Here is a 72,089-nt window from a genome sequence, read left to right as displayed (position 1 = left end):
TACCTGACCTTGGAACGCCAACATTTTATCTTGCCTCTTGCGAAGCATCCTCCTGCCCAAAATAATTATCCCCCTCATCCTCCTCCTCCTCCTGTTCCTCTTCTTCCTCCTCCTCATCCACGACATTTCCAGAAACCAGAGAATGGATGACTAACAGCAAGGCTTCCCTCCTCCTCCTCCTGTTCCTCCTCTGCTGAAGACGCCAGATCCTTAATGTGAATCAATCTTTGCATGAGCAGACGCATAAGTGGGATGCTCATGCTTATGATGGCGTCGTCTGCGCTTGCCAGCCATGTGCATTCCTCAAAACACTGAAGGACTTTACAGAGGTCTTTCAGCTTTAACCACTGCACACCTGACAATTCCATGTCTTCCCTAAAACTGCCTGCCTGTGTATCCTCCCGCAAATGCATTACAGCCTGCATCTGTTCGCACAGCCTCTCAACCATGTGCAGGGTGGAGTTCCACCTTGGTGCAAAGTCTATGATTAGGCGATGCTTGGGGAGGTGGAGTAATCGCTGCAGCTTCTGCATACGACTGGAGTGGACATTTGAGCGACGGATGTGCGAGCACATTCTTCGCACCTTATGGAGCAGGGATGTTAAATCTGGATAATTATCAAGGAAGCACTACACCACCAGGTTCAAAGTGTGAGCCTGGCAAGGTATGTGGGTGAGTTTTGCACGGGCTATGGCTGCCACAAAATTATGGCCGTTATCACTGACTACCTTGCCTGCCTCAAGATATAGACTGCCCAGCGATGACTCAGTTTGTCGCTGCAAGTAGTCAGCCAGTACCTCCGCGGTGTGTCTGTTGTCGCCCAAAGACATCATCTTTAACACAGCCTGCTGATGCTTACCACTAGCTGGTTGATAGTGGGACACCTCGTGTGCAACACTGCCAGTTGTAGATGGATTGCTCGTGCGACTGCGCTCTGTGGATGAGCTTTCGCTTATGGAGGAGGCGGAGAGTCGAAAGCATACAGCCAACTGTTTCCTATACCATGGGCTAGGCAGCACTGCTCCACCGCCGCTGTCCCCTGTTGAGCCTGCATCCACCACATTAACCCAGTGCGCAGTGATGGACACGTAATGGCCCTGGCCATGCCTACTGGACCATGCATCTGTTGTGAGGTGCACCTTTCCACTCACTGATTGCTTGAGTGCATGGACAATGCGATCTTTCACATGCAGGTGGAGCACTGGGATGGCTTTTCGAGAATAGATGTGCCGACTTGGTAGGGTAGGGTATCATCTCTAATGAGATAAGTTTGGCAATGTAGGCATTCAAACACAGAGTACGCGGATGAGAGGATGAGTACTTTCTTGTACTACTCAGAGTGTCTGGTAGGGTGAGCTGGACTGGAGAGGTGCATATGGCGGAAGTAGCGGTGGACCGGTCGGAGTGAGAGGGGGTTGGTGATGGTACTGGTGGTGATGGCCTAGATTCAGTGTTCTGTTGCCAAACCATTGTGATTTCCTGAGTGCTTTGGCCTTGCGATGACACCTCAACATTTAGTGCTGGTGGTGTGCTTAACGGTGGTGGTGGTCTTACAGTGGGGGAAGCAATGGAGCGTTGCTGGCTACCTTCAGTCAGAGCAGATGCATATGTAGTACCAGAGGTTTTGTAGTCCGTCCACACTTGCAAGTGCATGTTGATTAAATGTCTAAGCATGCAAATGGTATTCAAATTTCTGAGCTGTTTACCTCGGCTAAAGGTCCTTCTGCACTTCTTACAGGTAACATTTGCCTCATCAGTAGGATTTTGGACAAAGAAGTGCCACACTGCACTCTTCCTACTATGGTATACATTTTCTGGCCTTGCACGCTGTGCGAAGTTGACCGTGTGGCCAAGCTGTCCTGCAACTTTTTTAGTTATTGGTCCCCGTTTTGGACAGCTATGGGCCTGCCAGATAACCGCTGCTGCGATGTCAATGCTTGCTGTGGATCCTTCTCCTTATCTGAACTATTGCCAGTGCCACCCTCCTCCCCCAATGGATGCCAATCCAGGTCAATAACTGGGTCATCCATCACCTCCTCTTCAAAGTCATCTGCACCTTCCTCTTTACCTTCCTCTGTGTCACCGTGTAAGGTGGTATAGTATGCGGGAAGAGGCACCTGAGTTTCATCAGGGTCAGATTCTGCTCAGTAGACTGCGAAGGCAATGTAGTGCTCTGGGTCAATGTACCAGCAGAATCATCTAGCAGTGGCTGTGCACCAGTGCACACCATGTCAGATTCATCTTGGACTGGGGAATTCAGGATTTGATTGGATATCCCAGGAATAGTATATGAAAAGAGCTCCATAGAGTAATCTGAAGTGTGGGCTGCCGCATCCTTAACTTTTGGTGGGGGTAAAGGACACAAAGAAATGTGTTTTTCCTGACCAGAACCCTGCACTGACGACTCCGTGCTTGCAGGTTTCGAACGTTCAGAAGAGGAGGCAAACCTGTTCCTGATGCTCCGGCTTTAAAAGCGGTTTTCCTACTCCAAGAAAAGGGAAACTTACAGGCCTTCTTGGGCCAGATGATGATGCTGGCTCAACACCTCCTGCCTTAGCTGCTATTGTGCTTTTGCCAGAACCAGCCGATGCACCACCACTAGTGTTGAGCATTCCGATACCGCAAGTATCGGGTATCGGCCGATACTTGCTGTATCGGAATTCCGATACCGACTTCCGATATTTTTTCAATATCGGAAGTCGGCATCGGAATCGGAAGTTCAAAGTTGATTGACAGCCTGACGTCATCATGATGTGCGGTGTGTGCGCATCATGATGCGCCGTCATTTTGGGCCTTCCGGGGGTCTCTGCCGGCCTGCCGGGGGGCTGTGTGGACTGCCCGGGGTCTGTACCGGCCTGCCGGGGGGCTGTGCCGGCCTGCCGGTGGTCTGTGCACCCTGTGGGGGTCTGTACCGGCCTGCCGGGGGGCTGTGCCGGCCTGCCGGTGGTCTGTGCACCCTGTGGGGGTCTGTACCGGCCTGCCGGGGGGCTGTGCCGGCCTGCCGGGGGGCTGTGCTGATGTCCGGGGGTCTGTGCAAGCATCGTCCGATGGGACTACAAGTCCCATCGGGCGATGCCTGCTACCATGACAGTGATTGACACATTAGCCAATGATGGGACAGTAGTAGTCCCATCATCCGGCTAATGTGTTAAATGTTAAAAAAAAAAAAAAATACTACATACATACTACATGCATGCTACATACATACTACATGCTACATACATACTACATACATACCACATACATACTACATACATACTACATACATACTACATAGATACCACATACATACCACATACATACTACATACATACTACATACATAACACATATATACTACATGCATGCTACATACATACTACATGCTACATATATACTACATACATACTACATACATACATACTACATATATACTACATGCATGCTACATACATACTACATGCTACATACATACTACATATATACTACATGCATACTACATACATACTACATGCATGCTACATACATACTACATGCTACATACATACTACATGCTACATACATACTACATACATACTACATACATACTACATACATACCACATACATACCACATACATACTACATACATACTACATACATAACACATATATACTACATGCATGCTACATACATACTACATGCTACATATATACTACATACATACTACATACATACATACTACATATATACTACATGCATGCTACATACATACTACATGCTACATACATACTACATATATACTACATGCATACTACATACATACTACATGCATGCTACATGCTACATACATACCACATACATACTACATGCATACTACATACATACTACATGCATGCTACATACATACTACATATATACTACATACATACCACATACATACTACATACATACTACATACATACTACATGCATGCTACATACATACTACATGCTACATACATACTACATATATACATATATACTACATGCATGCTACATACATACTACATGCTACATACATACTACATATATACTACATACATACTACATACATACTACATGCATGCTACATACATACTACATGCTGCATACATACCACATATATACTACATACATACTACATACAATACATTCATACAATACATACATAGACATACAGTACATATAACATAGAGTAACATACTTACCAATACTTGTCACATTGTTCCCCGAAGCCATTGTCTTTTACGGAATAAATATTAACATAACAAACCACAAAAATACTCACCCACGATCCGAAGCAGTCCACGAGTGTGTCCCACGATGATCTTGGGTAGAGAACTGCAGCATCAGCTGTTGCTGCCGTTCTCTACGGGCTGCAGGAATCCAATGACGGAAGGTAGGTATCCTTCCGCACTGTATTCCTCCGCCACTTAAAAAAAAAAAAGTCCCTAGTCTCACTTTATGCCATTGCTGTGTGGGAAATTCCCACGCAGCAATGGCATAAAGTGAGACTAGGGACTTTTTTTTTTTAAGTGGCGGAGGAATACAGTGCGGAAGGATACCTACCTTCCGTCATTGGATTCCTGCAGCCCGTAGAGAACGGCAGCAACAGCTGATGCTGCAGTTCTCTACCCAAGATCGTCGTGGGACACACTCGTGGACTGCTTCGGATCGTGGGTGAGTATTTTTGTGGTTTGTTATGTTAATATTTATTCCGTAAAAGACAATGGCTTCGGGGAACAATGTGACAAGTATTGGTAAGTATGTTACTCTATGTTATATGTACTGTATGTCTATGTATGTATTGTATGAATGTATTGTATGTAGTATGTATGTAGTATATATGTGGTATGTATGTAGCATGTAGTATGTATGTAGTATGTATGTAGCATGCATGTAGCATGCAGTATGTATGTAGCATGCATGTAGTATATATGTAGTATGTATGTAGCATGTAGTATGTATGTAGTATGTATGTGGTATGTATGTAGCATGTAGTATGTATGTAGCATGCATGTAGTATGTATGTAGTATGTATGTAGTATATATGTAGTATGTATGTAGCATGTAGTATGTATGTAGTATGTATGTAGCATATATGTAGTATGTATGTAGCATGTAGTATATATGTAGTATATATGTAGCATGTAGTATGTATGTAGTATGTATGTGGTATGTATGTAGCATGTAGTATGTATGTAGCATGCATGTAGTATATATGTAGTATGTATGTAGCATGTAGTATGTATGTAGTATGTATGTGGTATGTATGTAGCATGTAGTATGTATGTAGCATGCATGTAGTATGTATGTAGTATGTATGTAGTATATATGTAGTCTGTATGTAGTATGTATGTAGTATGTATGTAGCATATATGTAGTATGTATGTAGCATGTAGTATATATGTAGTATATATGTAGCATGTAGTATGTATGTAGTATGTATGTGGTATGTATGTAGCATGTAGTATGTATGTAGCATGCAGTATGTATGTAGTATATATGTAGTATGTATGTAGCATGTAGTATATATGTAGTATGCATGTTGCATGCATGTAGTATATATGTAGTATGTATGTTGCATGTAGTATATATGTAGTATGAATGTTGCATGTAGTATATATGTAGTATGCATGTTGCATGCATGTAGTATATATGTAGTATGTATGTAGTATGAATGTAGCATGTATGTAGTATGTAGTATGAATGTAGCATGTATGTAGTATGCATGTTGTATGTATGTAGCATGTATGTAGCATGTAATTTTTTTTTTTTTGTTTTTTTTACATTCAACACATTAGCCGGATGATGGGACTACTACTGTCCCATCATTGGCTAATGTGTCAATCACTGTCATGGTAGCAGGCATCGCCCGATGGGACTTGTAGTCCCATCGGACGATGCCTGCACAGACCCCCGAAGCCTGCACAGCCCCCCGGCAGGCCGGCACAGCCCCCCGGCAGGCCGGCACAGCCCCCCGGAGCCTGCACAGCCCCCCGGCAGGCCGGCACAGCCCCCCCGGCAGGCCGGCACAGCCCACCGGAGCCTGCACAGCCCCCCGGCAGGCCGGCACAGACCACCGGAGCCTGCACAGACCCCCTGGCAGGCCGGCACAGCCCCCCGAAAGGCCCGTACAGACCCCAGAGAGGCTGTACAAGGGAAAAACAGGATTTTTCTTATTCCGATACCGGAAGTCCCATAGACTTGAATGGGACTTCCGGTATCGGAATCGGCGATACCGATACTTTTTTTTAAGATCGGCCGATCCATTCCGATCCGATACTTTGAAGTATCGGACGGTATCGCTCAACTCTAACCACCACCATCATTACCAGCTGCACCCCCCTGCCCACGTCCGCAGCCTCTTCCACCATACTTAATCATGTTTGGGAAAATGTACCAAAAATACCAGCAGAGAGATGGTACTGTATGAGGAGCGTCCTGCTGCGTAATGTATATTAAAAAAATTTAATCTACGTATATATTTTGTTAGTCAATGACGCTCTCCCATCATGTATTTGACTGTAATCCAACAAGCAAATATAAGGAACTGTATCAGAAGTGTACAGCTGTATACATTTTTTGTGTAACTAGCAATCTCGTATATGTATTTACAGAGCGTCACACACACACACACACACTGACTCTGTATAGATGTGACTGTAATGCGAACGGCAGATATTCAATACTGTTTGAGACAGCTCTATACGGTGTCTGTGTGGAAAATTGTCAATCTCCATCTATTTTTATATGGAGTGACACACGTTGTCTCTGTATAGTTTTGACCGTAATCAAACAGCAGATATACGAAACTGTTTGAAAAGCAGACAGCTCTATAAATTGTATATCTGGAACAATGTAAAATCTCCTAGGCTTGTTTTTCCAGAGTCACACACAGATAGCTTGTATTTGTCCGTCATGCCAGCCAGTAAACAGTAGTGTGTGAGGAGCGTACACCGCTATACGGTGTGTGAAAAAATGAACGCTCGGTAACTCACCAGAACAAAATAATAAAAGTTGGAGTGCTTTGAAATAAGCAGTTTGAACAGCAGTGTGCACACAGCAATGCAGCTATCAGGTAGCCTTAAAAGGCAGTTAAATCATACATATCCCTCCAAATTATCTTTATTGATTAAAAAACCATATGGAATGGTTCACACCAAAAAAAGTGCACAAACAAAAACAAACCGTGTTCCAAAATTACCAATTAAAAACGGGTAAGCTAGAAGTCGCTCTTAGGTCAATTAGGCTGTCGCCTTCCTGGCTGCGGAGGTTGGCACTCTAGGGGGGAACGTTGTGGCGCCCCTGCTCCACGATGGCTGAGCCTGGGAGCCCTATATTCCCTGCAGCCACTTGGGGAACCCTCCTACCCGATGTCCTAAAGAAACCCCTATCAATAGACATAGACGATCCTATCTCTAAGAGGACCCTAGACCCCAATTAAAAACAAAAATGAACACAATAGGCAATTGGTGACGATTAGTATTGAGTAGAGTTGAGCGAAACGGGTCGAAAAATTTCAAAAGTCGCCGACTTTTATCAAAGTCGGGTTTCATGAAACGAAACCCGACCCTAGGATGAGGTCGGCCACGAGGTCGGCGACTTACGCGCCAAAGTCGCGTTTCAAAAGTTTGTTTTGCGCTCTTTTTCAGCCAATCAGGATCCACGGACACTGTGGGCAACGTGATGACATAGGCAGGGGTCACCACCATCTTTCAGAAGGGCATGCAAGTGATTGGCTTGCTTTGGTGGGCGTCACAGGGGGTATAAAAGGGCGTGCACGCCGACCGCCATCTTACTTCTGCCGATCTCAGTATAGGGAGAGGTTGCTGCTGATTCTGTAGGGAGAGCGTTAGGCAGGGAAGAAGACAAAAAAACTGCTTCTGCTGCTAGCGATTTGGCCTGCACAACACACCAGTCACTGTGTGTGCAGTGCAAGGGGAGGCTATATAGTGGTGTATCAGTGGTGTTGGTTGTTGGGCTGCCTTCTAAGGCTTCCTGACATTCCTTCATTGCTGTTTACCCACTGCTCCGCAAACTGCTTTTTTAAAAGCAATCCCAATTTTTTTTTTGTCCTGCTGAGAAGAAAAAAAAACTGCTTCTGCTGCTAGCGATTTGGCCTGTACAACACACCAGTCACTGTGTGTGCAGTGCAAGGGGAGGCTATATAGTGGTGTATCAGTGGTGTTGGTTGTTGGGCTGCCTTCTAAGGCTTCCTGACATTCCTGCATTGCTGTTTACCCACTGCTCCGCAAACTGCTTTTTTAAAAGCAATCCCAATTTTTTTTTTTTGTCCTGCTGAGAAGAAAAAAAAAGTGCTTCTGCTGCTAGCGATTTTGCCTGTACAACACATCAGTCACTGTGTGTGCAGTGCAAGGGGAGGCTATATTGTGGTGTATCAGTGGTGTTGGTTGTTGGGCTGCCTTTTAAGGCTTCCTGACAGGCTGGCATTGCTGTTTTCCCACTGCTCTGCAAACTGCTTTTTTAAAAGCAATCCAATCTCCCTTATCCTCTAGTCACAGCTGTGCCATCGAGCCTGTGACATAGCGCTCAGATATCAGTGGGCCTCACACAATCCAAAAGTGTCCAGTGTCCACAAGTGTCTGCAGAAATTCAAAATCTCCCTTATCCTCTCGTCACTTTTGTCACAGCTGTGCCATCGAGCCTGTGACATAGCGCTCAGATATCAGTGGCCCTCACACAATCCAAAAGTGTCCAGTGTCCACAAGTGTCTGCAGAAATTCAAAATCTCCCTTATCCTCTAGTCACTTTGGTCACAGCTGTGCCATCGAGCCTGTCACATAGCGCTCAGATATTCATTGGGCCTCACACAATCCAAAAGTGTCCAGTGTCCACAAGTGTGCGCAGAAATTCAAAATCTCCCTTATCCTCTAGTCAATTTGGTCACAGCTGTGCCATCGAGCCTGTCACATAGCGCTCAGATATTCATTGGGCCTCACACAATCCAAAAGTGTCCAGTGTCCACAAGTGTGTGCAGAAATTCAAAATCTCCCTTATCCTCTAGTCACTTTGGTCACAGCTGTGCCATCGAGCCTGTCACATAGCGCTCAGATATTCATTGGGCCTCACACAATCCAAAAATGTCCAGTGTCCACAAGTGTGTGCAGAAATTCAAAATCTCCCTTATCCTCTAGTCACTTTGGTCACAGCTGTGCCATCGAGCCTGTCACATAGCGCTCAGATATTCATTGGGCCTCACACAATCCAAAAGTGTCCAGTGTCCACAAGTGTGTGCAGAAATTCAAAATCTCCCTTATCCTCTAGTCACTTTGGTCACAGCTGTGCCATCGAGCCTGTCACATAGCGCTCAGATATTCATTGGGCCTCACACAATCCAAAAGTGTCCAGCGTCCACAAGTGTGTGCAGAAATTCAAAATCTCCCTTATCCTCTAGTCACTTTGGTCACAGCTGTGCCATCGAGCCTGTCACATAGCGCTCAGATATTCATTGGGCCTCACACAATCCAAAAGTGTCCAGTGTCCACAAGTGTGTGCAGAAATTCAAAATCTCCCTTATCCTCTAGTCACTTTGGTCACAGCTGTGCCATCGAGCCTTTCACATAGCACTCAGATATTCATTGGGCCTCACACAATCCAAAAGTGTCCAGTGTCCACAAGTGTGTGCAGAAATTCAAAATCTCCCTTATCCTCTAGTCACTTTGGTCACAGCTGTGCCATCGAGCCTGTCACATAGCGCTCAGATATTCATTGGGCCTCACACAATCCAAAAGTGTCCAGTGTCCACAAGTGTGTGCAGAAATTCAAAATCTCCCTTATCCTCTAGTCACTTTGGTCACAGCTGTGCCATCGAGCCTGTCACATAGCGCTCAGATATTCATTGGGTCTCACACAATCCAAAAGTGTCCAGTGTCCACAAGTGTGTGCAGAAATTCAAAATCTCCCTTATCCTCTCGTCACTTTTGTCACAGCTGTGCCATCGAGCCTGTGACATAGCGCTCAGATATCAGTGGGCCTCACACAATCCAAAAGTGTCCAGTGTCCACAAGTGTCTGCAGAAATTCAAAATCTCCCTTGTCCTATAGACACCTTGTACCTTGTTTTACATTACTATATAGTTTGTTGGATTTTGTCTACATTTCTACCAAAAATGAGGAAGGCTGGTGGAAGAGGCCGTGGACTTGGGCGGGGGTTGGCAGCTGGTAATGATGGTGTTGGTGGTGGATCTGATGGTAGTGGCAAGAGCAAAATAGGACCGAATGCAGGAGGTGTTGAGCCTGCGTCTTCGTCTGGCTACATAAGGCCTCGAACGCTTAGATTTCTAGGAGTTGGCAAACCGCTTTTAAAGCCAGAGCATCAGGAAAAAGTTTTGTCTTACATTGCTGACTCAGCCTCCAGCTCTATCGCCTCCTCTTCTTCAGTTGTAAAAAGTAAAAGCACTGAGTCGTCATTGGAGGCTCATGTTCATGAACCACACCTTTCCTTGTGTCCTTCACCCCAACCAAGATTGAAGGATGACGCAGGCCATACTACTGATTACTCCATGGAGCTGTTTTCACATACCATGCCTGGATTATCAAGTCAAATGGTGAATTACCCAGGCCAAGATGAATCTGACATGGAGTGCACTGATGCACAGCCGCTGATGGATGATTCTGCTGGTACATTCACTCAGAGCACTACATTGTCCTCGCAGTGCACAGAGCCAGATTCTGACCCTGATGAGACTCAGGTGCCCCTTCCCGCACACTATACCACCATACACGGTGACACAGAGGAAGGTGCACATGACATAGAAGAGGAGGTGATGGATGACCCAGTTGTTGACCCAGATTGGCATCCATTGGGGGAAGAGGGTGCTGCTTCCAATAGCTCAGATGAGGAGCATCCACAGCAGACATCGACATCGCAACAGCTGTTATCTGGCAGGCCCGGAGCACTCCAAAGACAGGTTCCAAACATCAAAAGAGTTGCTGGACAGCTTGTCCAGAGGGTCAAAAGATCACAGCGTGCTAGGCCGCAAAATGTCTGCCAAAGTAGGAAGAGTGCAGTGTGGCACTTTTTTGACCAAAATCCTCATGATCAGGCCAAGGTTATCTGTAAGAAGTGCGCAAAGACCTTTAGCCGAGGGAAAAATCTGAAAAATTTGAATACCAGTTGCATGCTTAGACATTTAACCAGCATGCACTTGCAAGCGTGGACACAACACCAAACCTCAAGTGCCACATGTGCAACTGATCACAACGAAGGTAGTCAGCAACGCTACATTGTTTCCCCCACTGTAAGCCCACCGGTTAGCACAGCAGCAAATGTTGAGGTGTCGTTGCAAGGCCACAGCAGTCAGGGAATCCCACTGTTATACCAATGAAAGACTGATTCTAGGCCATCAGAAAGAATACCAACTCCATCACCATCATCAACCCTCTCTCAGTCCGCCCTGTCCACCGCTAGTTCCACCATATGCAGCTCTCAAGTCCAGCTCACCCTCCCAGACACTATGAGTAGGTCAAGAAAGTACTCAGTCTCTCATCCGCGTACACTGGGTTTGAACGCCCACATTGCCAAACTAATCTCGTTTGAGATGATGCCCTTTCGGTTGTTGGAAAGCACAGCTTTCCGCGAACTCATGGCCTATGCAGTACCACGCTATGACCTACCCAGTCGCCACTTCTTCTCTCGCAAAGCCATCCCAGCCCTCCACCATCATGTGAAAGACCGCATTGTCCATGCACTCAAGCAGTCAATGAGCGGAAAGGTGCACCTCACAACTGATGCATGGTCCAGTCGGCATGGCCAGGGCCGTTACGTGTCCATCACTGTGCACTGGGTTAATGTGGTGGATGCAGGGTCCACAGGGGACAGTGGTGGTGGGACAGTGCTGCCTAGCCCACGGTATAGGAAACAGTTGGCTGTAGGCGTTCGACCCTCCTCCTCCTCCAGAAGCGAAAGCTCGTCCACAGAGCGCAGCCGTACGAGCATCCATCTGCAGCTGCCACTGTTGCACACGATGTGTCCCCCTATCGAGCAGCTAGTGGAAAGCGTCAGCAGGCTGTGTTGCAGATGATGTGTTTGGGCAACAGACACACCGCCGAGGTGCTGGCCGAGTACTTGAAGCGACAAACTGAGTCATGGCTGGGCAGTGTACATCTTGAGGCAGGCAAGGTAGTTAGTGATAACGGCCGTAATTTTGTGGCAGCCATAGCCCTTTCAAAACTCAGTCATATACCTTGCTTGGCTCACACCTTGAACCTGGTGGTGCAGTGCTTCCTCAAAAATTATCCGGAGTTAACAGCCCTGCTCCAGAAGGTGCGAAGACTGTGCGTGCACATCCGCCGGTCGCCTGTACACTCCGTTCATATGCAGAAGCTGCAGCGATTGCTCCACCTTCCCAACCACCGCCTCATTATCGACATTGCAACAAGGTGGAACTCCACCCTGCACATGGTGGAGCGGCTGTGCGAGCAGAGGCAGGCCATAATGCATTTGTGGGAGGATACACGGCCAGGCACTTTGAGAGCAGACATGGAGTTGACAGGTGTGCAGTGGTCGAAGCTGAAAGACCTCTGTAAAGTCCTTCAGTGTTTTGAGGAATGCACACGGCTGGTAAGCGCAGACGTCGCCATCCTAAGCATGAGCATCCCACTTATGCGTCTGCTCATGCAAACTTTGACGCACCTTAAGGAGCAGGCGTCTGCAGCCAATGTTGATGAGGAGGAAGAGAAGGAGGGAATCCTTGATGACATTCAGCCATTGTCTGCTCAGGGACCTCTCCTGGACGAGGTGGAGGAAGAAGAGGAGGAGGAGGAGGATGATGGGGATGATTACTTAGGGGAGGAGGATGCATCTCATGGGGCAAGTGAAAATGTTGGCGTGGCAAGGTCTGGTACAGGGTTTGTGCGTGACTGGAGGGATGTGGATTTGCCAGAAAGTGCTCCTCCAACCAGCACTCGCAGTGAATCATTGACACTGGGAACATTGGCCCACATGTCAGATTATGCCTTGCAGATCCTAAAAAAGGACCCACGCATTGCGAAAATGATGAACGATGACGACTACTGGTTGGCCAGCATCCTGGATCCACGCTATAAAGGCAAATTACAAAACATCATGCCACAGGAGAACCTTGACCTAATATTGGCTAATAAACAAGCAACTCTGGTAAATTGGTTGCTTGAGGCATTCCCAGCACACAGCAGCGGTGATGGTTCTCACACGAGCCGTACGGGCCGGGGGCAGCTTGGCAGAGGTGTTCGTGGTGCACACAGCAGAAGTGGCGTTGGAGACAGGGGTTTCATGACAATGTTGTGGACTGATTTTTCAAGTACCGCTCACACAACTGGTAATACTGCATCGATGGAAAGTGACAGGAGACAGCAGTTGTCAACTAAGGTTACAAACTACTTTTCCTCCCATATCGATGTTCTCCCACACAGGTCATTCCCCTTTGACTATTGGGCCGCTAAACTGGACACCTTGCCTGAATTGGCACAATATGCCTTACAGGAGCTCGCTTGCCCAGCTGCAAGTGTGCTATCAGAAAGAGTCTTCAGTGCAGCTGGATCAATCCTGACAGAAAAAAGGACCCGTCTGTCAAACCAAAATGTGGATGATCTAACCTTCATTAAAATGAACCACGCATGGGTTTCTAAGGATTTTGTCCCACCTTCCTCTGATGACACATAGGGTGACAGAAAAATGGCTTGCTTTGGTCCACCTCTTCCTGGGACTTGACCTATTTCACCTTTTGCATCAGCTGAATGTCCAACATCAACATATGCCACTTTCTAAAACTCCCTAACTGTGCTGCCTCCCCCCCATGGCCGGGGTCACCACCTAGCGCACGACACCGTGTGAGTGCCGTTGCCCTGGACTGGTGGGTAGGCCGACTCTTGGGCGCGGGCACTGGTACAGGGTCCTTCATAGTGCAATCAAGTGTCTCTGACGGTGGTGGTGCACACCCACCGTCAGACACACCGCCGTACTATAAGGGGCCCAGTGCCAGTACCGACGCCCACGAGTGGGCCCCCCTTGCTTGGGCAGGGCCCCAGCATTTGCAATCTTTACCTCTCCCTGCTCCTCCGCTGTGTAGTCTGGGCCGTCAAATCCATACTGTGCCTGACACCGTCTGAGCCTGCCTCCTGATGTATAGACATATATTTTGAATGTGTACGCTATCCATACATGTTAGCTGGGGATACGGTACCCTTTCTAACCTTTGTGCAATCACGTGCAATCCATACTGGGCCTAACACCGTCTGAGCCTGCCTCCTGATGTATAGACATATATTTTGAATGTGTACGCTATCCATACATGTTATCCGGGGAAACGGTACCCTTTCTAACCTTTGTGCAATCACGTGCAATCCATACTGGGCCTAACACCGTCTGAGCCTGCCTCCTGATGTATAGACATATATTTTGAATGTGTACGCTATCCATACATGTTATCTGGGGATACGGTACCCTTTCTAACCTTTGTGCAATCACGTGCAATCCATACTGGGCCTAACACCGTCTGAGCCTGCCTCCTGATGTATAGACATATATTTTGAATGTGTACGCTATCCATACATGTTATCTGGGGATACGGTAACCTTTCTAACCTTTGTGCAATCATGTGCAATCCATACTGGGCCTAACACCGTCTGAGCCTGCCTCCTGATGTATAGACATATATTTTGAATGTGTACGCTATCCATACATGTTATCTGGGGATACGGTACCCTTTCTCACCTTTGGGCAATCACGTGTAATCCATACTGGGCGTGAGAACGGCTGGCGAGCTGTTAAGCAAGCTACAGCACCTGTGGTTTGCACACGTAAGTTTTTCATTTTTTCAGGAATGACGGTTAGGCCTAATTCCGGAACTGCGGTTGACCTGCACTAACTGGGAAATCATTGTTCGCGGGTAATAATTGTAATCAGTGATCCCCATCACTAACGTTGTTCAGCGGGTTATCTGCACCTGTAAGCGACAAACGCTGGCCTTTTCAGTGTAGCGCACATGCAGCCACGGACATGTAAGGGCATGACACACCAGTTATTGGCCAATCTCATGTGCCAGAGCCTCACGTGTCCCTCTAGTAAGCCGGACTCGGACCGCGGGGCATGACGGAGTCTCGTTCGTTAACGGAATTAAGCTTGCAATGTGTGCATCTGTTCTGTAGCTGGCATGGTTGAGGTTTCCCAGGTGGAGTCGAATTTAACCGTAGGCTCCACTCCTGGTGGTGCCCTTCTGGACATTCCTTTAAGGTTCAGCTTTGCAACCATACTGCCCATGTAAAACAAACACTTTGCCTTCATGAATGCTGTTTGGAGGGTCATGACTCGTGGGAATAACGCCGCCCAATCAGTTAACCTGCTAGAGAGATCGTTCGTTGCTCCCAAGCATGACATCACACTCCCTAGGAAGAAGGTAATGCCACTGTGGCGACCGTACTCCTGGGGGCGACACAAGTGCACTGATGCCCAGCCACTGCTCGATGAATCTGCTGGTACATTGACCCAGACCACTGCATTCCCCTCGCACGCTACACGACCTGAATCTGACCCTGATGAAACTCAGGTTACCCTTCCCATATACAGTTCCATCTTACACGGTGACAAAGATGAAGCTGCAGATGAAAGTGCAGGTTCGGCCCACCCGCCATCAGACACACCACCGTACTATCAGGGGCCCTGTGCCAGTGCCGTCGCCAACGAGTGGGCCCCCCCTGCTTGCTCAGGATCACAGCACTTGCAAAGTTGAAATACTGTGCAGTGAGATGGAAGATGGGGACGACGAGAAATCCAGACAAGTACAGGGATTCCCTAGTGAGGAGACTTATTTGATTGTTTTCAATGTTGGGACAGCAATTTTTGGGGAGCACTATACTCTGGAGAATGATAGATGGGGCCCACCATACACTGGAACATTCCAAAGGTGGACATCAGACACTGGAGCAGCATTTACAGGGCCCATTATACACTAGAGCATTAGAAATGGGGCCCATTATGTTTGGAGCATTATTTGGGCCCATAAGACAGTGGAGCTTCATCCATGGGGACCAACATATACTGTAGCATTATGTGGAGCTCATCATATACTGTTTCAAACATTATATGGGACCAATGATTCTGTATGGAGAAATAGATGGGCCTCGTCATGAGATGTAAAAAGTGAGGTATTTTTCATTGTACTATACCGCTATTTCTCTGCCATATCGGAGCATGATGAGTTGTGGTATGTGTTAAAGGGGCGCTCTTTCGCCCAGGGCACATGAAAACCTGCAGCCAGCCCTCCCCCCCACAACTTTAGCCAAATAACCCCCATTTTTCAGTGCGTAACTTGTATTATGAAGTTAATTAAGGTTGACAAGCTTAAGTAAGAAGAATTGATGCTTTTGGCATTCAAATGGGCACTGTAGGTGTGTTTCCTGTCCTCCTCTCACTGCCAACTTTTATTCCCCATTGACTTACATTGGGTTTCGTGTTTCGGGACGACCCCGACTTTTCCCTATAATCGGACGATCTTGCTTGACCCGACTTTTGGAAAAGTCGGGTTTCACGAAACGAAACGCGACCCTAAAAAACCAAAAGTCGCTCAACTCTAGTATTGAGCATTCCGATACCGCAAGTATAGGGTATCGGCCGATACTCACGGTATCGGAATTCCGATACTGAGTTCCGATACTTTTAGCATATCGAATACCGGATTCGGAAGTTCCCATAATGCTATGAGCCAGTTTGATTTGATTCAGCCAATGACAATCCTCAGAAGTGTGGGAACATCCTGTTAGGCATGTAGGCATGTTAAGTAATGGCATGGCTGTGATTGGCTGCTGAAATGATGTCATGATGCTCTATAAAAGCCGCTGCCACCATTTCGGGTTCACTCTTCTGTGAATTCAGTTAGGGACAGGCTGCTGTTCAAGACTCTGAGGGACAGTTAGAGATAGCGATTTTCAAAATCATATTGTGCTTTACCAAGGCTACATAATAAACCACTGTAGCTTTCTTTTGCCTTGCAGCAGTGTTCACAGCTGTCTGCAAGGTCTGTGTGAGTGCAGCTCACGTTGTGTAGTGTGTCCTGCAGCCACGTCTGGTTGTAGGCCCCTCAGCGTGTGTCACTGCCTCATACATATTTTTCTTTTTGTGCTGCTCATTTTTCATTCTCCTATTAGTGTGCATCCATCCGTATCCATATACGTTGGTTGCAAACACTATAGGAGTAGACAGTGGAGCCTTTCTGCAGCCTTTCAGTGCTAGTGCCCACTTATCTGCACTGTTCACGGCTGTCTGAGAGGTCTCTGTGCGTGAGTGCAGCTCACGCTGTAGTGTGTCCTGCAGCTACGTCTGGTTGTAGGCCGCTCAGCGCGCTTCACTGCCTCACACATATTTTTCATTTATTGCAGCTCATTTTTCATTCTCCTATTAGTGTGCATCCATCTGTAGCTCATTTTTCATTCTCCTATTAGTGTGCATCCATCCGTATCCATCTACGTTGGTTGCAAACACTATAGGAGTAGACAGCGGAGCCTTTCTGCAGCCTTTCAGTGCTAGTGCCCACTTATCTGCACTTTTCACGGCTGTCTGCGAGATCTCTGTGTGTGCGTCACCGCCTCATACATATTTTTGTTTTTTTGCTGCTCATTTTTCATTCTCCTATTAGTGTGCATCCATCCGTATCCATCTACATTGGTTGGTTGCAAACACTATAGGAGTAGACAGCGGAGCCTCTCTGCAGCCTTTCAGTGCTAGTGCCCAGTTTCCTGCACTGTTCACGGCTGTCTGAGAGGTCTCTGTGTTGAGTGCAGCTTACGCTGTAGTGTGTCCTACAACTACATCTGGTTGTAGGCCGCTCAGTGTGCGTCACTGCCTCATACATATTTTTGTTTTATTGCAGCTCATTTTTCATTCTCCTATTAGTGTGCATCCATCTGTATCCATCTACATTGGTTGGTTGCAAATACTATATAGGAGTAGATAGAGGAGCCTTTTTTCTGGCTTGTGCCCTTCAGCCGCAGCCAGATTAGTATTACCCTATTTTTTGGAGCCTCATCTTTTGCATTGTAGGTTACCTTCCTGCATTGTAATAGCTCCAAAAAGTTTGTGATACTATCACTTTCAAATCTTTGGTCACATCCTTTTTGTTTTTTGAAACATAAAACCAAAATAAAGTTCACCAAACACTCCATTTGACAGTTGTGTAGGCCACATTAGCTCATATTAAAGTGTAGTCCACACACTTTATAAAATTAGTGTTTCTTAAACCTGTTAGCAGCTGTTCAGGTATAAGCACACTAAGCCCCCCTTTGTACTATTCTGCAAATCTTTATCAGTCTACCAAGATGAAGAAGGCAGGGGGAAAGGCACGTGGGCGTGGGCATGGAGTTTCAGCAGGGAGAGGATGTGGGGATTCTGCAGGGAGAGGACGTGGGGATTATGTGCCTGCTGCAGGCACCAGTGAGTCAGCATCCCCCAGTTTTAGCAGGCATCAGTCCTTTATGCGCAGCTTTGTAGGACATCGCCGTACCCCACTGCTGCGGGAGGAACAAATTGAAGCCGTTGTCGGATGGATGGCAGCTAACGCATTGACTTCAATGACTTCCACGTCCTCTCAGGGCCAGAGCACTGAAGAGTAACCATCTGTCTCTTCACCACCTGCCATATTGCCCAGGCAGTCAGAGAGCCCTGGACAGGAGCCATCACAGTCTCTACTTCTGTTCTCTGAATCTGTTGGCTTGGAAAGAGGGGGCCAGCCAAGCAGAATTCAAGAATGTGAAGAAGAGGGAGTATGCAGTGGTGCGCAACTGCTTTGTCCCTCTGAATCTGAAGAGGCAGGTGGGCCAGTGCCTATGGTCAGCACACCCTCAGTACGCATCAGATGATAATGAGACTCAGGTGCCACTTTCTGGTGTGTACGGTGCTGGCAAGACTACCAAGGAGAAGCAGGTGTTTGAAGAGGGGAGTGTAGATGATGAGGTCCATGACCCATCATGGCGTGAGGAACAGGAAGGTGGTGGGAGCAGCTCTGAGGAAGAGATTCCCCGAACAGCCAAAACAGGAGGGAGAGGGAGGGGGCTGACTTGGTTGCCTGTAGCCTCCACTTCGGCACCCGTTAGGAGCATTCCTCTTCCAAAAGCCAAAACGGGTGCTCCCAAGACTTGCAGTGCGTGGTCCTTTTTTGACACAATTGCAGATGACATTTGCTTTGTCAAATGCAAGCTGTGTCATCAGAAAGTCAAAAGAGGGAAAAATGTCAGCAACCTCAATACCACAAATATGTGGAAACATGTGCGGATCAAGCACGTGGTGGAGTTACAGAGACACACTGAAGATGTAAGCCAACCTACAGCACCACCTACCACCTCTTCAGCTCGTGTTGTAGCTTCTTCCTCCAGCTCACACACAGCTGGTTCGGCTTCCTCACAGGATCGCCATGGAAGAACCTCTGGCACTGTTGTCCAGAGACCCAGTGACATTCCGCCCACCGCACCACGTTCCCATTCATCCTCACACTCCCAGGCCACTCTACAGCCATTGGTAGCGCAGGCATGGGAGAAAAGGCGGCCATACTCGGCAAACCATCCCCGAGCACAGGCTCTGAATGCTGGCTTTGCCAAATTACTGGCCATGGAAATGCTCTCATTCAGGCTGGCTGAGACTGACACCTTCCAGAACTTCATGGCATTGGCAGTCCCACAATACACCATGCCCAGCCGCTTTTATTTCAGCAGGCAAGCCGTCCCTGCCCTGCAAAAGCATGTGGAGGGAAAAATTAAACATGCACTACTAAACGCCATCAGAAGCAAGGTCCACCTGACCACCGATGCGTGGACCAGTAACCATGGACAGGGATGATACCTTTCCCTCCCTGCCCATTGGGTCAATGTTGTGGAGACGGGTACAGATCTTGACAGTAGCGCTGTACGTGTTCTGCCAACTCCAAGGATTGCAGGAATCCAGTCTGTACACATTGACTCCTCCTCATACTCCAGTTCCTCAGAATCAGCGCTGCAGGAGCCTGTTACGACCGATATGAGCACAGCCGTGGTCAAACGTCAACAGGCCGTAATGAAATTAATTTCTTTGGGGAATCGAAGCCACACAGCGCAGGAGCTCTGGAAAGCCATCAAGCAGGAGATCGACGTGTGGTTTCTGCCAGCGAATCTCCAGCCAGGCTTGGTAGTGTGTGATAATGGCCGAAATCTGGTGGCAGCTCTGGGCCTAGGCAACCTCTCTCACATCCCATGTCTGGCACATATGCTCAACTTGGTCATGTAGAGCTTTCTGAGAGGCTATCCGGATCTTGATGCACTGCTGCACAAGGTCCGCATAGAGTGCGCTCACTTGCGGCGTTCCAGCACAGCAAGATCGCGCATTGCAGCTCTGCAGCGCCGATTACGCCTTCCGGAACATCGCATCATATGTGACCTACCCACCAGGTGGAATTCAACGTTACATATGTTGGAGCAGTTGTGTGAGCAGCAGGCAGCAGTAATGGAGTACCAGCTGCATCAGGTGCAAACAAGTCGCACTGTGCGCCGGTCACACTTCAGCACCACTGAGTGGGCCTCTATGAAGGACATCTGCCTCATTTTGTGTGCCATCTTTGATTCCACGCGGATGGCGAATGCAGATAATTCACTAGTCAGCATGACTGTCCCCCTTATCTGCCTGCTTCTAAAAACACTGCAAGCACTAAGCGAGGAGGTTTTGGAAGAGGTGGAGGATGAGGAATCACAAATGCCATCTGCTTCTGGACAGTCTGCGCTATGTGGTTGCTCACAAAGGACTAGGCAGGGGACACTTTGTGACTTTGTGAAGAGGATGAGGAGGAGTCAATGGAGGAGGAAGACATCTCTCCAGAGGAGGGAGGTACACAATGCTATAGTCAGTATGTACAGCGAGGGTGGGGTGATGCAGAGCAGGCAGAGATGACGCCTCAAGCAGGGGACAGCGTTACTTGGGCAGTTGGGAGTCTGCAGCACATGGTAGATTTGAGTGGGAATGTGAACAGAGCAGGAGACATTGCCGGACACACATCAGGGGAACAGCTGACGTTACTGAACCCCAGTAACACAGGAACAAGTGTTGATTGTGCAGATGCCACTTCTGAGAAGCAACTGGCGGGGTTGGAGGCCAGGGGAAATACTACAGACAGAGTGGAGCCAGAGGCCTAGTTGGAGCACGTTTGAAATCAGTAGTAGTCTACAACAGATATTAAACTTGATGAAATTAGGCCTCAGCCTAAACCCTGATTGACCCTGGGCTCCAACATCGCCAGTTGCTTCTCAGAAGTGTCTTTGGCATGGGTACTCCCTCCTGCCCCTCCTGGTTCCAGCACGCCTGCTGTTACCGGGTAGTGTCAACGTCACTTTGCCACCAATACGTTGTCCTGTCATGTTGCGGTTGGGTTAGCCGAGCCTATGGTGCCTGCAGTTTAGTTGCTTCCTATGTGGGCTGCGGGTTCTGGTAATAAAGGCTTGTTCCGTAGTGCCAATAGGACATGCACCCCCTGTAAGGACTGTGGGTTTCGGTAACTGCGGCCGGCTCGCGGCCTTGCAACTTTGTTTTCCATCGGTACCTTCTGCTACCCATCCGAGTTACAGCACTGTCAGTTGGTTCTTGGCAGTGCCTTTGGCCTAGGTGCCTCCTTCTCGGTATCCAAGTTCCAGCAACATCTGCTGGTCCTTGGTAGTGCTTTGTAGCACAGGTACCTCCTGCTTAGTAACCGTGTTCCAGCACCGTCAGCTGCTCCACGGTTGTGCCATTGGCTCTTGTTCCTTCAGCTGCCACTCTTGGTTCAAGCACCGTCAGCTGGTTCTCGGTAGTTCCATTGACTCTTGTAGCTTCTGCTGTCCCTCCGGGTTCCAGCACCGTCAGCTGGTTCTTGGCAGTGCCTTTGGCCGAAGTGCCTCCTTCTCGGTATCCAAGTTCCAGCAACGTCTGCTGGTCCTTGGTAGTGCTTTGTAGCACAGGTACCTCCTGCTTAGTAACCGTGTTCCAGCACCATCAGCTGGTCCACAGTTGTGCCATTGGCTCTTGTTCCTTCAGCTGCCACTCTGGGTTCCAGCACCGTCAGCTGGTTCTCGGTAGTTCCATTAACTCTTGAAGCTTCTGCTACCCATCCGGTTTCCAGCACCGTCAGCTGGTTCTCGGCAGTGTCTTTGGCACGGGTACTCCCTCCTGCCCATCCTGGTTCCAGCACGCCTGCTGTTTCCGGGTAGTGTCAACGTCACTTTGCCACCAATACGTTGTCCTGTCGTGTTGCGGTCGGGTTAGCTGAGCCTATGGTGCCTGCAGTTTAGGTGCTTCCTATGTGGGCTGTGGGTTCTGGTAATAAAGGCTGGTTCCGTAGTGTCAATAGGACAAGCACCCCCTGTAGGACTGTGGGTTTCGGTAACTGCAGCCGGCTCGTGGCCTTGCAGCTTTGTTTATCATTGGTACCTTCTGCTACCCATCCGGGTTCCAGCACGTCAGCTGGTTCTCGGCAGTGCCTTTGGCCGAGGTGCCTCCTTCTCGGTATCCAAGTTCTAGCAACATCTGCTGGTCCTTGGTAGTGCTTTATAGCACAGATACCTCCTGCTTAGTAACTGTATTCCAGCACCGTCAGCTGGTCCACGGTTGTGCCATTGGCTCTTGTTCCTTTGGCTGTCCCTCTGGGTTCCAGGACCGTCAGCTGGTCCTCACTAGTTCCATTTGCTCTTGCAGCTTCTGCTACCCATCCGGGTTCCAACACCATCAGCTGGTTCTCGGCAGTGCCTTTGGCCTAGGTGCCTCCTTCTCGGTATCCGAGTTCCAGCAACGTCTGCTGGTCCATGTTTGTGCCATTGGCTCTTGTTCCTTCTGCTGCCCCTCCGCGTTCCAGCATCGTCAGCTGGTCCTCGCTAGTTCCATTTGCTCTTGCAGCTTCTGCTACCCATCCGGGTTTCAACACCATCAGCTGGTTCTCGGCAGTGCCTTTGGCCTAGGTGCCTACTTCTCGGTATCCGAGTTCCAGCAACGTCTGCTGGTCCTTGGTAGTGCTTTCTAGCACAGGTACCGCCTGCTTAGTAACCGTGTTCCAGCACCGTCAGCTGGTCCACGGTTGTGCCATTGGCTCTTGTTCCTTATGCTGCCCCTCCGGGTTCCAGCACCATCAGCTGGTCCTCGCTAGTTCCATTTGCTCTTGTTCCTTCTGCTAACCATCCGGGTTCCAGTACCATCAGCTGGTTCTCAGCAGTTCCTCAGCCTTCTGGATCTCCTTGACGATGACCCTGAAGACGACGGCCCTGAAGACCACACCGAAGAAGACCAAAAAGATGACCCTGAAGAAGATGACCAAGAGGACAAAGAACATGAAGACAACCACCAAGATGCAGAACAACAAGAGACAGAAGACCAAGAAGCAGAAAAACCAAAAGCAGAACATTAAGCATAAGACTAAAAATCAGAGCAAATGATATTATCTAAATTATAAGCAGAAGAAGACTAAGCAGTGTATGGGGGTGAGTCTGTTCCTCCTCGTGGTGCCCCTGGAAAATGCCTGCTGCTGCAGGCCAAACTGAACGTGGACAAATCCTGTTGTAAATCTTTTGTGACAGGCAGAACAGAAGGTGTAATCTTCAAACTTTTATAGATAACTACAGGAATGCCTGTCACAAATAAGAATATGATGAAGAAGAAGAATAGGAAGAAGATGAAGAAGTAGAATATGAAGAAGAATAATAGTTGAATAAGAAGAATATGAAGAATGTACAAAAAAAAGAATAATAGGAAGAAGGTGAAGAAGAAGAAGATGAATAAGGTGAAGAAGAAGTTGATGAAAAAGATGCTGCTGCTGCTGCTGAGGATGATGAAGGAGAAAGTGTGGGAGAAGTAAAAAAGAAGGTGAAGAGCATGGAAGTAGTGAAACATACTTTTCTGACAAAATATAAAAGAGCTTAACATAGTCAATATCTTTGTAACTCCGAACGTCTTAAAAAAAAAATTATTCCTGCTATTCCATTTGATTGGGCTAAACCTCTATGCATTTAATGTCTCCTCCACCTCCCCCAATACAATCTACATTATTCTTAGTTGTTTTTCTTCATGTAGAATTAACCTACAAGGAAAGAAAGGGTTTTTTTAATTCCGATACTTCGGTCCCATTGACTTGAATGGGACTTCCGGGATCGGAATCGGCGATACCCGATACTTTTTGGATATCGGCCGATCCAATCCGATCCGATATTTCTCAATATCGGATGGTATCGCTCAACAGTAGTGACGATTGACATAATTTCACAGTGTGGTCAAAGGATAACAATACTCCAGGGGTTTGGGCCCTTGGTTTGCAAAAATAGACTGTAGTCTCTTGGCATGAAGACTAAATTTCAAAAATTGCTACAGAAATTAGATACTGCTTACACTGCCAACTAATAGTTGGTATAGATGAAAAATGGTGCTGAGAAAACTATTAGAACCAACTCAGATGTGATCACTGTAGGAAAAGCCTAATTTTGGTTAAATCAGTGTTTTCTAAGCATGCAGTGTATGTTCACACTCTTTCCAATAGCAACAAAAAGACCAACAATGCAACATTTCAAATGTGACAAAAAATGCTGCATGATCTTGCCCAAAAGAAATTATAACCCCATCATTAACCACGTGTATAAAATGGAAGTGGTTTCTAAGCATGCAGACTGTGTTAAAAAAAAATTTTGCAATAGATACTGCTTTTTAATGCCAATTGTTAAAGACACAGATGAGTGCCAATGCTAAAGCAACTTAAAACTGCAATCAGGTCAATGAAGGACCCGAGATACAACACATTAATGGCAGAAAAAAAAAGTGGTATGCACACATATATATACAATTAGCAGGTTTACTGCAGATTATAATCCAGTCTATACTCTGTGTTGTAGTGGCACAGATACCAACATATCCTGACACGGTGTGTAACCCCACAACTGATAATCAGGAAAGAAAAACAGCCACATATAACAGATTTGATAAAGATTGCTGCATATTGCTGCCAAAGGAATAATGGTACTGGAAGTGGTTTCTAAGCATGCAGACTGTGTTCAAAAAACTGCTGCAATAGATACTGCTTTATAATACCAATTGTTAATAACACAGATGAGTAAGACTGGGTTCACACGTAGCAGAACTCTTGCGGAAATTACCGCGAGAATTCCGGAATTCCATTCCGCGGGAAAATCGCATTTTAAATTCCCACGATTTTCCCACGGAAAAACTAGCATTTTGCAAGCGTAATTGGCTTGCAGAACTGCTAGCGTTTTCCAAGCGATCTGGAGCATCGCTTGGAGAACTGATTGACAGGTTGGTCACACTCGTCAAACATAGTGTCTCGAGACTTCGAGATCCCGCGAGAACGGACGTCATCGCTCGCAAAGGCCTACTGGGACCGGGAGCGTGGAGAGAGGCGGGAAGGCTGGGCGGGACGTCGGAAGGTGAGAATAACAATATTTTTTATTTTAAATTCTATTTTTTACAGGGATATGGTACCCAAAGCCCGGAGGACAGTCTCCTCTCCTCCTGACCGTGGGTACCATCCTCAAATGTTCTGCTTACTTTTCGCATGGTGTGCACAGCCACATGCGGAAAGTAAGCAGAACAATGCATTCCTATGGGTGCGGGATCGCCGCGATTCCGCAAAATTAATAAGCATGCTGCGTTTTTTTATCGCGAAGCGATTCCGCCGCTGTAAAAACCGCAGCATTAGCACAGCATTGCGGAATCCCATAGGAATGCATGGGATTCTTATTTTTTGCGTTTTTGTGGCAAAATCTCGCAGTTAAAACCGCCGCGGAAATGCGAAAAAAACGCCACGTGTGAACTCAGCCTAACAATGCTAAACCAACTTGAAACTACAATCAGGTCAATGAGGGACCCGAGATACAACACATTCATGGCAAGAGAAAAAAATGTGGTTTGCACACATATAGATATAATTAACAGGTTTACTGCAGACTATGATCTAATCTATACTCTGCATTGTAGTGGCACAGATACCAACATGTCTTAAGGCCCTTTTACATTTAGCGATGCACCAGCGATCCCGACCACGATATGACCCGGTCAGGATTGCTGGTGCATCGCTAAATGATCGCTAGTGAGCTTTCATACAGAAAGATCTCACAGCGATGCAGCAGCGACGCAGCGCACGATACTCACCTTTCACACACAGCGATCCTGACGTCCTCCCGCCCGCCTCCAGGCGTCGCTCGTCTCACACAGCAGGAAGCCCAGCAGGAAGCTGACGACGAGAAATGGAGCCGGACATTCTCGCGCGATCAGCGATGGACAGCGGGGGAGCCGGTCGTTGGTAAGTATCACACATAGCGATATCGCTAGCATTATCGCTATAACGTCACAAAACCAGTGACGTTTTAGCGATATTGCTAGCGATATCGCTTAGTGTAAAACCCCCTTTAACTGGGTGTAACCCCACAATTGATAATCAGAAAAGAAAAACAGCCACATATAACAGATATGATAAGGAATTCTGGAAATTGCTGCCACAGGAATGATGGTACTCATCTGGTTAACAGCCACCAGCCATAGAGAATTATGCACCTCGACGCATTTCACCCATTAGGGCTCATGAGGATGCCTGATGTAACAAAGACTTGTGTCCTGATTCTGGTGTGATGTGACCAACATGATGATGTCAGCTCTACCTCGCTTTAAATATGGCGCCGAGATCTCTGTAAACGCCCATCCCCCTGCTTATCCCAGAAGTCATCACTTCCAGACAGCTCGTACTGCTCATGCCCTCAAGGAACCCACAGTTCTCTCCTTGTTCATTCATTCTTATCAGCTTCCAGGTGTGAAAGCAATTCAGTCTCATCAGTGAGTCACTTAGTGCAGGGTTCCCCAACTCCAGTCCTCAAGGCCCACCAACAGATCATGTTTTCAGGATTTCCTTTGTGTTGCACAGGTGAAGCAATTATCACCTGAGCAATACAAAGGAAATCCTGAAAACATGATCTGTTGGTGGGCCTTGAGGACTGGAGTTGGGGAACCCTGACTTAGTGCACATGCCTGCGGTGGAATGCAAGTGATCAACCTTGACTATGCTGAAAGGGGAATAGTTCACATGTAGAGCTTGCCTCCTATGACGGAAGCCGATACTTTAACAGATAAGAGAAGCCCAGATCTAATACACATATTAAGATTTACAACTCAGTGAACTAATACTATGATAGGGGATTAATGGAGTATATATTAACCACTCTCATTTAGGATCATAGGCGTTACCAATATTGGAGTGTATACATATAACTTTAAAGGGGTGCTCATAGTGTCATGGATTTTTGATTGATATAGATATATATCTCTGTGTGTGCTGCGGCCTGTCCTAATTAGACAGAGTCTTATTGAGCGCTCACGGAAGGAAAGACGCCAAGCCTAGTTAGCAGCAATCCTTTCCAGCAGAACTCTGGAAGTTTATTGAATATACTTGGTTTTATCAGTTCGTACAGAAAGGAGTGGTTACTCATTAACATAAAGGCTGAACTTCTTATCTAATTGGTCAGTTTAAATACATGAACATATATGGGTGTCTGACCTGAGGTTACTTAAACATCATATGATCTACTGTCCCTTGTCTTGCAATGTAAGCAAGACTCCAATATCGGCTTGGACCATCTGTCATTAATTCCTCTTCTGTATGTCTGGGAGAAATGTCACAAGACAATGCTATCGTGAGATAACATCAGCTCCCCAGACTCTCTCATGGGGAGGTAGCAGGTCATTTCCACCAACTAGTTACAAAGTTCATACTGTGAATATGTATCTGTGTGCATATGAGTATATAAGAGTACATAAGTATATAGCATATAGACTATAACAGGCAAGTGAGATCTAGATGAAATACATATACGTATATATTTCCATAACAATCCCCCCTTAGATATCACTTGCCCTAAAATCCTGCTCCTGGCCCAAAGCGCTGCAACTCTTTTATGCTGCCAGTGGTCTGACACACACCTAGCGCATACATCTTCCCTCGGTACAGACTTTCGCAAATGGGCGGTCAGGAGATCTGTCCCTAATGGGGGTTTGGTGCAATGTAATCAAAGTCTCTTAGTTAGCAGTCTATGCAGTCAGTGCATGTGTAATCTCTATCAGGTAGGTAATTTAATCAGTCAGGTAGGTCATCCACAGCATCATTCCAGCTCAGGTGTATCTTCTGGTATGAAGGCCTTTTCCTGCAATGTGGTGCGTGGATCCAGGTGGGGTTTTTCCTTCCAGGTTGGTGGCGTCAGCACTTGGAGAAAGGCCATCAAATCTGGGATCGAGTGCTTCTCCTTACGGACTTTTTCCACCCACACTCAGTCTCCTGACTTCAGGGCGTGCATACCAGGCACCGAATCCGGACCTGGCAATGAAGGAAAAAACTTGAGAATGGACATTAGCAAGATTCTTGATAAATTCAATTACACATGCAGACAAAGTATCATTTTGCATAGTCAACTGCTAAGTAAAGAATACCCCTAACCTGGGTTTTGACCCAAATAAAGTTTCATATTTTTGACAGCTTTTCCTGAGCCTATGGGAGTGTCTAATGCCAGGGTTTATCTGTCTCTTGGGCAAATTTCTTAGCATGCTGATCTTAAGTGTCCCACCTAGTCTATGGTGTGGGATGGTGGGAAGTGTGTAGGCCTAAGTCTGACTCTACTGCTGATCAGATCTCTTGTGTCAGGTTTGCTGTGTATGTGGGTCCCTGATCACTTGCTTTTGCTTCTGGAACCCCCAAATCTGCACACTATTTTTGAGAGTAATTTCTTTACAGTAGTCTTCGCCAACCGGTTCCTTACTGGGAAATCTTCAAGCCAGATGACGTGGGGGAACCTTTCCCGCTTGTCCGATGTTGAATTTGTCAGAGGTCAAACAACTGCTGGGGATTTGGCTGTTAAGGTGTGAGTTGAGTCCAATCAGGTCATTCATCTGTGTCTTCAATTCTGTGCGGGGGGCCATGTGCCCATTGAACCACCGTAGGGTACACACTTTGAGGTAGACTGGGTCTGTCTTGAGGTAGACATTTTGAGGTAGACGGTTTGAGGTAGACGGTTTGAGGTAGACAGGTTTCTTGGAGCCCAGTGCTTTTGCCCTTCAGCATCCAGCTTTCCTTCTCCTCCTTCCGAATCTGGTCCTGCTACTTCTTGTACTTGCTCGCCTTCAGCCGTCATGTAGTAGCCGTCCGGCTCTACGACCTCTCCCATTTTCCCTATTGTCTTCCTCTGGCTGCTTCTTTGGCTGCCACGTCTGCCATGTTGATGCCCCGTGTCTCTACTGTGTTCAGTTTTCCATGTGCCTTGACCTTCAACACTGCCACCACTTTTAGTAGTTGAAAAGCGTCCAGCAGGTCTCTGATTGCTCCATGATGCTTCACGGTCGACCCGCTTGCTGTGATGAAGTCTCTTGCAGCCCAGATGGGTCCGAAGTCGGGTGCCATGCCATGCGAGTACCTGGAAGTTTTGTTCTTCGCAATCTGGCAGGCCTTTCATCAGCTCTATCAGCTCTGCTTCTTGGGCTCTTGGGCTGACAAACTTCTGGACCATAGGATGTCTTGATTGCTGGTCACTGCACATGCCATGTGGAACCTTCCTTCATCATCTGCAAAACTGGAGCCATCTATGGTATCTTGCAGATTTTTCATCTGAGGGTCCATATCCGCTTCCCCCTTGGGAGTGGGAGTAGAGACAGGTAACGGCAGAGAGCACTGAAGAGTGGTGGAGAGCAGCCTTGTCAGGAGGGCATGTGCTGCAGATATTGTTTTTATGTAGGAGGGCCCCCCTTGCAACTGGATCCAGGCCAGCTGAGGGGTAGTCTAGAGGCCTCTGGTTTTTCTCGGTGGGTCTGTTTTAAGACTGGCCAGTAGTATGACCTTCTCCATCTTTGTCCTTCCTTTTTCTATTCGGCAAAGATGGGATGGCTTCTCGTAGTCAGGGAGGCCTAGAGATAGCGCAGTGACCTTGAAGTCTTTCAGTTTCCTGTATGAGATGAAGGCTGCATTAAACCTGGAGCACCAGGGATCGAAGTTCTGCAGGAAGGCCTGCATCTTTCGAGTTGTTGAGGGAGCCATCTTCTCCTCCGCGGTCCTCCGGTCATCTATCAAGTGTTTCATCTAGTGGGCGATACGGTGTCTTCAGGAACGTAACTTGCCTTTGACACCACTGGACTCTGTTTTTGCAGAACTTACATTGCTGCTCCACCAGGCAGAGTAGAGGAGACAAGGAAAGGGCTGTGCAGGTAGCGATGTCGATGACTTCTGCATGCTCCACAATCGAGTTGACGGGGATGGAGGACAATGCTCTGGCGAGCTGTGACAAGGCTGTTCTGGGCCCTCTTGGGCATCACTGTCCATTTGCTCTGCACCCCCCTTGTGCGTTCTCAGGAACTGGTTGTCCAGGTGAGGGGGACCATTGAGGGGAGCTTCGGGCAGATCCACCACCATAAGCACCGTTGCTATGGCTGGCACGTTTGTCAGCAGAGTGTGCAGATCTGGCACAACTGGGGTTTCAAACACGGTTGCTTCGCTCACAGCCCTCAGGTTATGCACCATTCAATCCAGTCTGGTTCTCCTTTCACAGTCTTCCTCTTGACCGAGAAAAGCTGGGAATGCATGATGATTCCCGTGGGTGAGGCTGCTCAATCTGGCCTTGCTCTTCACAGTGCCATGAATGACTCCCATCTTCTGGCACAGGGCCGGCAGGAAAGCAAGCCATTTTACTGGGGTCCTCTTCATCAGAGATGACGTGCAGCTGAGCTTTCTTGCTCTCGCAGGGGGTCTTTTTACTGGGGCTTCTTCTTTACCAGCCAGCAGCAGTTCCTTTCACCCAGCTTGATCTCAGGTCAGCTTTTGTTAACCAGTTTGAGGAGCTGAGTGGCTGTCCTCTTGTCCAGGGCCTGGATTAGCTTCAGGGAGCACCTTCACAATCTTGTCCAAGATGATCCTCTGGTGCTGGAGCCGGAAACAGTGCAGCAATTTCACTAAGCGGGTGTGGTCCCTCTGGGTTGAGAGTTTTCCTGGCCCATGCTAAAGATCTTAGGCCGTTTCTTGAACAGCAGTTCCACTTAGATCTCCAGTTGGTCAGAGGCAGTTTAGCTCTGGGTGATGAGCAGCGGATGCTGGGCCTTCTGAGCGTCCGGGGTTCCAGACTTGAGTGACACCCATACTAGCGCAACTTGAAGTCTCCCTTGGACCATAGGCTTCCGGGTGTTATGTCCAGCACCTCCTCGGGTAGGCTTGCACCGTTTGTTTGAGGGAAGCTCTTGTAGGGCCACCAGTATGATTGATTCTTCTTGGGTCTAGGGTGGAGAAGAGGTCAAGGTCACATCTTCATGGGACACTTTGGTCACCTTCAGTTCCTGCAGTATGTCTGCGCTTATCAGGTGTGGTGGGCAGGTCTCCACCATAAACTAGAACAGGATGGAGTGTCCAGGCTGTGTCCACATGCTCAGGGGCTTGGAAGCTGGGGAACGTCTGTCTTGACCTGCAGCTCCCATATAAGACACAAAGTGCTCTGATAGTCTGGTGGGGTCAGGGATTTTCACTTCTGACTGCACCAGTGTCCACAAGGAAAGATGTGACAGCCCCCAGTGATTTGAGGTATTGGGTCCGCTGATGGGGTTTCACATGTCAGGGGCGTGATGTCTGGCGGACTTGGTTTGCCTCTGTCCTATGGACAGGGTTCTTCATTGTCTTCTCTGTTTCTTTCTTGGCCTATTCCTCTGCGTGATGACCTGGGCTGCCGGGGTGCTGTGCACTGGTTCCGTAAATGGCCAAGGTTGCCACAGTTGAAACACCTGACAAGTCTCCTGTCCCAGCAAGGTGGTTGCTCCTCCACGTCAGTGGCTACCACAGGAGGGACTGTCCTCCGCACTCCTGGGAGGGACTCAATTCTTCTGGCTACTGTGAGCAGGACATCAACTGCTATTGTCCTGTACTCAGGCCTGGCCACTATCAGCAGTTTCTTGATTGTTCCTCTTAAGGAACTGTCGCACTTAGCGATGCACGAGCGATCCCGACCAGCGATATGACGCGGTCAGGATCGCTGGTGCATTGCTAAGTGGTCGCTAGTGAGCTGCCACACATGCAGATCTCACCAGCGACATCGCAGGGGTCGGGGGTCGCTACTTACCTGTCAGATGAGGCGATCCTGACGTCCTCCCGCGTCCAAGCGTCGCTCGTCTCCACAGCAGGAAGCCCAGCAGGAAGCTGACGATGAGAAACGGTCCAGGACGTTCTCACGCGATCAGCAATAACCAGCGGGGGAGCGGTCGGAGGTAAGTATCAGACATAGCGATATCGCTAGCAATATCGCTGCTGCGTCACAAAAACCAGTGACGTTATAGCGATATTGCTAGCGATATCGCTTAGTGTGACAGGCCCTTAAGTGACTCACTTGGTGAGACTGAATTGCTTTCACAGCTGGAAGCTGATAAGAATGAATGAACAAGGAGAGGACTGTGGGCCCCTTGTGGGCAGGAGCAGTACGAGTTGTCTGGAAGTGATGACTTCTGGGATAAGCAGGGGGATGGGGGTTTACAGAGATCTGGGCGCCATATTTAAAACGAGGTGGAGCTGACATCATCATGTTGGTCACACCACACCAGAATCAGGACACAAGTCTTTGTTACATCAGGCCTCCTGATGAGCCCTAATGGGTGAAATGCGTCGAGGCGCATAATTCTCTGTGGCTGGTGGCTGGTTAACCAGATGAGTATCATCATTCTTGTGGCAGCAATATGCAGCATTCCTTATCATATCTGTTATATGTGGCTGTTTTTCTTTCATGATTATCAGTTGTGGGGTTACACACCGTGTCAGGATATGTTGGTATCTGTGCCACTACAATACAGAGTATAGACTGGATTATAATCTGCAGTAAACCTGCTAATTATATCTATATGTATGCAAACCACATTTTTTTTCTGCCATTAATGTGTTGTATCTCGGGTCCTTTATTGTAGTTTTAAGTTGGTTTAGCATTGGTACTCATCTGTGTCATTAACAATTGGCATTAAAAAGCAGTATCTATTGCAGCAGTTTTTTAACACAGTCTGCATGCTCAGAAACCACTTCCATTTTATACTTCTTATATTTCTCAGCACCATTTTTTCATCTATACCAACTATTAGTTGGCAGTGTAAGCAGTATCTAATTTCTGTAGCAATTTTTGAAATTTAGTCTGCATGCCAAGAGACTACAGTCTATTTTTGCAAACCTAGGGCCCAAACCCCTGGAGTATTGTTATCCTTTGACCACATTGTAAAATTATGTCAATTGTCACCAACTGCCTATTGTGTTCATTTTTATTTTTAAATGGGGTTCTAGGGTCCTCTTAGAGATAGGATCGTCTATGTCTATTGATATGGGTTCCTTTAGGACATCGGGTAGGAGGGTTCCTCAAGTGGCTGCAGGGAATATAGGGCTCCCAGGGTCAGCCATCGAGGAGCGGGGGCGCCACATCGTCCCCCCCCAGGGTGCCAACCTCCGCAGCCAGAGAGGTGACAGCCTAGTTGACGTAAGAGGGACTTCTAGCTTACCCATTTTTAATTGGTAATTTTGGAACGCGGTTTGTTTTTGTTTGTGCACTTTTTTTTGGTGTGAATCATTGCATATGGTTTTTTAATCAATAAAGATAATTTGTAGGGATATATATGATTTAACCATTGGATACCCTTTTTGGATCAATTTTTGATAAATTTTTAGCCTTAAAATGCAGTCTAATCACCACCAGCGCTGCTGCACACACCAAAAATCCTCCCCTTTCACTGCACAGTAACTGTACAGTGAAAAGCGCTATCAGCAGAAGCAATTTTTTTTTCTTCTTCCCTGCCTAACGCTCTCCCTATTCTAAGATCAACAGAAGTAAGATGGCGGTCGGATGTCACGGCCTTTTATAACCACTGTGATGCCACACAAAGCCAGCCAATCACTTCAATGCCCTTCTTCTCAGATGGTGGTGGCTGCTGCCCATGTCATCGCGTTGCCCACAGTGTGCGTCCTCCATCATTGGCTGAGAAAAGGCGCTGGAAGCATTATTTGAAACGCGACTTTGGCACTCGGCTTGGCGACCTCATGGCCGACCTCACGCTATGGTCGAGTTTCGATCGGCGAAACCCTACTTTAGCCAAAGTCGACGATTTTTGAATTTGACCAACCTGTTTCGCTCAACTCTAAATCAAATAAAGAAATAACTGAGGTTTTTCTCTATCTACTATTTTCTCTACTGATGGCACCCAAATGCTACTGATCTTGTCTTCTGTATATTAGCTTGCACACTATTGACATGATTTTTGGCATTGATCTATGTACTGAGAAAGTAACATCAATGTAAACTTTAAGAGTGAATTTATAAAATATTTTAAAGTGGATACAAATCTGAGAATTACAAAATTTAAAAAAATCCATGTTGGAATAATTAATAAAACAATAATATGTGAGTATGTGAACACTTATCATGTACTTTATTAACCAAGCAATGGAGTGAATATTTCTTGAAAGCACCAATGTCCCGATGAAACTGTATAACGCTCAATTTAATTCATGCAGAATTTAACACAACCACTAGTGGGAAAAAATCTATATAACCATAAGTAATGGAACCAATATAATGTGTCCAGTTGCCTGGAAAATATAAAAAAAGAAAAAACCTCAGTTTGTAATGGAGCACTTTGTATAGTAACTAATGCTTAGAAAGTACATACTGGAAAATGCACATTCGAAGGTAATGTACCTGCTTATATTTTCTACATTCATATTATGTTCTAATATCTCTTTTATTTTCATGATTTCTTATCTGCAATTTGCTTACACTCTTGACTGTAGATAGGAAATTCATGGGTATGGACATAAGTGGAACTGAATGAGCCCCATAGCAATATTAGGAATGTCCTCCCCTGAATATGCTGAACTTTTCAGTAAAGCCAATTTCAACATAAACATTTTTATTCCTTGGGATAGATAAAAGTTAAATATTGCACATACATAGTACATACAAAAACCAATGATATTGTTGGTGGTGCCACATGTGCATCAATATTTATTAAATAGAAATTATAGCAAAAGATATAAATACATGGAAGTCACTATCTGGATGTGAGATCAGATGACACAGTACACGTGAAGTATTCAACAAATATTCAGTTAAAATTAGAGATGAGCGACTGCCTTTTTTAGGGTCGAGTCGGGTTTCATGAAACCCGACTTTCGTAATAGTCGGGTCGACCGACTATAGGGAAAAGTCAGCGGCCGGCTGGAACAACAAACCCAATGCAAGTCAATGAGGAAGCAAAGTCGGCAGGGAGTGGAGGACAGTAAACACACCTACAGTGCCCATTTCAATGCCAAAAACATCAATTCTTATTACTGAAGCTTGTCAACCTTAATTTACTTTATAATAATAGTTATGCATGGAAAACTGGGGGTTATTTGGCTAAAGTTGTGGGGGGTAGGGCTGGCTCCAGGTTTTCGTGTGACCTGGGCCAAAGAGTGTCAGTGTGCCGCTTTAACACATACCACAACTCATGATGCTCCGATATGGCACAGAAATATAGGTATAGTACAATGACAAATACTTCACTGCTTACATGACATGACTGATCTATTTTAAATTGTACAATAACTCAAAAAAAGGACAGTATATTACTCCATACAGTATTATGGCCACCACATTGTGCACCAAACAGAATACTGAGCCCCATATATTTTTCCAAACAGAATAATTGGTCACATATAATGTTCCATACAGTATATGATGAGCTCCCCATAATGCTCCAGTATAAGATGGGCCTCATGGATGATGCACCAGTGTATGATGGTCCCTAGTAATGCTCCATATATAATGGGCCCTAATTCTCATGCTCCAGTGTATAATGGGCCCCATAAATGCTGCTCCAGTGTCTGATGTCCCCAATCTGGAATGCTCCAGTATATGATGGGCCTCATGGATGATGCTCCAGTGTATGATGGGCCCTAATAATGCTCCATATATAATGGGCCCCATTTCTAATGCTCCAGTGTATAATGGGCCCCGTAAATGCTGCTCCAGTGTCTGATGTCCCCCATTTTGAATGCTCCAGTATATGATGGGCCCCATTTTTAATTAACCCAGGCATGGTATGCGAAAAGAGCTCCATGGAGTAATCTGAAGTGTATGCTGCCGCATCCTTCACTTTTGGTGTGGGTGAAGGACACAAGGAAAGCGGTTGCTCCTGACCAGAAGCCTGCACTTACGACTCAGTGCTTGCATTTTGTTAAACTTCAGAAGAGGAGGCGATAGAGCTGGAGGCTGTTTCAGCAATGTAAGCTAAAAACAGTTCCTGATGCTCTGGCTTTAAAAGCAGTCTACCTACTCCCAGAAAATGGAGCCTTACATGCCTTCCAGAGCTACACCATGACGCAGGCTCAACACCTCCTGCCTTAGCTGCTATTGTGTTTTTGGCACTACCAGCAGATGCACCACCACCACCATCAGTTTCAGGTGGCCCCCCACGGCCATGTCCGCAACCTCTTCCACCATACTTCCTCATTTTTTGGAAAATGGACCCAAAATACCAGCAGATATATGGTACTGTATCAGAGACGTACAGCTCTATACAGCCTAGGGATAACAGTAAATCTCTGTATATATTTCATGATTCATACACAGACGCTCACAAGCTCAGTATGGATTACCCAATAAAATAAAAAGCTGAAAAAGGGTACAGTATCACCAGATACAAGGTATGTACAGTATAGTATAGTGTAACCATTCTGAATCTCTGTATATATTTCAGGAGGCAGACACAAACGCTCTCATGCCCAGTATGGATTACACGAGAATATGACAAGCTGTAAATGGGTAATGTAACACAAGCATACAGCTGTATACAGTGTTGGGGTAATATTAAAGCTCCTAATATATTGCCGGAGTAACAGACAGACGTTCACAAGCTCATTATGGATTACACCAGAATCTAAATAACTAAAAAGCTTACTGTCTCAGAATAGTACAGCTGTATACAGTGTTGGCCAAATTTGAAATCTCGGTATATATTTCCGGAGTCACCCTCAGATGCTCACTCAGTCTAGGTTTGACCATAATAAAAAATGTTGTAAAAAAGGTACTGGATAACAAGATAGCAAGTATATATATTATAGGGTACAATTGAAATCTCCGTATACATAGTCCCGTAGTCGCTGTCAGATGCTTACTCAGTATTGATTTGACCGTAATACTAAATGTCGAACAAAGGTACAGTATAACAAGATGCAAGCTGTATCGAGTAAAGGGTAAAAATTGGTATTATCTCCGATTCACCGTATATATAGAAGGCGTAAACCACACACGCTCACTCGCTATGGATGATACCGTAATACAAAATTTTGAACAAAAGTACTGTATCAGCACATTGCAGGTGTATCCATTCTAGGGGTAATTGTAAATTTCCATCTATACTTCCAGCGTCACACACAGACACTCACAGGCTCACTAAGTATTACACCAGAATTTATAAAGTAGAAAAAGGGAAAGGTGGTCGACGAGTACAACAGTATACAGTGTTGTGGTACTTAGTATATATTTCAATCTCAGTAAGCAAGTCCAGACTCTCCAATACTGGAAAGTACATGGATTCAAGTACAAACGGAAAGTTGAGTGTTAGCAGAAATTTGGGAATTATCGCGGGAAAACCTGCCGGTAGATGTTGTAGAGGCGATGCAGACCCTCCATTACTGTGTCTGTGGAGACAGCGAGTACAGTTCTTTGAGAAGAAAGGATTGCTTTATCGCAGTAGCATGTATCACATCACTGTTACTCGTCTCCATCAAATTGTGATCACAGGGAGAGATGTAGACATTTCCCTCACTGCCTATCATGATGTGTCTGGTCATTTTGGAGCGCAAAAGACAGAAGCCACAGGCCGTAGGTGATTCTTTTAGATCGGCATGAGAGGAGACATTGAAAAATTGATGGCAGGAATGTCACACGTCTGTGACTATCACAACTGTGAAAGGTGAGCATAAAGCACAACTGCATCCGCTTGTAAGTTTACGTCCATTACAAATGGTAGCTATTGATCATCTGAAGGTAGAGGCCAGCAGGACAGGCCCTAGCTACATCTTAAGCATCATCGATCAATACACTAAATTTCTAGTGGCCATCCCTGTGAAGGATTTAACTGGCCAGACTACACAGCGGTGGAGCAGGGAGAGGTAAGTATTGCAACTTGCAAGTGCAGTGGCCATGACCAAGCAGGGGGGGCACACTCGTGGTCGATGGTGCTGGCACAGGGCCCCTCATTGTACGCTGGTGTGTACGACGGTGAATGGGCCCCCCACTGTCAGAGACACTGTATTGTACTATGAGGGGCCCTGTGCCAGTGCCGTCGGCCATCATTGGGCCCATCCACCTGTTCAGAGCAACGGCACTTGCCCGGGTGCGTCAGGAGTTGACCCCAGCCATTGGGGGAGGGATGGGCAGCCCATTTAGCTGCTGCAAATGGCGGAATTGGGCAAGTCCGAGGAAGAGGAGGACAAAAGCGAGGCAGTTTTCTGGGAACCTATGTGTCATCAGGGGAAGGTGGGACAAAATCCTTTGAAACCCATGCATGATTCATTTTAATGAACGTTAGATCATCAACATTTTGGGTCGACAGACGGGTCCTTTTTTCTGTCAGGATTGATCCAGCAGCACTGAAGACTCCTTCAGATAACACACTAGCAGCAGGGCAAGCGAGCTCCTGTAAGGCATATTGTGCCAATTCAGGCCTGGTGTCCAGTTTGGAGGCCCAATAGTCAAAGGGGAATGACCTGTTAGGGAGAACATTGATATGGGAGGAGAAGTAGTTTGCAACCATAGTTGACAACTGCTGTCTCCTGTCACTTTTAATCGATGCAGTATTAGCAGTCATGTGAGAGGTATTTGAGAAATCATTCCACAACATAGTCATTAAACCCCTGTCTCTAACGTCACTTCGGCTGTGTGCACCTCGAACACCTCTTCCATTCTGCCCACAACGGCTCGTGGGAGAACCAGCACCGCTGCTGTGTGCTGGGAATGCCTCAAACAAATGGTTTACCAGAGTTGCTTGTTTGTTAGCCAAATGTCACGTGGACCCGTCCTGTGTGACACGAACAGCTGGCCGGTAACCAGAACAACAGGACGCGGCACGTGATACTGTCCTGTGTGACATGGCTCGCAGGCTGGTAACTAAAACAACAAGACAAAGGGAAGGGAAACAGTTACAATGGTGGGCCCTGTGATAGGGAAAGGGGACGTGGAGACCTCCTGCACTCCCCTCAGTCAGTGTCCCTAACGCGCCTAACGTTCCCTATGCCGGTTCCGCCCCAGGCGCCGATCAGGAACCTGTCGCCCAAGCACACCCTACACCTATCCCTTGCTAGGGAACTGGGTGGTGCTGGCACTGGCCCCACCGCTGTACTAATACACACAAGGAAAAACACAAACAGGGAGACATAATTTAGCTTTATTCTGTTGCACAAGCTCCTGGCAACAGAGTCCACCACCAGCATGCAGCTCTCCTCCTGAATCGCTGCCACCAAGCTCTGTCAGAGCTGCAAGGAAATCCCATATGACTCCTATCACACCAGGCTAAGACAGTGCTGCAAGGAACGCTCTCCAGCTCCTTCCTCCACCAAGGATGGTTGAAATGAACACTATCACCAACACTGATTGCAACACCTGTAACTCTTTTATAGCAGAGCCAGCAATCACACCTGCATTATAATCATGTGCACTTAATTAAAGAAACTAGAGTGCAATGACGCTCATCACCACCGGGGGGTAAACTTAGAACAAACGACACCACAGTTCAATAATCCTAATGGCCACCGGGGGCAAAAACCATCCTTAAGCACAGCTTCGGAAAAAAAAAAGGTTACCTGTGCTTTTTATATGTCCTGATCCAACATGGATCATGATAGTATCCTCCCCTTAATGAGGCGCCTCTGGACCATCAAGACCGCTCCCCATCAGGGTACCACCTACAGCGGGGACGCCCAGACCCAGAGTTCACCCCAACAACTACCAGCATGTCAGGTTGATGAGAAACGAGCCCGCTGGTATTGGCAACGTATTTTCTGGAGGCAACACACATCTATGAAGCGCTAACCTGGGGAATGGGTTGTGTATGTGTATGTTTGGTATGAGCTGGTAGGACTCCACAACACACTTCCACTGGATGTTTTTTGGTGGCCACCCATACACGCTCATTCACACACAGGTCCGGACCTGAACGTTTATTGCCACTCGTTTGTTTGTCACCAATTGGAGAACTCTTTCTGGGATTGACAACAGAGGCGTCCCCCTGTGTCACCACACTCACACCCCCGCACCTCACCAAGGGGTACACCACCCTCCAACCCCTTCCACCACGAGGTCTGCGCCTCCCAGGGTTGGCCAATGGCGAGGGTTGAGACTTGCCCCTACTCTCCTGCAGCACATCTGCTGCCCTCACCAGAGAGGAAGAGGTTTGTTGAAGAGAGACGGCAGAGACAGTAGTTCCTAGGCAGCAACCCTCACACGAGTGCCCCCAGCTGAGCACTTCCCTCACCCACCAATCTATTACCGGGTTGTGTCTCTTCAGCCAAGGGAGGCCTAAAACAATAGGTACTGGAATTCCCTCCAAGACGTAGCATGACAAGGACTCCTCATGATGTCCTATATGCAGCTCGATATTCTCTACGACCTCGGTCATGCTCCCCTGGCTCAGTGGAACAGAGTTTATGGCCCAGACACTTATAGGCTTAGCTAGCGTCCTACACCTCAGACCATGAGTCTGGACAAAGTGAGCATCTACCAGACTGACTCCTGCTCCGCTGTCCAAAAACATCGGTATCACCTCCGGTACCCCGCCAGCCAAGACCTCTGCTGACATGGTACTTTGGAAGGGCAAAATGGAGGAAATGCATACTCCCTGGTCGCCTCCCTCCAAGTGACCAGGGGAATGCGGCTTCTCAGATGGCACAGATAATTTGGCGCACAATGGGCAAGCCTTCAGGGCATGACCAGTCTGCCCACCGTACAAACATGCCGACACCACTCCCCGAACCGTAGGCAGCTCTGAAAACAAGCTAGCTCCTCCTACTTGCATGGGTTCGTCAGGAGACTTGGCATGAACTGGGCAGGCTCTCATAAAATGGCCAGGCTTCCCACAGGAAAAGCATACCCCCCACCATGACGAGCCGCAGACACCCCCTTTTTTGTATCAACAACACAGGGCTGTCTGAGTTCCTCCGTCCGCAGAGGTGGGTCCTCCACCCTAGTGAGGACGTCAGGTGGCACTTTTTGTATATGTCTTTCCCTAAGGCATCTATCCACCCGGATGGCAAGGGATATGGCGGCCTCCAGCAACCTGGGAGCGGCGTACTGCACCAGAGTATCCTGCAACTTTGGAGAAAAACCCTGCACAAATTGACTCCTAAGTGCAGGGTCATTCCACTGAGTATTAGTGGCCCATCTCCTAAACTCTGAGCATTACTCCTCAGCTACCCGAGCTCCCTGTTTACACCTACGGATTCGAGATTCCGCCAGGGCGGCGTCATCAGGATCCCCATACACAAGCGCCAAAGCTGCAAAGAACTCGTCCACGGACTCTAAAGATGGAGAATCATCCGGTAGGTAGAAGGCCCAGGATTGGGGATCCCCTTTAAGAAGGGACATAATGATTCCCACCCGTTGCTCTTCACTCCCTGATGAACGAGGGCGCATCGTGAAATACAATTTACAGGCTTGTTGAAACACCAAGAATTGATCTCTCCCTCCAGAAAATCTGTCAGGGAGGGGTATCTTGTGTTCTGGCTGAGCATGTTCCTGGACCAAGCCCCCAGAACCCACCAACAGCCGCAGCTGCCGCACCAAACCTCCGCGCAGCCCCCTAATCTCATTAGTAAGGGTCTGCAGCAATTGGGCAAAGGGCTGAACTGGGTCCATTGCTCAGCAGAAAAAAAAAGTTGTGTTTGGTGATAATGTCACGTGGACCCATCCTGTGTGACGCGACCAGCAGGCCGGTAACTAGAACAACAGGACGCGGCACGTGATACTGTTCTGTGTGACACGGATCGCAGGCCGGTAACTAAAACAACAAGACAAAGGGAAACAGTTACAATGGTGGGCCCTGCAATAGGGAAAGGGGACGTGGAGACCTCCTGCACACCCCTGAGTCAGTGTCCATAACGCTCCTAACGTTCCCTATGCCGGTCCCGCACCCGGTGCCAATCAGGGACCTGTGGCCCTAGCCCACCCTATACCTATCCCTTGCTAGGGAACTGGGTGGCACAGGCACTGGCCCCACTGCTGTACTATTACACACTAAGGAAAAACACAAACAGGGAGACACCACTTAGCTTTACTCTGTTGCACTTGCTCCTGGCAACAGAGTCCACCACCAGCATGCAGCTCTCCTCCTGAATCGCTGCCACCAAGCTCTGTCAGAGCTACAAGGAAATCCCATATAACTCCTTTCACACCAGGCTAAGAGAGAGCTGCAAGGAATGCTCTCCAGCTCCTTCCTCCACCAAGGATGGTTGAAATGAATGCTATCACCAACACTGATTGCAACACCTGTGACTCTTTTATAGCAGAGCCAGCAATCACACCTGCATTATAATCATGTGCACTTTATATGTCCTGATCCAGCATGGATCATGACACCAATATTATCTCTAGGTTCTCCTGTGGCATGCTGTTGTGTAATTTGCCTTTGTAGCGTGGATCGAGGATGCTGGCGAGCCAGTAGTCGTCATCCCTCATCATTTTGGCAATGCGGAGATCCCTTTTTAGGATCAGCAAGGCAAAATCGCACACATGGGCCAATGTTCCAGGTGTCAATGCTGCACTGATAATGCTGGGTGGAGGAGCACTTTCTGGCAAATCCACATCCCTACAGTCACGCACAAACACTGTACCTGACCTTGGAACGCCAACATTTTCTCTTGCCCCCTGAGAAGCATCCTCCTGCCCAAAATAATCATCCCCCTCATCCTCCTCTTCTTCCTCTTCTGCTTCCACCTCATCCAGGACAGTTCCCTGACCAGACAATGGCTGACTGTCATCAATGCTTCCCTCCTCCTCCTTCTCTGCTGCAGACGCCTGATCCTTAATGTGCGTCAAACTTTGCATGAGCAGACGCATAAGAGGGATGCTCATGCTTATGATGGCGTCGTCTGCGCTTACCAGCCACGTGCATTCCTCAAAACACTGAACGACTTTACAGAGGTCTTTCAACTTTGACCACTGCACACCTGACAATTCCATGTCTTCCCTCAAACTACCTGCCCGTGTATACTCTCACAAATGCATTACATCCTGCCTCTATTCACACAGCCTCTCAAACATGAGCAGGGTGAAGTTCCACCTTGTTGCAACGTCTATGATTAGGTGGTGCTTGGGGAGGTGGAGCAATCGCTGCAGCTTCTGCATACGAGTGGAGTGGACGTTTGAGCGACGGATGTGTGAGCACAGTCTTTGCACCTTATGTAGCAGAGATGTTAACTCTGGATAACTATTAAGGAAGCACTGCATGGCCAGGTTCAAAGTATGAGCCAGGCAAGGTATGTGTGTGAGTTTTGCACGGGCTATGGCTGCCACAAAATTATGGCCGTTATCATTGACTTCCTTGTCTGCCTCCAGATGTAGACTGCCCAGCCATGACTCGGTTTGTCGCTGCAAGTAGTCGGCCAGTACCTCCGTGGTTCGTCTGTTGTCGCCCAAAGACATCATCTTTAACACAGCCTGCTGATGCTTACCACTAGCTGTTCGATAGTGGGACACCTCATGTGCATCACTGCCAGCTGCGGATGGAGTGCTCATGCAACTGCACTCTGTGGACAAGGTTTCGCTGATGGAGGAGGAGGAGGATCGAAAGCCTACAGCCAACTGTTTCCTATACCGTGGGCTAGGCAGCACTATTCCACTGCTGCTGTCCCCTGTGGAGCCTGCATCCACCACATTAACCCAGTGCGCAGTGATGGACACGTAGCGGCCCTGGCCATGCCTACTGGTCCATGCATCTGTTGTGAGGTGCACCTTTCCACTCACTGATTGTTTTAGTGCATGGACAATGCTGTCTTTCACATGCCGGTGTCGGGCAGGGATGGCTTTTCAGGAAAAGAAGTGCAGACTGGGTAGGTCATAGCGTGGGACAGTGTAGGCCATGAGCTCGTGGAAAGCTTTGCTTTCAACCAAACAGTAGGGCATCATCTCTAATGAGATTAGTTTGGCAATGTAGGCATTCAAACACAGTGTACGCGGATGAGAGGATGAGTACTTTCTTGTCCTACTCAGGGTGTCTGGTAGGGTGAGCTGGACTGGAGAACTGCATATGGGGGAAGTAGTGGTGGACCGAAAGGAGTGAGAGGGGGTTGGTGATGGTATTGGTGGTGATGGCCTAGATTCAGTGTTGTATTGCAAAACCATTGTGATTTCCTGAATGCTTTGGCCTTGCGACGACATCTCCACATTTAGTGCTGGTGGTGTGCGTAATGGTGGCAGTAGTCTTACAGTGGGGAAGCGATGGAGCGTTGCTGGCTAACTTCAGTCGGAGCAGGTGCACATGTGCTACCTGAGGTTTTGCAGTCCGTCCACGCTTGCAAGTGCATGTTGATTAAATGTCTTAGCATGCAACTGGTATTCAAATTTCTGAGTTGTTTACCTCGGCTAAATGTCCTTCCGCACTTCTTACAGGTATCCTTTGCCTCATCAGTAGGATTTTTGACAAAGAAGTGCCACACTGCACTCTTCCTACTATGGTATACATTTTCTGGTATTGCACCCTGTTCTAAGCTGACCGTCTGGCAAAGCTGTCCTGCCACTCTTTTAGTGTTTGTTCCACGTTTTTGGACAGCTATTGGCCTGCCAGATAACTGCTGCTGGGATGTCAGTGACTGCTGAGGATCCTTCTCCTTATCTGAACTATTGTCAGCGCCACCCTCCTCCCCCAATGGATGCCAATCTGGGTCAAGAACTGGGTCATCCATCACCTCCTCTTCAAAGTCATCTGCACCTTCCTCTTTACCTTCCTCTGTGTCACCCTGTAAGGTGGTATAGTATGCGGGAAAGGGCACCTGAGTTTCATCAGGGTCAGATTCTGGCTCAATACAGTGCGAGGGCAATGTAGTACTCTAGGTCAATGTACCAGCAGAATCATCTAGCAGTGGCTGTGCATCAGTGCACTCCATGTCAGATTCTTATTGGACTGGGGAATTCAGGATTTGACTGGATAACCCAGGCATGGTATGTGAAAAGAGCTCCATAGAGTAATCTGAAGTGTGGGCTGCTGCATCCTTATCTTTTGGTGGGGGTAAAGGACACAAGGAACCCTGCACTGATGACTCTGTGCTTGCAGGTTTCGAACGTTCAGAAGAGGAGGCAATAGAGCAGGTGGCTGTTTCAGCAATGTACGCCAAAACCTGTTCCTGATGCTCCAGCTTTAAAAGCGGTTTTCCTACTCCAAGAAAAGGCAACCTTACAGGCCTTCTTGGGCCAGACGATGATGCAGGCTCAACACCTCCTGCCTTAGCTGCTATTGTGTTTTTGCCAGAACCAGCCGATGCACCACCACCATCAGTACCAGCTGCGCCCCCCTGCCCACGTCTGCGGCCTCTTCCACCATACTTCTTCATGTTTGGGAAAATGTACCAAAAATACCAGCAGAGAGATGGTACTGTATGAGGAGCGTCCAGCTGTGTAAGGTGTATTAAAAAATTAAATCTACGTATATATTTTGTTAGTCACAGACGCTCTCACGGTATGTATTTGACCGTAATCCAACAAGCAGATATACGGAATTGTATCAGAAGTGTACAGCTGTATGCGTTTTTTGTGTAACTAACAATCTCCGTATATGTATTTACGGAGTATCACACAAACGCTGACTCTGTATAGATGTGACTGTAATTCAAATGGCAGATACACAATACTGTTTGAGAATCGGACAGCTCTATACGGTGTCTGTATAGTTTTGACCGTTATCAAACAGCAGATATACGAAACTGTTTGAAAAGCGGACAGCTCTCTAAGGTGTAGGTCTGGAAAAATGGAAAATCTCCTCGGCTTGTATTTCCAGAGTCATACACAGATAGCTTCTATTTGTCCGTAATACCAGCTGGTACACGGTAGTGTGTGAGGAGCGTACACTGCTATACGGTGTGTATGGAAAATTGTCAATCTCCGTCTATTTTTATATGGACTGACGCACGCTGTCTCTGTCTACTTTTGACCATTATCAAACAGCAGATATATGAACTGTTTGAAAAGCGGACAGCTCTCTAAGGTGTAGGTCTGGAAAAATGGAAAAACTCCTCGGTTTGTTTTTCCAGAGTCACACACAGATAGCTTCTATTTGTCCGTGATACCAGCTGGTACACGGTAGTGTGTGAGTAGCTTACACCGCTATATGGTGTGTGAAAAAATGAACGCTCAGTAACTCACCAGAACAAAATAATAAAGGTTGGAGTGCTTTGAAAAAAGCAGTTTGAACAGCAGTGTGCACACAGCAATGCAGCTAGCAGGTAGCCTTAAAAGGCAGCCTAATCACCACCAGCGCTGCTGCACACAGCAAAAATCTTCCCCTTTCACTGCACACTAACTGTACAGTGAAAAGCGCTATCAGCAGAAGCAAATTTTTTTCTTCTTCCCTGCCTAACGCTCTCCCTTATTCAGAATCAGCAGCAGCACCTCTCCCTATTCTAAGATCAGCAGAAGTAAGATGGCGGTCGGCGGTCACGGCCTTTTATACCCACTGTGACGCCACACAAAGCCAGCCAATCACTTCAATGCCCTTCTCTAAGATGGTGGTGGCCGCTGCACATGTCATCGCGTTGCTCACAGTGTTCATCCTCCATCATTGGCTGAGAAAAGGCGCTGGAAGCATTATTTGAAACGCGACTTTGGCGCTCGGCTCGGTGACCTCATGGCCGACCTCACGCTATGGTCGGGTTTCGATTGGCGAAACCGGACTTTAGCTAAAGTCGGCTATTTATTAATTTGACCGACCCGTTTCGCTCAACTCTAGTAAAAACCCAACCTATGATCCACAGACCAAAGTCTTTTTGGAGGATAGCAGCCAGATCCCCTAACCAGTTGGAGTCCAAAGCATTCAAATATCCGTGTCCAAAGCATCCAACATATGAGCATAAATATGAGTCAATTAATTCGTGGCATGTAAAACATCACAATAATATCGACAGAATCATTTTAGGGCCAGAAAGGCGTTAAAGAATAATAATTAAAATTCCCATTATACTTACCTCTGCAATTCTGGATTACATTACTTTTTTACAGCAACTTTTGAACACTTCCATTTGTGTTAATTTTAAGAATGGAAGAAAAAGTACGTTAGAAGTTTTTCTCCAGTTTATAAAAAAAATAGTTTTATAGGAGAAAAAAATGTTCTGCATACACTTTTTCTTCCATTTTAAAAACTGACACCAAAGACCAGACAGAACCAAGTGAATCAATGCTAACCCCTCTGCTTCCATTTTAAACAAGAGAGAACAAACAAATGGATTAGCTAAATGGGCACGAGAACATAGCCTCACTAGTAAAGATTGGTAAGAAACCCTACAGCAGCATTATAGATGAAAAATAAAGATGAGTGGATTTTTTAAATCTACATTCAACGAGTTCACGGAAATTTTCCCCAAAATTTGATTCATGGCAAATAAATTCCTTTGAATTACAATAGGAAAGCTTGCAATTGCTCAGAAAATACATGTTGGGGAGAGAGAGAAGCCTACTGACCATAAGAGCATTTACAGGAGAGACAGAACTCTGCTGGCCTTAAGAGAATCTACAGATGAGACAGAACCCTGCTGACCATTAGAGTTTGCACTCTACAAGAGATAGAGGCCCTCACTAACCATAAGAGCATCTACATGAGAGAGAGAATCCTGCTGACCATAAGAGCATCTATAGGAGAGACAGAACCCTGCTGACCATAAGAGCATCTACAGAAGAGACAGAACCCTGCTTACTATCAGTCCATCTACAGGAGCGAGAAAACCCTGCTGACCATAAGAGCATCTCCAGGAGAGACAGACCCATGCTGACCATAAGAGTTTGCACTCTACAGGAGACAGAGGCCCTCACTGACCATAAGAGCATCTACAGGAGAGAGTGAACCCTGCTGACCTTATGAGTATCTACAGGAGAGACAGGCCCATGCTGACCATAAGAGTTTGCACTCTACAAGTGACAGAGGATCTCACTCACCATTAGAACTTGTACTCTACAGGAGAGAGAGGACCCTGCTAACAATAAGAGCTTATGCTCTATAGGAGACAGAAGGAGATGACCTAGTTAACACTAAGAGCTTACAATCTACAGGAGAGATGAACTTACCCAGTGATTCTACAGATGGAAAATGACTCTCCTGTACAAACTGTGCATTACTGGGAACCGCTGCTTCTGCATTTTTGCCAAATAATGACACAATGTAATATGTTACGTAAGTGTTGTTCATTTGAGGTTGTATTTGTCTGATTTTAAGACCATCAAAACACTAGTTTTTTATTATGTACTGAAACCTAAAACCACATAATTTTAAATAGGGTATACCAATCTTTTAGCTTGACTGTAACTAGCTTTATGGTAATTTTTAGGATCCTGCAGCAATACTCCCTTCAGCCTCCTCACTAAAAAGGAAAGGTTGGTAAGGCCTCTTTCACACTTCAGTTTTTTGCCATCAGTCAAAATCCGCCAAAAATTTGAAAATGGCGGATCCGCAAAAATGGAAACAAAACGGATGCAAACTGATGGTACGGATCCGTTTTGTTGAGGATCCGCCATACCGATTTTACTGCGGATCCTCAACAAAACGGATCCGTACCATCAGTTTGCATCCGTTGGATCCGTTTTTTTGCGGATCCGTTTTTCCACACCTCCAAAATGGGATGCTCCCAAATATGATTCGCTCTTGGAAAATGCTCTCAAATGTGATTGGATGCTGGAAACTAGGGAGAAATATATCTAGGGTGTTGTGATACAATTTCTTTGAAAGGTTTTAGAGCTAGTGGCAGCGATGGAAGGAGTTAGTGCGAGTCTGGAAGGAGTTATTGCGAGTATTGACAGCTTCTGTGTGGAATTGGATCTTCACTTGAATCGGTTGGCAATTATTGCTATCGAGAGGGAGAAAAGAAGACTGCGAATCCTGCGTATGAGGAGACGGCGCCAGTGGATTCATCCCATTAATGCGCAGAGGTTCACCCGTGGCGTTTTTTCCACACTGTACCTGGAATTGAGGGAGAATCCGGACAAGTTCTTCAACTACGTGCGCATGCGGATGGAATTCTTTGAGATATTGGTGGATCGTGTTGGAGAACAAATCCGGAGAAGGGACACCTACATGCGGTTTTCTATATCACCGGCGGAGCGTTTGATGGTGACCCTTCGGTAAGTTATCTACCTTTTAAAATGTTTCAGATTCTGCAGGCTTTTATTGTTATGTTATGGCTTGTAGTTTGTATTAATTTTACTTTTTTTCCCTTTTTTTAAGATTCCTGGCAACTGGAGAATCCTTCACCTCCCTCCATTTCCAGTTCCGGATTGGGATTTCCACTATTGCTGGAATTGTACAACAGACCTGCCGGGCATTATGGGATTCTCTACAGGAGGAATACATCCCAGAGCCAACCCAGGAGAGGTGGCTGGAGATTGCAGAGAAGTTTCAAGATATCTGCCAGTTTCCAAACTGCATCGGTGCCGTGGATGGCAAGCATATCAGGATTGTGAAACCCATGGGATCTGGTTCACAGTTTTACAACTATAAAAAATACTTTTCCATTGTGCTAATGGCCATTTCGGATGCAAACTGCAAATTCATTGCCGTGGACATTGGTGCATACGGTCGTTCTAACGACTCACAGGTATTCAAGAGTTCCACCATGGGCCGTCGCTTGTATGGAGACAATTTTAACTTCCCACCTCCAAGACCACTCCCTGGAACAACAGGCCCACCAATGCCTTTTGTGTGCGTTGGCGACAATGCTTTTCAACTTTCAAAACACCTACTGAAGCCATATGGTAGTCGTGGATTAACACACCAGAAAAGAATCTATAACTATCGGTTAACCAGAGCGCGCAGAGTGGTGGAGTGCGCGTTTGGAATTTTAACTGCAAAATGGAGAGTCCTGTTAACGGCCATGAAAATGAAAACAGAGACTGTGGATGAGGTGGTAAAGGCCTGTGTAATCCTGCACAATTTTGTCCTTTCAAAGGAACCAGTTTCCATCGATGACAATGTGTATGAAACCACCTTGTGGGATTATGAGCAGCAAACTTTTCGGAGTACTGGTTCAGTGGCAAGAATTAGGGATACCTTTGCAGATTATTTTGTTACACCAGAGGGACAAGTGGACTGGCAATATCACATGATATAATTTTCTTCTTACCAATTGTAATTTTTTTTTTTTTTTTTTATCTGAAATTTTACCAAGTGTTTGCTTTGCACAAGCATTGTGTTTTACCATGTGATTTGGTTAATTTTACACTTTGCAGTGTTAACAATTGTTGGGTACCAAGCGTAAAGTTATCCAAGTGTTGTGTACCAAGCGTAAAGTTACCAAGTGTTGTGTACCAAGCGTTTTACACTTTGAAATGTTCACAAGTGTTGGTTATCAAATGTTGTGCTACCAAGTGTTTTTTTGTACCTTGTACACCACCGGTGTACTGTGAAATATTACCCAGGGTTGTGTGTTGTGTTAACAAGTGTTGTGTTTACCTTTTACACCACTGGTGTAATTTGAATAAAGAAGCAAAAAATAAACATCACAATAAAGTTTTTTGAAAAAAAAGTTTATTTCTGACAATTTGTATTAACTGTATTTTTTTTTTTTAATTTTTTTTCTTAACTTTTTTTGTAACTTTTTTTGGTATTACCTTTTTGGTAACTTTTTTTTGGTATAATATTACCTTTTTTAATTTTTTTTGGTATATTACTTTTTTAATTTTTTTTTGGTATATTACAACATAAAAATTACAAACTATGATAATGTTGGGTGGAGATAGTATTGGAGGGGGGGTTAACAGGGTTGACCACATCGAGGGGGGGGGTAGGGGACTGGGGAGGGAGTTGGTGAGGACCAGAAGTGGAAGGGGGGTTTAACACATGTGGTTGGGACGGGAGTGGATGGACAGACGAGGTTTGTGGGTACATTGAAGGTGTATGTGGGGGTGGGTATGGCGAGGGCATTGGGGTATAATGCAATGGGGAAGGTAGGTACTGGGAAGAATGGAATGGGGAACTAGAGAAAGGAGAGGGAGTGGTAGGAGGAGGGACGGCTGTGTGATTGATGGTGGTGGAAGGATGGACGGGGGGAGGATGGACTGTGGAAGGATAGACAGGGGGAGGATGGACTGTGGAAGGATAGACAGGGGGAGGATGGACTGTGGAAGGATAGACAGGGGGAGGAAGAGATGCTTCAGCAAGCACTTCCACTAGAGCATTCTGACAGGCTTGCATCACACGCATCTGCTGGTGAGTACTTAAACCTTCCATTTGCCGGACAACAGATTGAAAAAAGGTATGTCTCGGTGTCTGGTTTGATTCTAAACTCATCTGTTCCATGTATCTTCTGAGTTCCATGATACTTTGATTGATCATGGTCAACCCAGAAGATAACCGTTGTCCATAAGTGTGGAAACCGTGTTGAACAGTTGAGTTTAGACTCAAACAGTCAGACAAGGTCAGCCTTTCCTGACTCCTCAGACGCTGCCGGCCAGAACCAAAAGTTGGTCGAGATGTTGCGGCAGTGTCTGAGGGGTGGGGAACAGGGAACAAGTCGTCACCAGCAGCTTCATGTGATGAAGTCTGCCCTGCTGCTCCAGTGCTGGTGGAGGGGATAGAGGGATCAGACAAGAGGGTAGGTACAGAGGGGTCGGATACCTCGATGTGGTCACCAGGGGCGGTCTCACTAGGGATCACTCCAGAGGGACGCAACTCTGATGCAGACTCCCGAGTGCTGCAGATGGTGCTAAAAAAAAAAAAAAGAAGAAAAAAATGTATATTAAAAATATTGATATTTAATTTAAGTCTGCTGAAAAAAAAAATTGGTTAAACATTTCTACTACAGGAATTGTTTGGGGAATATTTACCTTCTGCACGCCATTGTAGATCGCAGGAACGCCAGGGCTTGGTAGTTTTTGTACTGGGGTCCCCGGCGTCCTCCCGACGATCCACTCGGGGTCTGAATCTCTTTGTTGTAGTCCCTCTTGAAGCGATCCCGGAGCGACCGCCACCGTGTGATAACCCTGTCACCTGTGAAGCAAAAAAAAAAAAAAAAAAGGTTTAGTATTCAACACTTCACATGCTGGAAATATAAGTTACTGAAGTTGTAATACTTACGCACAAAATCCCTGGCCCTCGCATTGAGTTCCTCCCAGTTGTCAATAACTGAAGAACAGACTTCATCCCAGAGCCGTCGTGTGGTTGGTTGGTCGGCATGAAGACGGTTTGCCATGTTCCACAGCGGCTCCCGGATTTCCACCTCATGGATGAGGTCATCACTATCAATAATGACACCCTCCTCCTGATGTCTGCGGGGAGCACGCTGTGAAACCTGTGAAGATAAAAAACAAAACAAAAAGCAAAAAATTACATTATATTCAAACACATGATGTTCATTTAAACAATTATCAAAATAGGGTTACTTACCGTTTGCCGACCACCAGAGGCATCACCTTGACGACCCTGGGATGTCCTGGGAGTCACTCTAGTGCGGGCACCGGATTCTGAAGACTGTGGGAAAAAAAAAAAAAAATGTTTGGATGGATGCAGTTATGGTGTGCACTGTGATGAATGTTTGTGTTGGGTGTAGCATTATGTATCTGTGTATGTGCTAAACTTACAATCTGCGCACCCCCTCCGTGTGTCTCTCCACCCTGCACGTCTCCTCCTGGAAGCTCCTCTGAATCAGCTTCCTGTTAAAACATAATAGGATAGTGTTTTTAACCACAAAAAAATTATTTTAAATAAAAAATAAACAAAATTTTTTTTACCTCAGCTCGCTGATGATGTGAGGGGGAGCTTTCAGGAGAAGACATTACGGCTTGGGGCAGCTGTGTTGCTTCCTGAACTGATCTGCAAGTATAAACACACTTGTTAAGCTACTATACAAAGTATCATAATAAGCTTTCAGGCTTTTATACTTACAGGGAAAATGTTTGGCTGGCAGTATCTGCTTCGGCCTGGCTGGCAGTCTCTGTTGCGGTCTGGCTGGGCCTCTCTGCTGCAGCCTGGCTGGCAGTCTCTGTTGCGGTCTGGCTGGGCCTCTCTGCTGCAGCCTGGCTGGCAGTCTCTGTTGCGGTCTGGCTGGGCCTCTCTGCTGCAGCCTGGCTGGCTCTCTCTGCTGCTACCCTGCTGGTAGTGCTTGAAGTGATCTTCAAGTATAAAGAGACTTGTTAAGCTACTATACAAAGGATCATAATAAGCTTTCAGGTCTTTATACTTACAGGGAAACTAATGGTTGCCTGTACGCCGCGGTGTGGCTGTTCCTCTCTGCTGCGGTCAGGGTTGTTTCTGCTGCGGTCTGACCGGTCATGTCTGCTGCGTTGATCCCTGCTGCGGTCTGAATCTCTGCTACGGTTGGGCTGGCCGTGTCTGCCGGTATGGTGGCGCTTCATTGTGTGAACTGAAAGAAAATGATATGAAAGTTTAAAAAAAAAAAACAAAAAAAAAAAACACATTTTGTATGTGTAATTCCCTGAAACTAATTATACGCAATTTTAAGTGTTTGCATGTCTACATTCCCTTATCTCAGAGTGTAACCAGTGATTGAAGGTGTCTAATATTTTGTGTAAACCTACTTTCTTTGTGTTTTGTAACTGAGTGTAACCAGTAATTGAAGGTGTGTAATTGCTGTGTATACCAGTTTGCATTCCCTGAAACTCTCACCGAGAAAGGTCTCACCGTGTAACCAGTGATTGAAGGCGTGATAGTGTGTAATTGCTGTGTATACCAGTGTTTGCATTCCCTGAAACTCACAGAGTATGTAACCAGTGATTGAAGGTGTTTAATTTCTGTGTATACCCACTGTGTTTGCATGGTTTTGAATTCCCTGAAACTCAGTTGTGTATACCCATTTTTTCATGGTATGTTGCAATCTCACTTTTAACCACACTTGTATACCAGAACACTTCAATTACCTTTATGGTAACTTAATTTTACCTTTTTTAAAATGATACAAAGTAGATTTTTTCAAAACAATTTATTTATTTTTTTTTTTATTATTTTTTTTTTTCCAAAAAATAGGAGCTACTCTGCTCTTTATTTTAAATACCACAATACATGAAAAATAAAAAAACGCAAACACGCATAACACACAGCCAGGCTACACACTCCAGGTGTCTTGCAGGTGGAAGATTTGCAGCGGAGTTTGAAATTCTATCAGTCAGGCTGGTGTTTGATGTCTGGTTCGGTTTCTTCAGTGTGGCTGTTGCCAGATGTCTGGGCACAAACCACATACAATACCATTTAGGCCGGTTTCACATTTGCACTTTATAGCGCAGCGATGGCCTGCACACGTCCGCCACAAATCCCCACCTACTACTGCACATGAATGCTTGCGATCTGCGCACCCTATCTTTATCATAGGGTGCACAGATGGTGCGCTGGCAGGATTTTACAGTGTGCTGCGCACTTTTGAAGGTGTGCCGTGCGCGCCAAAATGCAACATGCTGCGTTTGGCGCGCAAGGGCACACCTTCAAAAGTGCGCAGCACATGGTAAAATCCTGCCAGCGCACCATCTACGCACCCTATGATAAAGATAGGGTGCGCAGATCGCAAGCATTCATGTGCGCTAGTAGGCGGGGATTTGTGGCGGACGTGTGCAGGCCATCGCTGCGCTATAAAGTGCAAATGTGAAATCGGCCTAAATGGTATTGTATGTGGTGTTATTGGGCACAGACATCTACATTAAAACACCAGCCTGACTGATACAGTCAGGCTGGTGTTTGATGTAGATGTCTGGGCCCAATAACACCACATACAATACCATTTAGGCCGGTTTCACATTTGCACTTTATAGCGCAGCTATTTCCTGCACACGTCCGCCACTAATCCCCACCTACTAGCGCACATGAACGCTTGCAATCTGCGCACCCCATACTAAAGATAGGGTGTGCAGATCGCAAGCGTCCATGTGTGCTAGTAGGCGGTGATGACCAGATGGGACGGGGATTAGTGGTGGACGTATGCAGGTTATCCCTGCGCTATAAAGTGCAAATATGAAACCAGCCTTTACACCACACAATCACAGCAAGAAATACAATATTAAAGTTGTATGAAAATAACATGCAGTACACATGCAACAGAAAAAAAAAAAAAAAATGCACACACACACACACACACACACACACGCTCCAGGGGTCTTGCAGGTGGTAGACTTGCAGCTGTGCAGACAGGTTTTATAGCTCTAGTTGAATCTTCTGTCAGGCAGGCTGGAGTCTGATATCTTGCTTGGAGTATTCAATGTTGCTGGTGCCGGATTGTCTGGGCCCAATTACACCACATACAATACACCACTCAATCGCAGCAATCACAGCATAAAAAATACAATATAATTACAGTTGTATGAAAATAAAAAGCAGTACACATGCAACAGAAAAAAAAAAAAAAAATGGAAAGAAAAAAAAAAAAAATGCACACACAGGCCACACACATACACACACACGCTCCAGGGGTCTTGCAGGTGGTAGACTTGCAGATGGGCAGACAGGTTTTATAGCTCTAGTTGAATCTTCTGTCAGGCAGGCTGGAGTCGGATGTCTTGCTTGGAGTATTCAGTGTTGCTGGTGCCGGATTGTCTGGGCCCAATTACACCACATACCATACACCACTCAATCGCAGCAATCACAGCATAAAAAATACAATATAATTACAGTTGTATGAAAATAAAATGCAGTACACAAGCAACAGAAAAAAAAAATATAAAAAAAAAAAAAAACAGACATGCAACACTCGCAGACCACACACACACACACACACACACACACACACACACACACACACACACACACACACACGCTACACACTTGCAGGCCATACACAGAAATGTCATAGGTATACTCACACTTGGTAAAGCTGGTACTGGCAGGCCTCTTGATAGCTGTGGCTGCAGGCTTGGTGGGTGTCTGGCAGGCTGGGTGGTCTGGCAGGCTTGGTGGCTGTCTTGCAGGCTTGGTGGCTGTCTTGCAGGCTTGGTGGTGGTCTGGCTGGCTTGCTGTCTGGCTGCTACTGCATGTCTGGGCCCAATTAGCCCATCTTATATAGTTTTGGGACTGTCTGGAAAAGTATCTTTTTTTCTGGGCATGCGCAGTGCGATTTTGCGGATCCTGCCGGCGGATTCCGCAAAATCGCGGATCCCGGCGGATCCGCCGCCCATAGGGCCCCATTCTACCGCATGGCTGATGACGGCGGATCCGCCGTCATCCGCCATTTTGACGGCGAAAAAAAACGTTACATTCTCCGTCCCCCTCAGACAGAATCCGCAAAGAATTTTGCGGATCCGCCGAATATCGGACGCAACGGACGACCATCCGTCAAAATCCGCCACTAATGTATCCCAATGGGGAAATTGGCGGATCCGCAACAAGAAAAAGCGGATCCGCCAATTTCAAATTTTGGCGGATTGTGACTGATGGCAAAAAACTGAAGTGTGAAAGAGGCCTAAGATGGAAAAATTGTTGCATTACCAGATTACAAAGGGTTTTAAAAGGTTCAATTTTTTTAGAGTTAAGTTCTCATAGTTTGTATCTATACCTGCATTGGAGCTCTAGAAACCAAATAGAAAAATATGCAATAATAAAAAAAATCCTTTAATAAACAAGACTTATTTGCAAAGTTGTATTGTTGGAAAGGTAAGTATAGTCTTTACACATTTATTGCATTATTAATAGTTATTGATTGCTGCTGGAATTTCTGGACCAGTTGTTACCAGAAACCTCAAAATGATATTGATAAATAATAAATATTTCATGGTTTCTTTATAAATTCAGGCATTTCTTTTGCTAGGAGGTCTGTGGTTCCAAAATGAGAAAAATATATTCTGATTGTAAATGATGCAATAAAGAGAACCTAATAGCTCATCAAAAACTATGAAAATTAGAGAATAAGCATAACAAGTAAGCAGTTTCTATTAAAGCAAGGTTTCGGTTTTTTTAAATATAAATGCTCATCTGACAGTCATTGTCATGCTCAATGGGGCCGTTACAGTTAATTATTCTAGGTAGCATGCATTTTTATTCAAGACACTGTGGAGTTGATTTATTAAGGTAGCATTGTCAAGACAGCATATTACTATTTTCCTGACAGTGACACCAGATGTTAATTTTATTCATGTTGTAATTTTATTAGAATCAGCAGGGATTAAGTCTTATTTTTCACTAAAAATGTTGACAAGATATAAGTATCTTGTCTCAATTATTAACTCTCTTTTATGAATATGCATAACTTTGTATTAGATTACATTTGCAATGATGATGGAAATATATGTTGCATACAGCTCAGATTAAAGGTTAAAGGGGTTGTCCCATATTTATTCTTCAGGAGCTCCTAATAACTGACAGTAGAAACCAACAGAATGCTTGAGACAATGGAACAAACTGTGCAATATTTGATGCAAATTGATTCACAATAAAGATCCTTCAAATGAGTATGGCAGCAAAAGACTTCTTTCCTGCAGCACATCCAATTTTTAAACATCTTTTCTGTTTTGGTAATATTAGATACAAAAGCAACTTTGTCTCGGCAGCATCGGAGTATAGTGCCGATTAAGCTGGCCGGATCCAGCAGTCTGGCTAGCTTCATAGTAAAATGCTTGCAAGGTGTTAAACCATTTGCCTGGCACAGATGGATTGCAAAATTGGCCAGTAGGCTATGTAGCAAGTAGTAAACTTTAGAATTTTTATTTTTTTATTATTGACAATGGAGAGGATTTTTAGAAAGATGTAAATTGCTTGTGCTAAAAGAACTTGATAATCTTACCAATTTAAAACAATGAGACAACCCCTTTAGGCTGGATTCAGGGTGTCCAGGGGCTGATTAGGCAATTCAGCTGTTGGGGGAGATGTGGAGGGAGGTCCAGAAGAATATTGGGGAGGCTCATGGCAAGTATAAACATTTTGCTGACAAATGACGGTCTTTAAGGCCGGTATTTCTAGTAGGAGATAAGGTGAGGTTGTCTACCAAGAACATATGGTTTAAGGTTCCTTCTGTTAAGCTGGGTCCCAAGTTTATTGGCACTTACGAGATCATGGAGGTTGTTAACCCAGTTGCCTTTTGCTTGCGCCTTCCTCCATCGCTTCAGATCCCCAATGTGATCCATAAGTCCTTCCTGAAGTCTGTTGGGTCACCATTAGAGTTGAGCGAAATGGATCGGTCAAATTCAAAAATCGCTGACTTTAGCTAAAGTCGGGTTTCGCCGATCAAAACCAGGCCATAGCGTGAGGTCGCAGAGCCGAGCGCCAAAGTCGCGTTTCAAATAATACTTCCAGGGCCTTTTCTCAGCCAATGATGGAGGACGCATACTGTGGGCAACGCAATGACATGGGAAGCGGCCACCACCATCTTAGAGAAGGGCATTGAAGTGATTGGCTGGCTTTGTGTGGCATCACAGTGGCTATAAAAGGCCGTGACTGTTTGATAAAGGTCACAACTATACAGAGACAGCATGTGTCACTCTGTGTAAAAATAGATGGAGATTGACAATTTTCCATACAGACACCATATAGCGGTGTACGCTCCTCACACACTACCGTGTCCCGGCTGGTATCACGGACAAATACACGCTATCTGTGTGTGACTCTGGAAAAACAAACCGAGGAGATTTTCCATTTTTCCAGACCTACACCTTAGAGATCTGTCCGCTTTTCAAACAGTTTCGTATATCTGCTGTTTGATAAGGGTCAAAACTATACAGAGACAGCGTGTGTCACTCCGTATAAAAATAGACGGAGATTGACAATTGTCCATACAGACACCGTATAGAGCCGTCCGATTCTCAAACATTATTGTATATCTGCCGATCGCATTAGTCACATCTATACAGAGTGAGCGCCTCTATGTGATACTCCGTAAATACATATACGTAGATTGTTTGTTACACAAAAAACATATACAGCTGTACACTTCTGACACAGTTCCATATATCTGCTTGTTGGATTATGGTCAAATACATACTGAGAGAGCGTCAGTGACTAACAAAATATATACTTAGATTTAATTTTTTTAAAACACCTTACGCAGCTGGATGCTCCTCATACAGTACCATCTCTCTGCTGGTATTTTTGCTACATTTTCCCAAACATGAGGAAGTATGGTGGAAGAGGCTGCACACATGGGCAGGGGGGCGCAGCTGGTACTGATGGTGGTGGTGCATTGGCTGGTTCTGGCAAAAGCACCCTGATGAAACTCAGGTGCCCCTTCTTGCATACTATACCACCTTACATGCTGACACAGAGGAAGGTAAAGAGGAAGGTGTAGATGACTTTTGAAGAGAAGGTGATGGATGACCCAGTTCTTGACCCGGATTAGCATCCATTGGGGGAGGAGGGTGGCTCTGGCAATAGTTCAGATAAGGAGAAGGATCGGAAGCAGGCAATGGCATCGCAGCAGCGGTTATCTGGCAGGCCCATAGCTGTCCAAAAAAGTGGACCAAAAACTAAAAGAGTTGCATGCAGCTTGGCCAGACGGTCAACTTAGCACAGCGTGCAAGGCCAGAAAATGCATACCATAGGAGGAAGAGTGCAGTGTGGAACTTCTTTGTCCAAAATCCTACTGATGAGGCAAAGGTTACCTGTAAGAAGTGTGGAAGGACCTTTAGCCGAGGTAAACAACTCAGAAATTTGAATACCAGTTGCATGCTTAGACATTTAGTCAACATGCACTTGCAAGCATGGACGGACTACAAAACCTCAGGTAGCACATGTGGACCTGCTCCGACTAAAGTTAGCCAGCAACGCTCCATCGCTGCCCCCACTGTAAGACCACCGCCACCGTTAATCACGCCACCAGCACTAAATGTTGAGGTGTCGTCGCAAGGCCAAAGTACTCAGGGAATCACAATGGTTTTGCATCACAACACTGAATCTAGGCCATCCCCACCAATACCATCACCAACCCCCTCTCACTCCTTCCGGTCCACCGCTACTTCCCCCATATGCAGCTTTCCAGTCCAGCTCACTCTACCAGACACTCTCAGTAGGACAAGAAAGTACTCATCCTCTCTCCCAAACTAATCTTATTAGAGATGATGTTCTACCGTTTGGTTGAAAGAGAAGCTTTCCACGAGCTCATGGCCTATGCAGTCCCACGCTATGACCTACCCAGTCGGCAGTTCTTTTCTCGAAAAGCCATCCCAGCCCTCCACCTGCAGAGTGCAGTCGCATGAGAATTCCATCCGCAGCTGGCAGTGATGCACACGAGGTGCCCCACTATCGAAAAGCTAGTGGTAAGCGTCAACACGCTGTGTTAAAGATGAAGTCTTTGGGCGACAACAGACACACCGGAGAGGTACTGGCCGACTACTTGCAGCAACAAACTGAGTCATGGCTGGGTAGTGTACATCATGAGGCAAGCAAGGTAGTCAGTGATAGCAGCCATAATTTTGTGGCAGCCATAGGCCGTGCAAAACTCACACACATACATTGCCTGGCTCACACTTTGAACCTGGTGGTGAAGTGCTTCCTTAATAATTATCCAGAGTTAACATCCCTGCTGCATAAGGTGCGAAGACTGTGCTCACACATCCATCGCTCAAACGTCCACTCCACTCGTATGCAGAAGTTGCAGCGATTGCTGCACCTCCCCAAGCACCACCTAATCATAGACGTTGCAACAAGGTGGAACTCCACCCTGCTCATGGTTGAGAGGCTGTGTGAACAGAGGCAGGCTGTAATGCATTTGTGGGAGGATACACTGGCAGGCAGTTTGAGGGAAGACATGGAATTGTCGGGTGTGCAGTGGTCAAAGCTGAAAGACCTCTGTAAAGTCCTTCAGTGTTTTGAGGAATGCACACGGCTGGTAAGTGCAGACGATGCCATCGTAAGCAAGAGCATCCCACCTATGCGTCTGCTCATGCAAAGTTTGACGCACATTAAGGATCTGGCATCTGCAGCGGAGGAGAAACAGGAGGAGGAGGAAGGAAGCCTTGCTGACAGTCACCCATTGTCTGGTCAGGGAACTGTCCTGGACGAGGTGGAGGAAGAAGAGGAATAGGAGGGGGATGAGGGGGATGATTATTTTGGGCAGGAGGATGCTTCTCAGGGGGCAAGAGAAAATGTTGGCGTTCCAAGGTAAGGTACGGTGTTTGTGTGTGACTGTAGGGATGTGGATTTGCCAGAAAGTGCTCCTCCACCCAGCAGTGGCAGTGCATTATTGACACCTGGAACACTGGCCCACATGTGTGATTATGCCTTGTGGATCCTAAAAAGGGACCCCCGCATTGCCAAAATGATGAAGGATGGCGACTACTGGCTGGCCAGCATCCTCGATCCACTCTACAAAGGCAAATTACACAACATCATGCCACAGGAGAGCCTAGAGATAATATTGGCTAACAAACAAGCAACTCTGGTAAACCATTTGCTTGAGGCTTACCAAGCACACAGCAGCGGTGCTGGTTCTACCATGAGCCGTAGTGGGCAGAATGGAAGTGGTGTTCATGGTGCACAGAGCCGAAGAAGCGTTGGAGACAGTGGTTTAATGACCATGTTGTGGAATGATTTCTCAAGTACCGCTCACACGACTAGTAATACTGCATCGATTACAAGTGACAGGAGACAGCAGTTGTCAATGAAGGCTACAAACTACTTCTCCTCTCTTATCGATGTTCTCCCTCACTGGTCATTCCCCTTTGACTATTGGACCTCTAAACTGGACACCTGGCCTGAATTGGCACATTATGCCTTACAGGAGCTCGCTTGCCCTGCTGCTAGTGTGTTATCTGAAAGAGTCTTCAGTGCTGCTGGATCAATCCTGACAGAAAAAAGGACCCGTCTGTCGACCCAAAATGTTGATGATCTAACCTTCATTAAAATGAACCATGCATGGGTTTCAAATGATTTTGTCCCACCTTCCCCTGATGACAGATATGTTGCCAGAAAACAACCTCGCTTTTGTCCTCCTCTTCCTCAGACTTGCCCAATTCCGCCATTTGCAGCAGCTGAATGTCCAGGCTACACATCAACATATGACATTTTTTAAACCTCCCTAATTGGGCTGCCTACCCCCCTCAAGGGCTGGGGTCACCACCTGGCGCACTCGGGCAAGTGCCATTGCTCTGAACAGGTGGATGGGCCCAATGATGGCCGACGGCACTGGCACAGGGCCCCTCATAGTACAATACAGTGTCTCTGACAGTGGGGGGCCCACTCACCGTCGTACACATCAGCGTACTATGAGGGGCCCTGTGCCAGTACCGCCGCCCACGATTGTGCCCCCCGTGCTTGGTCATGGCTACAGCACTTGCAAGTTGTAATAATTACCTCTCCCTGCTCCACCGCTGTGTAGTCTGGCCAGTTAAATCCTTCACAAGGATGGCCACTAGAAATTTGGTGTATTGATCGATGATGGTTAAGATATAGCTATGGCCTGTCCTGCTGGCCTCTACCTTCAGATGATCAATGGCTACCATTTGTAATGGGCATCAACTTACAAGCGGATGCAGTGGTGCTTTATGATCACATTTCACAGTTGTGATAGTCACAGACGTTTGACATTCCTGCCACCATTTTTCAATGTCTCCTCTCATGCCAATCCAATAGAATTGCCTACGGCCTGTGGCTTCTGTCTTTTGCACTCCAAAATGACCAGACACATCATGATAGGCAGTGAGGACCATGTCTACATCTCTCCCTGTGATCACAATTTGATGGAGACGAGTAATGGTAAAGTGTTTCACACTACTGCGATAAAGCAATCCTTTCTTCACAAAGAACCATTTTCTCCACAGACAAAGTAAATGAGGGTCTGCATCGCCTCTGCAACATTTACCAGGAGGTTTTCCAGCGATGAGTAATTCCCGAATTTCTCCTAGCACTCGACTTTCCATTTGTACTTGTATCCATGTAGTTTCCAGTAGCGGAGAGTCTGGACTGGCTTACTGACATTGAAATATATGAAGATTTAAAAGTACCACAACACTGTATACTGTTGTACGCTTCAAATACCTTTCCCTTTTTCTACTTTTTACATTTTGGTGTAATACAAAGTGAGCCTGTGAGTGTCTGTGTCTGACTCCGGAAGTATAGACGGAAATTTACAATAACCCCTAGACTGGATACACCTGTTATGTGCTGATACAGTACCTTTGTTCAAAATTTTTTATTACGGTATCATCCATAGTGAGTGAGCGTGTGTGGTTTACGCCTTCTATATATACGGTGAATCGGAGATACCAATTTTTACCCTATACTTGATACAGTTTGTATCTTGTTATACAGTACCTTTGTTTGACATTTAGTATTACTGTCAAATCCATACTGAGTAAACGACTGAGAGTGACTACGGGACTATGCATACGGAGATTTCAATTGTACCCTATAATATGTATACTTGCTATCTTGTTATCCAGTACCTTTCTAACAACATTTCTTATTGTGGTCAAACCCAGACTGAGTGAGCGTCTGAGGATGACTCCGGAAATATATACCGAGATTTCAAATTTGGCCGACACTGTATACAGCTGTATGCTTGTGTTACATTACCCATTTACAGCTTTTCATATTCTTGTGTAATCCATGCTGAGCCTGTGAGCATCTGTGTATGATTTATGAAATATATAAGGAGATTTACGGTTATCCCTAGACTGTATAGACCTGTACGCTTCTGATACAGTACCATATATCTGCTGGTATTTTGCGTCCATTTTCCAAAATATGAGGAAGTAAGGTGGAAGAGGACGTAGGTGTGGGGGGCCATCTGGTACTAATGGTGGTGGTGGTGCATCTGCTGGTAGTGCCAAAAACACAATAGCAGCTAAGGCAGGAGGTGTTGAGCCTGCGTCATGGTGTAGCTCTGGAAGGCCTGTAAGGCTCCCTTTTCTGGGAGTAGGTAGACTGCTTTTAAAGCCAGAGCATCAGGAACTGTTTTTAGCTTACATTGCTGAAACAGCCTCCAGCTCTATCGCCTACTATTCTGAAGTTTAACAAAATGATACCACTGTGTCGTCAGTGCAGGCTTCTGGTCAGGAGCAACCCCTTTCCCTGTGTCCTTCACCCACACCAAAAGTGAAGGATGTGGCAGCACACACTTCAGATTACTTCATGGAGCTCTTTTCACATACCATGCCTGGATTAATTAAAAATGGGGCCCATCATATACTGGAACATTCCAAATGGGGGACATCAGACACTGGAGCAGCATTTACGGGGGCCCAATATACACTGGAGCATTAGAAGTGGAGCCCATTATATATGGAACATTATTTTGGCCCATCATACACTGGAGCATCATCCATGAGGCCCATCATATACTGGAGTATTCCAGATTGGGGACATCAGACACTGGAGCAGCATTTACAGGGCCCATTATACACTGGAGCATTAGAAATGGAGCCCATTATATATGGAGCATTATTTGGGCCCATAAGACACTGGAGCATCATCCATGGGGCCCATCATATACTGGAGCATTCCAGATTGGGGACATCAGACACTGGAGCAGCATTTACGGGGCCCATTATACACTGGAGCATTAGAAATGGAGCCCATTATATATGGAGCATTATTAGGGCCCATCATACACTGGAGCATCATCCATGAGGCCCATCATATACTGGAGCAATCCAGATTGGGGACATCAGACACTGGAGCACCATTTACGGGGCCCATTATACACTGGAGAATTAGATATGGAGCCCATTATATATGGAGCATTATTAGGTCCCATAACACACTGGAGCGTCATCCATGGGGATCATCATATACTGTAGCATTATGTGGAGCACAATGTGATGGCCGTAATACTGTATGGAGTAATATACTGTCCTTTTTTTGAGCTATTGTACAATTTAAAATAGATCAGTCATGTCATGTAAGCAGTGAAGTATTTGTCATTGTACTGTACCTATATTTCTGTGCCGTATCGGAGCATCATGAGTTGTGGTATGTGTTAAAGGGGCGCACTGACACTCTTTGGCTCAGGGCACACAAAAACCTGGCGCTAGTCCTACCCCCCCACAACTTTAGCCAAATAACCCCCAGTTTTCAATGCGTAACTATTATGAAGTAAATTAAGGTTGACAAGCTTCAGTAATAAGAATTGATGTTTTTTGCATTGAAATGGGAACTGTACGTGTGTTTACTGTCCTCCACTCCTTGCCAACTTTGCTTCCCTATTGACTTGCATTGGGTTTTGTGTTTCCGTCAGCTTCCGACTTTTCCCTATAGTTGTCCGATTTCGTTCCACCCGACTTTTGCGAAAGTCGGGTTTCATGAAACCCGATTCGACCCTAAAAAAGGCAAAGTCACTCATCTCTAGTCACTATCCCTTCCGCCACCTGCTTCTGTGGATGGTCAGACTGAGTATGAATTGGAATGGGTTGTGGATTATCACGTGGTCCATCGTTCATTTCAGTATTTGGTTCACTGGAGGGGTTATGGTGCTGAGGATCGATCGTGGGAACCCATGCGATCTGTCCATACTGATCGCTTGGTTCAGGCCTTTCATGCTAGATATCCTGGGATGCCTGGGGGTCTGTTTACCCCCTTGAGAGGAGGGTACTGTCATGATCCAGGCCGGGTTTTGTATCCTGTCTCCATTTCCCAGTCTGATCATGTTAAGGGTTAAGTTTTCTCTGCCTTGTTCTGGCACCTGGCTGGCTATTGCTCTTCACTGCATCCTGCAGGGGGTGTCAGTTATAGTTTCTACCTGCGGTGTGAGTAGCTGGCTCCATGTATACCCTGATTTGTCCTTTTGCTGTTGCTGACTTTGCCCATGTCTGTTTTGTTTCCCTCTTCCCGTACCGACTCTGTGTTTCTCCTTTCATGTTTTGGACTCTCTGTTATTTGACTTAGCTTGAACCCTGACCTGCTCTTTGTCTCTTGTCTTTGGCATATCTGCTCCTGACTGGTACTGATCCATTTGGCTTGGTTCTGAATCTGTGTTTGTTTATTCCTTTGGTACTGCGCTACAGACTAATATTGACCTGGCTTTTTTGACTATTCTGCTGCCACCTGCTAATAGCCTCGCTGCTTCGCTGCAGGTCTGCTCTTGCTGTGTGCAGCCCTCCCTCCACTCTATTGCCATCTAGTGCAGCTTGCATTTACCTGCATAGCATCAGCATGACATTACAATCGTGAAGAAGCTGATGGCACCAGAACAAGATGCTGAAAGGGAGCGCACAGAAGGAATCCCGAGCCTTGCCTTCTGTGGTCTTCCATTCAGTCCTGGCCGGAGAGAAGCCTGCTCAGGAAAGACGTCATTCCCGGCACCTTTCTCAAGCAAGTGCTGTCGAGTTGGTTGCTGCTGCCATCCCTTGTTCAGCTATAGCAGCTTGCACTAGTCAGCGATGAGTGGCTGCTGGGACTAAGTCCCTTTTTTGCTCCACTGAGCATGCCCGTGGCTCAACCTCCCATTCGAGTTCAGGGGTCACATGCTCTGGTCTCGTGCCTGTTCCAATTGGACCATGGGGAAGGTCCCGGAAGGTCGCCACTTAGATGACTTGCATGGCAGCTCGGCCATGCGGTAATAAAGACTTATATTGTTAGTGGTTTGTGTGATGATGGATGCATGAGACTGGTGACTGACTCCTTATGACTCCTTCCCTCTGGTTGTGCTTGTTATAGGGTTTAGAGTTAGAGTCAGTGCCTGTGGGTGTCCATGCTCTTGCCATCATGCTCCTAAGTATCAGCACATACTAGCATCCGGTAGTGGCGTCCTGTACGTGGCACTACCGTACTGCACCAAGTCGTAGCACCCGCCAGTGCAGCTCCAGCGCAAGTTGTGCGCTGGTTAGGCCAACCCTGGGCGATTAGTGGCGCATGCCTGAGTGGCACTGTGCACACTTGTGCACTATCTGTACATATGTATTTCTCTTCTACTGGCACCGCAGCCGTCGCACTGGTGGTTTAGTGGGACCCTATCCCTTGTCTCCTGGGCTGGGTCCTGTGACCGTTTAGTAGCGCTCTCCCTGCCGAGTCCTTTGAAGATTAACAAGCTCTGGCATTTGTTCCAGCGGCTCTGTGAAGTAACAGAATTTGTTCCTGTACACACCAGTTCAATGTTTAACCCGCCAGTGTTCAGTTAGTATTCCGCCATTACCAAGCAGCAGGTTACCATCTCTACACAGTGGACCCCGGGTTGCTATCGTACTTTCTTATATTTTATATTTAGTGTGATCTGCAACACTAACAGTTAGTATAATGGTTTAATTCTTTAATGTTTTTTTGATGGGTGCCAATCATACCAGGATAAGGATGGGGTCATGCATACATGGATATTGATGGAGCCATGTATACAAGGATAGGGATGGAGCAATGTATTCATGGATAGAAATGAAGCCATGTATTCCAGAATAGGAATGGAGCCATGCATACCAGGACAGGAAGGGGCCATGCATGCAAGGATAGGGATTGAGCCATGCTTTCAAGGATAGGGATGAGAGCCATGCATACCAGGATAGAGATGAGGCCAATCATACTAGGATAGGGATGGGGTTATGCATACAAAAATAGAGATGGGGCCATGCATGCAAGGATAGGAATGGGGCCATGCATAGAAGGCTAGGGATGGGGCCATGTATAAAAGGATAGGGATGAAGCCATGCATACAAGGATAGGGATGGAGCAATGCATACAAGGAGACGGATGGAGCCAATCATACCAGGACAGGGATGAGGAGGCATGTATACAAGGATAGGGATGAGGAGGCATGCAAACAAGGATAGGGATGAGAAGCCATACATACCAGGATATGAATGAGGAGACAATGCATACCAGGATAGGGATGAGGAGCCATGCATACTAGGATAGAGTTGATGAGCCATGCATACCAGGATACCGATGAAGAGTCCTGCATACCAGGATGGGATTAGGAGCCATGCATACCAGGATAAGGATGAGGAGCCATGCATACCAGGATGGGGATGAGCTGGCCGTGCATACCAGGATGTGGATGAGGGGACAGTACATACCAGGATAGTGATGAGGAGCCATGCATACTAGGATAGATATGATGAGCCATGCATACTAGGATAGGGATGAGGAGCCATGCATACCAGGATAGGGATGAGGAGTCATGCATACCAGGATGGGGATGAGGGAACAATGCATACCAGGCTTATACTTAAGTCAATACGTTTTTCTATTTGTTTCTCGTAAAATTAAGTGCCTCAGCTTATACTCGGGTAAGCTTATACTCGGTAAAATTAAATTGATGTGCAAACTTCATGATACAGTTAGACTTGAGCTGGTATGTCTGACCTGCTTCAGGCAATGAATAGAAAACACTTAAAGGTCCCAATTCATTAAGGTGTTTATTCCAGAATTCTTGCATAAAGCACGTTTAAAAATCACAACATTTTAGCATATCTTGGAACACGTGTAGAAATTTTGTGACATTTGACATTTTCTCAGCCAGCTTTGCCAAAATGGGCACAGTTTGGGCAGGATGTGGTATGGCTGTGCCATATCTCCTAAATTCTGGAATGCTATGCCATTAAACTAGGGATGATCAAATAAATTTGGGTGTAATTGAATACTATTCAAATTTTATAAAAATCTTCTTACAACAAAATCCCAATTTTTTTTGTAATTCTGTTCCATATGGATTCAGCAAAATGCCTGCCACTGGCCTCCATTTTTCTACACTGTGAAAGGCCATAAAATTTGAAAAAAGTTAAAATAAATCTTTACACTCACCTCTTCATCCCCTCTCTTCCTCACCTCTACCCATCTGGTCCTTGTTGCATCTTTGGATTGGTGTCAGTAGTGTATGACATCACGCCGTGCACTGTAACTTTTGCATGCACATGCACAAAACTCACCCAGGCTTTAGTAACCTGGAAGTCTCAGCCTAGGGACTTAGACTTTGGGGATTTCACCTCTACAGAAGTCAATCCGAAGATGCAGCGAGGATCAAATTTGTAGAGGTGAGGAGCGGAATAGACAGAGAAGTGAGTGGTGAAGTGAGTATGAGTATTCTTATTATTTTTCACATATTATGTTTATTAAATACAAGATACAATTGTGGGCGCACTCAGCTGTGCATGATAGCAACAGTAATATGGCCAGGTGCAGCTGCAGTGGAATAATGACAATAGAAAAGGGAAAAGAAAAAGCACCACTGCAAAAAAAGCGCACACTGCACCAATTAAAGTGATGACTGAAATAAGTAATTTTTATTGATACAAAAGAGTTATACACAATAAAAACATGATAAAATCACAAAACTATGGCATCCATGGTACATGTGTATGTGTATTGTATTATATGGTGTCTATGTATGTCCGGTCTGTGTGTGTTTCAGTGTTCCCGGGAGCAACGCGCGCGTTTATTTATGTGCTAGCAGTAACTCACGCTGGTGGTGGCTTCATGCGCGTAGGTCTGATGCGCCTCAAACATGCTAGCCTGTGTTCCACTGGACGCAGGCGCCGTGAAGCTGGTATTCTTGGCCCTTATGGGCTCCTGTAATACATGCGCGCTGCGATGAGACTGCCAGACTGGGCTTTTATACTGCGCATGTGCGGTTGCTATGGGCCCTGTTCACATGACTGGGACGCCGGTTTATACACTTTCTGCCCTTGCTGACTCATAGAGGGGATGTTCACAGAGTGTGGTAACGCCCTGACTGGCTTCTGCAAGGTATTTAAGGTTTCCTGGATCACTTTGTGTCACTTCCCCTGATGAAGACGTACAGGTTACGGTGATATACCTGGGGTAATGGTCGTAGCATCCGTGTATCTTTATTTCCATTGCGACTATTGATTGTCTTGGTGGCAGTTTTAGACATTGTTTTGCCATACTACGTGTCCTGGCACCACTGGCATGTGGAGTTAACTTCTCTTTCCCCTTCTCCTTGCTATCTGGGCTTATTAGGGTCCTAGCATGAAAACTATATAACATGGATTTTTGTTTGTGGTTGCTTTATTATGGGCTGAGCTTTGTTTAGGGTTATGTAGTCCTCATGAGCCTGGGAATAGGGAGGTATACTGCTATAGTGCTATAGTGTCGCTGGATTATATGCTCATATTATATGTACTTATACGTATGACATTTTTGTATTCATGTGCATTTTAGCTACCATGGATGCCATAGTTTTGTGGGATGCCATAGTTTTGTAATTTTATCATGTTTTTATTGTGTATAACTCTTTTGTATCAATAAAAATTACTTATTTCAGTCGTCACTTTAATTGGTGCAGTGTGCGCTTTTTTTGCAGTGGTGCTTTTTCTTTTCCCTTTTATATTATGTTTATTATGTTCAGGGGTCTAGACAAATCACAAAGCATAATAAGGTTCACAGGCAAATTCAAATTTTATCTCCAAATTTAACTTTTGCCAGAAATTTACTCCAGTCATTTACTCAAGTCCATCTCTGGCAGATGCACATGGCACTTGTAAAATAAACCTATTTTTTAAGGGGCATGTGCCTCTAAATGAATTAGGCATACTATACTCCTTTGTTATGACTGTGCCAGTCTTAACAAACAGTTCTTTTAATGCATACTAATAGTAAAGGTTGTCATACATTTTGTCTTGTTACAAGTCTTAAGTCACATACATGTCTAGAATAAGCTATTTTAGATTAAAAAAATAATGTGAAAGGAGATGGAAAGCAGAGGTCCTAAACTACTTGAAACATTTTTCACTCTCCTTACCACAATTATTTTTAGATCGAATCACAAGCTTCCGATTCATTGTAATTGTTATTGGTCATGCACATTAAAATGTCCTTGGCAAACTACCAAGCACACAAATCTTAGTTGGTTTTGAAAGGACAAATGCATGCACATATCCCTTATATAAAAAGGATTAACCATTATGTGCACGGCAGAGCTCTGTTCTTAAATGTACCTGGAACAGAGTGTTCTAACTACTGTTTTAGTATTTCGAGATTGCTCTGTTAAATATTTTTCACTTCAAGCAAGCATCCACAAATTATTTAGAGGCTACATATTCACTTAAATACAGTGCTTTGCGAAAGTATTCTGCCCCCTGGAACTTTTCAACCTTTTCCCACATATCGTGCTTCAAACATAAAAATACCAAATGTAAATTTTTGGTGAAGCATCAACAACAAGTGGGACACAATTGTGAAGTTGAACAAAATTTTTTGGTTATTTTAAATTTTTGTGAAAATTCTGTAGGGTCGGACAGGTTCGCAGGATGCAGTGACGAGACACTAGACGAATGGTGGTTTTTGAAATCACTTTTATATAACTCTAGCCGATGGGCTAGGCTGAACAAAACAAGGATAAAGAAAACAACACCAACAGTCCACACAGGGACTCAACAAACTTAACCAAATATAGTTTTACTTAGCCTTTCAGGGACTGCGGGGTTCAGTAGTGTGGTCGCGTTGAGGTCGCTGAGGCGGCTGTCCTGAGGAAAGTGATGTCGGTGGGGCAACAGGCCCTGAAGAAAATAATACCGTTGGGGCGCAACAAGCCCTGAAGAAAACGAGGACGTTGGGGCGCAACAGGCCCTGAAGGAAATGGAGATGTTGGGGCGCAACAGGCCCTGAAGGTAACGCTGCCACTGGGGCACAACAGGCCCTGAAGGAAACACTGCCGCTGGGGCGCAACAGGCCCTGAAGGAAACGGGGACGTTGGGGCGCAACAGGCCCTGAAGGTAATGCTTACGATGGGGCGCAACAGGCCCTGAAGGAAATGCTGCCGCTGGGGCGCAACAGGCCCTGAAGAAAACGCTGCCGCTGGGGTGCAACCGGCCCTGAAGAAAGCAGTGCCGTTGGGGCTCAACGGGCCCTGAAGTAAATGATGGAGGTGGTGCGCGGTGATGACGCAGTTCCCCAGAAAGGCCTGTAGCCGTCCTTTACCAAGGAGTCTCATCCTAAGCCAGGGTAGCGAGCCTTTTATCCCGCCTGTGACAATGTGGCGTATCTTGAGGCCGATGATGGCCCGGTCGGCGTGATGGGAGAAGGCTGGGGGGAAGTGCCCAGGCCTCTGTGACCTGTTTCAGGTACTCACGGCCACAACC

At 46.3% G+C, this 72,089-nt stretch overlaps 1 protein-coding gene across 1 annotated transcript; it reads right to left on the bottom strand.

The window, feature by feature from the left end:
* Positions 1–50,926: 50,926 nt before the first annotated feature.
* On the bottom strand, positions 50,927–56,601 carry LOC141048141 (uncharacterized). The gene is made up of 5 exons (XM_073543580.1): positions 56,007–56,601; positions 53,388–53,566; positions 53,089–53,315; positions 52,935–53,016; positions 50,927–52,856 (listed from the first exon to the last, which is right to left on the bottom strand). The coding sequence occupies exons 1-5, from the start codon at positions 56,326–56,328 to the stop codon at positions 52,644–52,646; spliced, it is 1,023 nt and encodes a 340-aa protein (XP_073399681.1). The 5' UTR covers positions 56,329–56,601; the 3' UTR covers positions 50,927–52,643.
* Between the last annotated feature and the right edge of the window lie 15,488 nt (positions 56,602–72,089).

Source organism: Dendrobates tinctorius, unplaced genomic scaffold (genome assembly GCF_039654945.1).
Source record: "Dendrobates tinctorius isolate UK_male_01 unplaced genomic scaffold, ASM3965494v1 ptg000133l, whole genome shotgun sequence".
Taxonomy (NCBI): domain Eukaryota; kingdom Metazoa; phylum Chordata; class Amphibia; order Anura; family Dendrobatidae; genus Dendrobates; species Dendrobates tinctorius.
The sequence above is the reverse complement of the archived record's forward strand: the minus strand, read 5'-3'. Positions and strand labels throughout refer to the sequence as shown.

Excerpts from the sequence above, each read along its gene's own strand:
- LOC141048141 (XM_073543580.1), bottom strand. The coding sequence starts at position 56,328 with ATGGGGCCCTATGGGCGGCGGATCCGCCGGGATCCGCGATTTTGCGGA. Across the intron at positions 53,316-53,387 it reads AGGCAACCATTAGTTTCCCT|ATCACTTCAAGCACTACCAG; the intron begins GTAAGTATAAAG and ends TTATACTTGAAG. Across the intron at positions 53,017-53,088 it reads GCCAGCCAAACATTTTCCCT|ATCAGTTCAGGAAGCAACAC; the intron begins GTAAGTATAAAA and ends TTATACTTGCAG.